Source organism: Papaver somniferum, chromosome 9 (assembly GCF_003573695.1).
Source record: "Papaver somniferum cultivar HN1 chromosome 9, ASM357369v1, whole genome shotgun sequence".
Lineage (NCBI taxonomy): Eukaryota > Viridiplantae > Streptophyta > Magnoliopsida > Ranunculales > Papaveraceae > Papaver > Papaver somniferum.
Window position 1 is genome coordinate 121,560,275 of NC_039366.1, and position 72,089 is coordinate 121,632,363.

The following is a 72,089-nucleotide window of genomic DNA, read 5'->3' on the forward strand; positions in this document are numbered from 1 at the left end:
ATATTCGTGGGTGAAGGATTTATCTATTATCGTAGACTTTTATGTGTGATACATATTTGTTTATTAAAGTCTTCGACTTTGGGTCGTAGCAACTCTTAGTTGTGGGTGAGATCAACTAAGGGAATAAAGTACGTAGCATCCTGCTGGGATCAGAGACATAGGAGCATAACTGTACCTTCGACAGTGTGAGATTGATTGGGGTTCAACTACAGTCCAGACCGAAGTTAATTTGGAGTAGGCTAGTGTCTATAACGTCTTAATACAATGTGTGTTCAAATTGGACTAGGCCCCGGGGTTTTTCTGCATTTGCGGTTTCCTCGTTAACAAAATTCTGGTGTCTGTGTTATTTATTTTCCGCATTATATTTTGTTATATAATTGAAATATCACAGGTTGTGCGTTGTTCAATCAATTAGAATATCCGACCTTTTGGTTGTTGATTTTAATTGTTTGACACTTGGATATTGGTCTTTGGTACCATCCAAGTTATCTCTCTAGTATTTGATAAAGAGAGATTGAGATGTAAACTCTTTGATATACTTTTTATCTAGATTGAGTCTGACTGTCTAGCTGATTCTCTAGAAAGTATATTGGAGTTTGTCCATACAGATTGCTAAGCGAAATATTGGGTGTGGTTGTTGTACCCCCACTTTTTCAAATTTGACTTCATAATTAGTATTATTCTTTTTCATTGCAGTTTATCTACAAAGTTTAACAATTTTCGAAATTACAAGAATAATAACTTTATGTTGATAGGAGAAAGAAACAAGGGCACTTTGACAAAACTGGATGACCAATGCAAATTGATAATCTCTTAAAAACTACTATTATAATTTCAAATAATATCAATGTTCTAAGAAAAGGTGGTGTGTGTGTATCATGGTCAAAGAGCGGCTGAGATCGTTCATGATATTGGACGATAGAGATTACGCTTTGGCCCAAACAAATTTAACCTTAACCTTACCGGTTACCACATATTCTAAGAAAAGGTGGAGTGTATGTATCATGGTCAAAGAGCGGCTGAGATCGTTCATGATATTGGACGGTAGAGATTACGCTTTGGCCCAACCAAATTTAACCTTAACCTTACCGGTTACCACAAAATTAAACGCAAGTTTGACTGTCCAATAACCCAGGTTTGACCGTACGATTATATCTGTTATGGCGACATGAGTTAAATTCATTATGGTTTAAATCCATTGTTTTTACAATTTAGGATTACTAACGACAACTCGCATCCATTTATTTTACAATTTAGGATTAGTGACGGCTAAGATCGTTCATGATATTGGACGGCAGAGATCATGGTCGACACACTAAACCCGGTTAACCTTTTTGTCATTGAGTTCCATTGAAGTCGAAACTATTTCCTAATAATCAAAATCCTACAACAATTAACCTTTTTCACTATTGATAAATACCATTGAAGTCGAGATAAAAAAACAAAACAGGTTTTTATGAAATATTCTGGAAACTTGAATTAGTTTTCTCCACTCCCGCTAATATGAGGTACAAACATTAGGTTTTACAAAATAATTCAGTTTGGTCTAGACATGTATGTTATTGGTATGTTTTTCTAATCTCTCTTGATTTCAGGCCACCACATAATCCATCTGGAACTACCGGTAGAAAGCTACCACGAACTCTTCTTCAACCTGTATGTCAAATATCAAAACCAAGTTATTATCATATAAGTGAATACAAGTGATACTTTAAATTTTATCTCAGCCTTTGTATTAGAATGGTTTTCATCAAAAGAATTTTTGGCAAATAATTGAGGATTCAATCAGCGAGGACTTGATCAGCGATGATCAACAAAACAAGGGTGAACAACAGAACCAATTTGTAGTTCAAAGAAGCAAAGTACTATTTTATCTTACACATAATTTTTCTTTATTTTTAATGTACAATCATAATTTATGAAATCCGTAACCATAAATTTACAGGAAAGGCTTCGATTAGCTATCAGTGTTCTAAGAAAATGTGGTGTGTATGTATCATGGTCAAAGAGCGGCTGAGATTGTTCATGATATTGGACGGTAGAGATTACGCTTTGGCCCAACCAAATTTAACCTTAACCTTACCGGTTACCACAAATTCTAAGAAAAGGTGGTGTGTATGTATCATGGTCAAAGAGCGGCTGAGATCGTTCATGATATTGGACGGTAGAGATTACGCTTTGGCCCAACCAAATTTAACCATAACCTTACCGGTTAGCACAAAGTTAAACGCAAGTTTGACCGTCCGATTACATCTGTTTTAGCGACATGGGTTAAATTCATTATGGGTTAAATCCATTGTTTTTACAATTTAGGATTACTGACGATAACTCGCATCCATTCATTGTTTTTACAATTTAGAATTAGTGACGGCTAAGATAGTTCATGATATTGGACGGCAGAGATCATGGCCGGCACACTAAACCCGGTTAACCTTTTTGTCATTGAGTTCCATTGAAGTCGAAATTGTTTCCTAATAATCAGAATCCTACAACAATTAACCTTTTCACAATTGATACATACCACTGAAGTCGAGATTAAAAAACAAAACAGGTTTTCATTGAAATATTCTGGAAACTTGAATTAGTTTTCTCCACTCTCGCTAATATGAGGTACAGACATTAGGTTTTACAAAATAATTCAGTTTGGTATATACATGTATGTTATTGGTATTTTTTTCTTATCTCTCTTGATTTCAGGCCACCATAAAATCCATCTGGAACTACTGGTAGAAAGCTACCATGAACTCTTCTTCAACCTGTATGTAAAATATCAAAACAAAGTTATTATCATGTAAGTGAATACATGTGATACTTTAAATTTTATATCATCCTTTGTATTAGAATGGTTTTCATCAAAAGAATTCTTGGCAGATAATTCAGGATTCAATCAGCGACGACTTGATCAACGATGATCAACAAAACAAGGGTGAACAACATAACCAATTTGTAGTTCAAAGAATCAAATTACTATTTTATCTTACACATAATTTTTATTTATTTTTAATGTACAATCATAATTTATGAAACCCGTAATTAACTCAACAATAGAGGCGCCGAAAAGAATCATGCGGAGAGCCAAACACAGAGCCATCTAGAGTAAAAATACTTTACTAATATAGAACATGAGTTTATGAAACCTTTTCAATGAACAATTACTAATGAAACTGTAGATGGGGAAAAACGATTTGCTGGTTTTTAAGGAATTGAGGAGATGACCATACGGAGGAGACTCCTCGAACCGAGCGAAATGGTAAACCTCACACAGATGCACCGGTGCAAAGGGGGTGCTTTAGATTCGAGAGATCAATCTGTAGTACTCCGGCCTAAATCAAGACAATGACCGTTCCAGATTAAATTCGGTCACAAGAGAGGATGGGTCGATCTGTAGGAGGGAAGCTGAGAAATGTGTGGAAACAATGGTAATCAAAGATTGTGGGTGTGTGAATTCCGAATACGATAAGCTCTGAGTGATTGAAATTTCTCAATTGAGAGTAGTTGATCAATTGATGAGTTGATTATCTCGTGTTGTCGATGAGACGTGAGATTGATGATACTGATGATGCCGATTCAATCATGATTCAGAGACTTATTTATATTGCTGGAATTGTAGACACCATGATCCCATGAAGTGTGACAGTTGATGGAATCAAGGAGTGGGGAAGTGGAGATCGTGTTTGAAACCAGTTGCTCAACGTGTGGAGACTTGGTCGATTTTCCACCCACTATCTCGTGAATTCCTTCAACTGATTGCACGACTTGCTCACATTCCATCGTGTGTTTGAACACACGTGCCGTAGACCTCCAGACCAAAACCCTAAGTGATATCCCCCCAAGTGACACGATTGACATCTCGTGGTTTGTTAGTCAATTGATGACTTTGTGGTTTGATGGAAGATGAGTCCATGTAGTCGTTGAGTTGAACATGATGTTCTGAAACTCATGAATTGAACATGTCATGATACAGAGGTATAGTTCTTACGATGGAGTGAGCAAGTATTGCTCATTCGATGGATCGTTTAATATTGATTGTTGAACCAATATTGAGCGAATATTCCTCATCTGAGCAAGTGTTGCTCATGTGATGAATTGTTGAATATTTGATCGTCTGAGCATGTGTTGCTCATCTGATGGATTATTGGCAGCGTACCAAAAATATTAATTAGAATACTGGTCGTTGAACCGAGCATAATTAATAAAATTAATGACCATGAGGTCGTCGTAAAATTATTAAGGTTAGAATCTGGAATGATGATCATTGGATTCAGAAACCCTAATTTGATCAATTGATGATCAATTCATGGTTCGTCAGAATTTCAACCATGGGACCAAGGAGGGAGCGACTACACGGGACTGGGTCAACCATGTAGTGTCCATATGCTCACGTGAGCAAATAAGATGAACTCTTGAAGAGTTGATGATTTGTTGGTGGAAGAATGATTAAATGCTGGCTTAATCATTTATTCAAAAATGCTCGTCTGAACCTTAGGTGAGAAAATCTAATTAATTATGACGAGGCGAGGGACCAACCATGGAGTCATGAAACCGGCCCTGGGTTGTCCCGTGACCGCCTGACGATCACTTCATGAAAATCCAAAGTGTTTGGGAGAGTTTTGGGGTTAATACGAGCAATTGTGCAAATTAGGTCAAAACTTGTGAAAATTGATGAGACCGGCTTCCGTGAGCCAAAGAGCCAATCTTGGTCGGTCAAGATAGCGTGCTCGTGTACCCAAGGCGTCCGCGTCTCAGTCCTGAGAATTTTGATATTTTCTGGCGTGCAATTGAGCATCCATTCGAGAAAATATGTCAAAATTAGGGTTTCGACGAAACTGAGGAAAACACCATGAGATGATGAAAAATAATTATAAAATAAGGAATGAGGAGGCGTGGGACCGCCGTGGTCAAAGCATGGTCGGCCGGTCGTGACCACGGTCCCGTGGTGCCTTTTCCTTAATTTTATAATATTTTGATGATTTTATGAAAAATTCATGAATTTTGAGAAGTTTAATGAATTTAGGGAGTTTCCATGAATTGAAGGAGTTTTCATGAGTTCAAGGAAGCAAAAAATATTAAAATAATAAAAACAAGGACGTGTGGGACCGTGGAAGGCATGGCCGTCCGGCTAGGGCCCAGTCCCACGAGTTTCCCTATTTTTAATATTTGCAAGTATTTTGATGATTTGAGGGAATTTTTCCTAATTTGAGAGAAATACCATGAAATCAAGGAATTTGATGAATTCAAGGAAAACTAATAATAATAAAATAATAAAACAAAGGGGCGTATGGGAACGGATAGGGCATGGCCGGCTGGCCAAGGCCTGGTCCCACAAGTTTTCATAATTTAATTTATTTTATTATTATTTGATGATTTGTGCAAAAATACCATGAAATCAAGGAGTTTTTTCATGAAATTAGATAAATAATAATAATAATAAAAAATAATAAGGAACCGTGGGGTGTGGGGCCGGTCGGGACCAAGGCATGGCCGGTTGGCCAATGTTCATGCCCCACACTCCTTTCCTTAATTTTATATTATTTTTTTATGGATTTATGGAAGTACCATGAAACCGAGGAGTTTCCTCGAGACGAAGGAAATTTGATAAAATGAGAGAATTTTCATCAAATCATGAAAAATAATAAAAATGCATTAAAAATATAAAACTGGCGTGGGATTGACCATGACACGGTCGGTTGGTCGTGTTTTCGTGCTCCCAACACCCTGGTCAATATTTTTAATTATTTATTATTTTCTTCTCTATTTTGCATAGGTTCATCGTTTCGTTGTATTTTTGAAAAACTCGTCCGTGCGGTGACTTTTAGTGTATCGTCGTTGGATACACCTTCACCATTTGAATCGGGGCTTACTTAGAGGTAGCTCAGACTCCCGGTTGTTGATTATTTATTAATAATTGTGGAATGCAGTGGAGAATAATTCACAAAATTGAGTAATAAAATGTTTATTATTAATTCATAGGATCAGCTGAGGATTCGACTATGAATTCAGAATAATAAAGTGAGCATTACCATTCCATGGAATCGTAGATTCGACCATAGAATCGGAGTAATTAAGATTTATCTATTACGATTTATGAGACCAGTTGTGGATTCGATCATGAAATCGGAGTAATGAGATAATATAGTTATTGCTATTCTATGAGATCAAGTCGTGGATTCGATCATAGAATCAGAAAAATTGTTATTGCCATTCCAGGGGACCAGTCGTGGATTCGACCATGGAATATGAGCAATTGTTATTGCCATTCCATGGGACCAGTCTGGATTTGACCATGGAATATGAGCAATAATAGATTATTCTGGGAATTCAGTAGTGAATGTCACGGCAGAATCAATCTTAATTAGGAATAATTAACTTTGTGGCTCTACACTAGCAGAGCAAGCTGTCTAGGAGCATTAATTATCCCGATATGAGCTTGTCGGTAAGTCATATCCTTTATATAGTCAGGGTAAACTCGTTGTTTGTTCCTGAAGATGTTATCGCTCTATACTAGCAGAGCAAGCTGTCTAGGAGCTGTCCATCTCGTGATGCTATATAGAAATAATCACTGAAAGTATTCAGTATTCATGAGATATGCCGTTGTCCAGTCATGAGACTACATATCTACATGTACTCTGAGAGAAAGTACTCTCCGTTGAGAATTCGATGAGAGACTCGTGTCTCGATACTCACGTCTGATTGTTGAATCAGAGTTTCGTATAATTATGAGTTTACGAATTTAGCCTTTGTCGAAAATCCACCATCTACAGCAACCGTATTTGAATAAACAAGAAAGACTACGATTAAGCCAACAACAGAGGCGCAAAAGAGAATCAAATGGACAGCCAAAAAGAGAGCCATCTAGATTCGTTAAAGAACTGAAACTAACAAATACAATTCAGAATGTTTCTCTCATATATGCTCAAACTAACTAATATATGACGGACGCGATCCATTGCACAAAAAGCACGTTATCAAAAGCAAAGAGAAAAAGAAATATTAAACATGAATCAAAGACAACATGATGTGACTCATAATGGACTGCCTGATGAAATTGAAACACAAAAAAGAACGCAAGATGAGGCATCGAAACAAAAAAGAAAACAAAAGGCAACAGAAACAGAGGCAAGTTAATATCTACAATGATAATTAATTAGTAATGCTTATATTTAACGCTGATTTTTTTTAAAGAAGTTTTATGGGTCACTGTAGAAAACTCGGTGTAAACAACAAAGAACATCAACACAATCGGAAACATTGAAGAGGGAAACAACAAATACAAATGTTAATACTATCTATTCTGAAGAGGTAATATTAAGAATATTTCAATAAAGTTTAAACCATAAACATATTTTAAATTTGGATTTAATATATATATATAATATATTTATATATATGTTGTGATTGCAGAACAATGCTTTATCAATGGAAAGAAATCATCATGTGAATGCTACAGTAGATATGCACATCGAACCAGCAAACTCCGAAAATTCCATTGCAACTGATATTGAAGTGTAATATTGTAAAACTTAACCTCTACGTTTAGTTATATTTGCATTAGTGGTTTACTAATATTTATTCTTATGTTTAAATAGGTCTATTCCCGCAGCATACTCATCAGATGAGTACACTGATTATTACGACTCAGAAGATGAAAAAAGTGACGATGATACGCAAATGGCAACTGCATCAATGACAAACAAACGTACAAATAAACGTAGAATTAATTCTGATGGAAGAAATTACCTGGGAAAAATGGATATTGAATGTCCAAATTGCAAAGCATTGCATTGGATCGATGAGAAGTCAAGTGATTCTTCCTTCAAGACACCTAGATTTGTCACATGTTGTCACAAAGGAAAAGTTCGTTTGCCGCCGTTGCGTGAACCCCCGACACCTATAAAGGAATTATATGAAGGTATTGATGCTGATTCGAAACACTTTCGGAAATATATTAGAAATTATAACGTTGCAAATGCCTATACCAGTCTAGGATGCAAATAATACAAGAGATCCGAAAGGTAAAGGTCCCTGGTGATTTTCTATACATGGTGAATTACGACATACAAGTGGATCTCTGATGCCAAGGGAAGGAGTTGATCCCGTGTACTCCCAGCTTTACATATATGATCCATCCCATGCATTATCTATAAGGGAAACCAGGAATCCAAAATTAAAAATAAATACATTCTTAAGAAAATTCAAGATACTTTGTTGCAGCATAATATCTTCTACCCAATGTATCGTCATGCATATGAGATATTAAAAAACAAAATGAATCACCTCAGAAAATTGTGCAAGTTTCTTTGCATTACAAAGAGACAACTGACGAAAGACGTTATAATCTACCGACTGCAGAAGAAGTGTTTGTAATCATACCGTAAAAGGAAAGTTCAACAACGTGCCCACGTGATATTCTATTACACCTAAGAGCAGAGGATGGCTACACAAGAATAGATGAGTGTCACCCTGCATATCTACCTCTGCATTATGTGCTATTATTTCCTTATGGTGAGCTAGGCTGGAGGATAGATCTCAATCAGTGGGATATTACTACAAAAACGTATACATATGTATCTTTGAGTCAAATGCAGTACTTCAGTTATCGCATTTTTCAGCGGAAATCAGAGATTCAACAATCCTAAGAGCATGAAAACTTTTCCAGGAATTTTTAGTGGATTCGTGGGCTTCTACTGAGCAAAGTCGTTTAGATTTTTGATATTTAACCAAGGGAAACTACGTGCAGACCAGTACGCTGAAATAAAAGAAATGAAAAATGCAGGATTAAAGCCTAACGAAGGAGGTAAACCATGCATTCTACCGTCTTCATTCGTTGGGGGTCCGAGACACATGTTTGAAATCTGTCAAGATTCAATGGCAATAACACGTTTTAACCATCATCCAGATATTTTTCTAACAATGACTGCAAATCCGAACTGGCCAGAAATCAAAGAAGAGCTTTCAGAACACGAATATGCATCTGATCGTCCTGATTTAGTTGCACGTGTTTTTGAATTAAAAAGGAAGGCACTGATGGATGAAATAATTAAAAAGAAAGTTTTGGAGAAGTTGTAGGCCACATACACACAATCGAATTCCAGAAACGAGGTCTGCCACACATGCATGCATTAATATTCTTACAAAAATCAGAAAAAATACGTAGAATGGAGCAAGTCGATAAATTTGTTTCAGCAGAATTTCCCGATGAGGAAACAGATCCAGTTCTCTTCGACACGGTAAGAAAATGTATGGTACATGGACCATGTGGAGATAGAAATCCAGAATCTCCCTGCATAAGAAAAGGAAAATGTATTAGAGGATATCCCAAACATTACAACGACGCTACATGTTTAGATGGTGGAGGGTATCCAGTTTATCGCAGAAGGGATGATGGAAGAGAAGTTATTGTGCGCAATAAATGCAAAGCATATAATATTGACGTTGTTCCCTATAATCCACACCTAACAAGAATGTTTAACTGTCATATAAATGTCGAAGTATGTGCAGGTGTAAGAGCTGTCAAATACATACACAAATATATCTATAAAGGACATGATAGAACAACCGTGATCGTAGGTGCAAAGGATGAGGTTCAAGAGTATATTGATGCCAGGTATGTTGGGACGCCAGAAGCAGCATGGCGTTTATTTCATTATTCCATGCACCAAGAAGTACCAAGTGTGCAAAGGTTGGAAATACATTTTCCCGGACAACAAAGAGTTGTTTATGAGTCGGGGCAGTCGATGGAAGTAGTGTCAGAAAAAGCGGATAACTTGAAAACAACTTTGATGGGTCATTTTGAGTATTATGCTGAAATCCAAATGCTCCTAAATATACATATCAAGATTTCCCACAACACTTTGTTTGGCTTAAAAAGGAAAAAAAATGGAAAATCAGGCAATAAGGCTTTGCGATTGCTAGAATCCATTTTGTTAGCCCTAACGCAGGAGAATTGTACTACCTTCGATTATTGTTGACCGTTGTAGCAGGTGCAGATTCATTTCGGAGTTCGAGAACAGTTGACAACGAAGAACATCCTACATTTTAAAAAGCATGCATAGCACTTGGGATACTAGAAAATGATGAAAAATATTTAAAGTGTCTCACAGAAGCCGCAGTGATCCAAACAGGTAGTCAAATGAGAAAGCTTTTCAAGATTATTTTATCGGAATGTAACCCAGCTGAACCAGAAGTTCTATGGGCGAAATTCGGAATGAACATATGTGATGATCTTCCTCATACAATGAAAAGATTGTTCAACATTCAAAATCCAACAGACGAACAAACTTTGGATTATGGATTGTACCTGGTGGATAAATTACTGCGTGAATCCTGGAAGAATCTGGAAGATTTTAAACCAATGCCTACACCAAAAGAAAACTGAGGTAAGATTGTCGGCAACAAATTAATATTCGAACATAAACAACTTCAATTTGCAATTCAAGAACCTACCGTTCAGCGCAATATCAAAATACTAAATGCCAAACAAAAGGCTGCGTACAGTGCAATAACAAAGTATGTGAATGATAGAGATGGTAAGATATTTTTCCTGAATGGCAGTGCCGGAACATGAAAGACGTTCCTATATAATACAATAGCAACAAGCTTTCGATTGCATGGAGATATAGTAGTAATTGTTGCCTCATCAGGCATTGCTTCACTACTATTGGCAGGTGGGCGAACTGCACATTCAACGTTTAAAATTCCACCATTAATGAAATCAGCGTGTGTTCAATTTCAAAACAAAAGGAAGAAGCTAAATTTTTTAAGCAAGCAAAGTTGATTATATCATATGGGACGAAGTGCCGATGCAACATAAATTTTGTATAGAAGCAGTTGATAGGACATTCAAAGATATATTTGAGAACAATTTAGCCTTTTGAGGCACTACAGTTGTTATGGGAGGAGACTTCCGGCAAACTTTACCAATTGTACCAAATGGAGGTCGTGCAGAAGTTGTTGGAGCATGTGTACAAAAATCATCACTATGGGACAATATGACAGTGTTGACGCTTGACCAGAACATGCGTCTTGCTTAATGTCAGCCGGAAAACATTGATTTCGCTAACTTCTTGCTCGAGGTAATAATTTTTAGATTCAATTCTATCAAGTAAATATTCATACAAACTGTACAGCAAAAAATATATTTATATTCTGCTAAACAAATTTGTCAGGTTGGGACAAAGCAAGAAGAAAAAGTGGTACTGCCATCATCGGTGCAAAGATGCGGAAACATAAAAGAGCTGATATCCAAATTGTATCCATGTTTAGGAACATCTCAATAGGTATCGGGCGAACAACTAACTGAGAGAATCATTCTCTCAGCGCGCAATGATGATGTTCACAAGATTAACATGGAGGTACTGAATATTTTGAAGGGAAAGACGTTCACATATTTAGCTGCTGATAATTTAAATTCGGATGAAAGCGGAAGAATTCCAGATTATTCTAATGAAAATCTTCAAAATCTAAACCCACCAGGGATGCCTCCATTAATTCAAGTTGGATCTAAAAGTTAGTTGTCCAATTATTTTGATGAGAAATCTTGCCCCTTCAGAGGGACTTTGCAACGGTACTAGGCTATTGGTTACCAAATGCCGTAAACATGTGATCCAAGGAACAATTTTAACCGGAGACAAAGCGGGTGAAAAGGTGTTGCTACCAAGAATTTCATTTAAACCATCGGTATCATAATTAAATGTAAACATGACAAGGCATCAGTTCCCAGTCCGAGTGGCTTATGCGATGACAACCAATAAATCTCAAGGCTAGTCCGTGAAGTATGTGGGAATTGATTTACAAACTCCTGTGTTCAGCCATGGCCAACTATATGTTACTTTGTCGAGGTGCACAGCTGCAAATAGAATAACAGTACTACTGGAAAATGGAACGGATAATCTCGAAACAACTAACATCGTCTATCCAGAAGTTCTATCATAAATTATTCATGTTTATTTGATTTAGTATAACATATTGATTTTCAGGTTTACTTTTTATTCAAGATATATATTATTTTCTATAAGTTAAGTTCGATATATATTACTTTAACATTATTGCTATGAGGGTCTCATCATTGTAGGAAATAGTAATTATTTAAGACTACTAACCTTGGAGGTCATCTACAAACATAGAAGCGGCCAAGCGGGACTACGCTGTTCAACTTCTTTACATGATGCGTGGTGGAACACAATCTCAACTTCTAGGCTTCTTTGGTTAGAAGTTCTGCAACATTGAAATAACTTAGATTAGTTAACAAACTCATCATTTGGGTATACCATTAGAATATTGAATTTTGAATATCGTATGAACTGAACAATTGTAGTTATACCCAATCTTAAAAAACCATAAGTGATCATCAATAAATCAAGGAAATAACTTTACTCTCAGGCACCTAGCTGTGATTAGGTAACCGCACCTCCATGAAAGAAAGAAAATGCTCTTTCCAGAACAAATTTAATATCTACAGAAGTATAAATACCAGATCACCTTATGCTGATGACTATCGTATACTTGGTGCAATCAATATTACGATGAGTTAACCGATTGTTTAGCATTGCACCAAGCTAAATATCTAACATGCTTATAGAAGTTAATTAGAATAATTAGTTACAGTGAGATATAGTTTATGTTTAAAGTGTCTATGATGGTTTCACATGTAAAGCAGAAATTATTGGGACAAAAAATAGATCGTGGTGGTACTACATGGCATGTCCAAGGTGCATGATTAAAAAAAAAAGGGTCTATGTGAATAATAAGAAATGGTTCACTGTTTGAAAGAAAAACAGGGTCTACAGAGAATAGAACAAAGGTAATTATCATATGACATATATAATGCTTTATAAGTTTAAGCTTGAACTGATGGTAAGGGACTCGAGTGGCACAAGCTTTTTTGTGGCTGTGGGTGAGACAACAGAAAAAAATAGTTGAAAATATGGCCTTAGCAGAAATGATGAAGCCTCCTGGCATAAACACGAGGGTATAATATACTATCCTTACGAAAATGAACCTTTTCATCAAGTTTATCTAACCTTTACAAAAATAAATTATGAATGCAGGAAAACTCAACTAAGAATGTGACACAGATAACTGACCCAATATGGAGAACATGCATACCAAATTCATACTGCCAAAGCTTGTGAATCAAATGGGTTATAATCCATCATTTATTGTTAAATGGCCAAATATTTTTACTTATAACTTGGAGAAAAGGATTATACCTAGGTGTTCTGCTTACAAAATTTAACCTCCAAAGGTCTGGTTAAGAATCAGATTTCCTTATCGTCGCTTATGCAAATGGGCGAAGAGTCTTTTTTGGAGAAGTTTGTGATCAAGTTTGAGGTAGAAGTTCGGGAACTATTGAAGCTGTATCCAAGTGTAGTAAAAGCTAGAGCTACCTAGGAGTACTTCTGGAGGATGTTCAGAGATAAGAATATTGTAGTTTGTCTCAATTAAGGTATTAAACTTGACATTTTTCTTGTTAATGATAATTTATACTTTCGTATTGTTAGTTATCTGACTAAAGGGGTAATGTGTTCAAGATCTCCGTGAATAATATTAAGAACCTCTCGTCTTTTGTGCCTAATATGCCTACAAATTTTAATGATAGCTAGGAGAAGAGGTTTATACCTTGGTGTTCGTTTTAAAGAATTTCAATCTGATTAAGCATGAATTTACTATGTACTCACTTTTAAAAATGACTGATGAGTGTTTATTTAAATGAAGTTTGTAAAAGGGTATGTTGTAGAATTTCTAGAAAGTTGAGTTGCTGGAAAATTGGGACATAGTAGACCAAAACAAAAAACTAGTCCCAGTGGCAGGAGTGTTTGACAGAATCACATGTGCACAAGTGTTTAAATGCCAGAGGAATATTGAATGTAGGACCTTCAATTCCGACCACTATTCTAAATATTGTTACTCTATTAGTCACGGAACCATTACTTGAAGTAGCGAGTGCAAAGATGATGACACCACCAGCACACTCTGTGGATCCTAGTTAGTAATTCGGTAAACTATTTACGAATCATACGCGAATAATCCCGAATCCGAACTCCCGACCACTAACTCCTATTAAATGACTTAACCATTGATTTGTGGATCATTTGATGATTGTTAAGTACATATTTCATAAATATTCATTTTAACCACTAACTCCTATTAAATGACTTAACCATTGATTTGTGAATCATTTGATGATTGTTAAGTACATATTTCATAAATATTCATTTTACACATGAAATGTTACTACCTATCATAGAATTTATGCTAAATATATATATTTTTATATATTAACACATACCGTATTATGGGTGCCGAATTAACATCTCTAAAACGAATTATACATGTACGTACGCCGTTCCGTACTATTCCCGTATCACGAATCGTTGACCGAATAGTGGAGCGAATTTCCGTTCCACCAAAACGAATAATACACGTACGTTTGCCGTCCCGAACGTTTCCCGAATTGCTAACTAGGCTGTGGAGTGTGGATATGCTACCTGATAGCTAATGTCAACCATTGATCCAGATACCAATAAAATAAATAAAAAATAAACAGGCTCTCATTCCAGGAATGATCTGAAAGCCAAGTCATCCATAATGCTTTTTTTTTAACTCAAGACTGTTTGATTCTAGAAACTCTTCATAATGAATTGTTAATTTTTGCCCCTTATTTGCAGCAAGGCACTTTTGGGCAGGCAAAAAACAGGTGCTTATTGCACAGGTTGATCTCTTCTTTGATATGTCTTCCCGTGTTAGGACATATACTCATCGCACAGGTTGGATTGTTATAGCAGAGAATAGTTGGCGTTGCTTCTACACTCTGGCAATAGTGCATGTATAAGAACTCTGATTTCATTGTAAGAAAGAAATATGCAAGACCAAAATATTTGTAAATGCAATCCAGAATTTTGTCAAATCATGGAAATCTCCTGACAATGTACACATCAAAACAACCAGTCATAATACATGACCAGAATCTGAATTTCACTGCTACTAGAACAAACATACATCATAAATATCAGACTTAGAACAACCAGAAAAAGTTTTGATTTACTCGTCCAAAACATAATTAATTCTAAGGAATTCTCTGATAACTGCCCAACCATAATATTAAGCTACTACTATCAGTACCGCAAAAATTTTAACCTCAAAAAGAAATAACAATCTTTAAAATGGATGTCAACTTATACTAGTTTAAGAAGTAACAAACTAAGTATGACGTATCGGAGGGAGGAAAACCTTCTGAAAACAAAACCAATAGCGTCGTACCACAAATTTATTCTTCGACCTCAACAGTCCCTTTCTCACTCACATAGATACCATCCAAAAACTTCCTGATATCCTTGTTCTTCACATGGCATTTCTGTCAACAATAACCAAATGACATTCAACATCAACACAATTCACAAATTAATTGCAAAGAGAAAAAGTACAAGAATATACCTGGTTGATCAAGGTACAAGACCTGGAGACGAGCTCAACATCATTACCATCCAACACAAGATCATCCCTGACCTTCTCTGATCTAACAATACTGACTCCATCGAGCATATCAACATTTCGCACCTGAAAGAAGAAAACCAAGAAAAACAGAAATGCTTGACTATTAAAATTCCAATGCTCCATAATAACAGTGCCAACAAACAGTGGAAACAATCAGAAGTTATACATGCATATCATAGAAACAAGCAAAACCAGATACAAACAAGTCTATTTATCAAGGACAATGATACTTAAATATCTCAGAAAACAATTTAATTCACCAAGGGGAAGACCCAAACAATAAACAGATGGTTTATGTCTTGGTGTAGACATATTATCGAAGTTCAGAAATAATTTAACATAATCAACAGTGCCAACAAACAGTCCAACATACTTCCAAAATGAATCTAGTTTTAAGACCCAGCAAGAACTCAGTGCAGTATAGTTTTAAGCCCCAGCAGGAACCCAGTGCATCATATATACATGCTCCATTCAGACATATCCGGTTACAAAATTTCAAGAAACAAAATCAGCTAAACAATTGCTTATAAACCTATGACTAACAAAGATAATAAGATTGGTAGATTATGATAAAAGGCACTAGTCAATAGTTTATCTAGTCTCCTAAAAACAAAATCTACATGTGAACTACAAATTTCATGAAACACCTATGAATTTCATCTGACTTCTACAATCAATATCAGGATACCAAAAACAATCCAACCATATGAATAACAAAATACAAAAACACTCCAACAAGATCACATACACCTACCAACCATGTTAGGATATTGCGAATCTAATATACCAACATAAGATTTTAGCATACCAAACAAAACCCTAAATCAGAAACCACAAAAATATAAACACGGCCAACAATAAAAACACGAAAAACAAAAATCACAGCACATATCATTTCATCCATAACGATCCAGTTCGAACTAAACATACTGATGGAAAATATAACAAAAAAAAAAAGAGAGAGATTATACCTTTTTCTCTCAAAGAAAGTTACAGATCTCAATACCCTTGTTACAATTGGTGATTGAAGCGTTGACGGGAAGATGAGCATACACGAATCTCATTTTGTAACGGTACCCTTTAGTAACACCAGTAATAAGATTGTTAACATGAGAAAGTGCAGTTCTAATTGAAGCAGAAGTCTTTCTGGATCCAAACCAGGCATCAACCTTAAGTTGTTTCTTCCCAGTTTCAGCATTCTTAATGAGCTGAAAATCTAAGTTAAGATGCTTAAAGTTTCTGATCAACTTTCCTCTTGGTCCTTCAACCTCAGTCATTTTTGCTTTCACTTTGATTTTCACTCCATCTGGTATGTCTATCGTTTCGCTAGACAAGATGGTCTTCATTTTCGCTGATGATTCTGATGATTTTCGGCTCTGCTGTGATGGCCGTAAGATAATATGTTATACCTTCGTGACGGAGGAAAAGAATCAAAACCCTATTTCTACTTATATACGATCTAGGGTTTCATTAATGGACTTTTTTTAGTTATACTCGACCCATAAGAGTGTAAATGTGTATAAGCCCATAAAACGTATCTATAGGACCAGGTTAGCTGTGATTCGTTGGGTAGTTTGTTTGCCCACACATGTAGGGGTAAGCATGGTTCAGATTGATATAGTGTTCGCACTATCTGCATCCGATCCATTATATAGCGGATTCCAATTTTGATATTTGCATCCGATCCAACATCATATGTGTTGGATACCAATGATCCAATGAATTTCTTTCATAACTATCTCTGTTTGAACCCACTGTGAGATACGTGTCTACTAGATCAAGTGCTTCAATTAAATCAATTGTGGGTCATCATTAAGATCAAGAGAGCTTATAATCAATTTGACCCGTGCTAGTTCCTCTTCTCTATCATACCCAACTATGACTTGAAACAGCATGATCATTGGAGGAACAATACATAAACTTGAGGATGCTCCATAATCCTTTCGATTGCTCATTCGAAAACTACGATCTTTGGCTCTGGAACTAAATCGTTTCTTTGTATCTGAGAAAACTTCCAGAAGCTAAAATGAAAAAAGTCATTGTAACACTCTTGCAGAAATAAATGAAGTATATAAAATATCTAAGAAAACAAAACTTGGGATCTCATTACCATTACCTGGATTTCCAACATTAACTCTAATTCGTATAATTTAGAATTTACAAAAGGTGGAATGTTTTTATCTAATAGCAAAGTGATTCTGATAAACTTACAACTAATAGTGGATAATAAAAGAGCCCATACAAATTCGTAATCTATCGAATCATTTTTGTGTGTTGCTGACACTGAACATAAAAGAATGGTTTAGTGATTTTTCATTTTCTCCCTAAAGATAATTCCTTTGGTGAGAAGAAAAAGCAAGGAGATCATGATTTTGACGGGTTTTTGTTGCACAAGCATTATGGGGGTTTAGATTGCTTTAAACACATTAGCGAAAATGAAGACCATCTTGTCACACTTCCTCACTCCTTGATTCCATCAATTGTCACACTTCATGGGGTCATGGTGTCTAAAATTTCAGCAATATAAATAAGTCTGTGAATCATGATTGAATCATCGGTATCAACAGTATCATCAATCTCACGTCTCATCGACAACACGAGATCATCAACTCATCAATTGAGCAATTACTCTCAAATGAGCAATTTCAATCATTCAGAACTTATCATATTCAGAATTCACAACACACCGACAATCTTTGATTACCATTGATTCCACACATTTCTCAGCTTTCCTCCTACAGATCAACCCATTCTCTCTTGTGACCGAATTTACTCTGGAACGGTCATTGTCTTGATTTAGGCCGGAGTACTACAGATTGATCTCTCGAATCTAAATCACCCCCTTTGCAGCGGTGCATCTGTGTGAGGTTTAACATTTCGCTCGGTTCGAGGAGTCTCCTCCGTACGGTCGTCTCCTCAATTCCTTAAAAACCAGCAAATCGTTTTTCCCCATCTACAATAATTGACACATACAGCTGGGGAAAAACCTAGAAGTGTACAATTGACAGTGACACGTACAGCTGGGGATACATTGACAAGTACAAGCTGTCAAATTCAATTTTTTCCCGCCGAGGTATATATTGAGATGATGATGTTACTTTATAGTCTGCATTAGTGATCCAATCCTACACCCAATGTTTTACCGAAATTCCTATCCCTAGGGTTACCAGTTGAGATGAAATTTGTTCTCATAAACATGAAGATCAATGCCTAGTCCAAGAAGCACATGGAAATCTCCTAACAGTGTACACATCAAAACAACTAGTTATAATACATGACCAGAATCTGGATTTCACTGCTACCAGAACAGTTATACATCAGAAATATCAGACTTAGAACAACCAGAAAAAGTTTTGATTTACTCGTCCAAAACATAATTAAGTCGAAGGAATTCTCTGATAACTGCCCAACCATTACATTAAGCTACTACTATCAGTACCGCAAAAAATTTAACCTCAAAAAAAAATAACAATCTTTAACTATCAGTACAACAAAAAATTTAACCTCAAAAAAAAAATAACAGTCTTTAAAATGGATGTCAATTTATACTAGTTTAAGAAGTAACAAGCTAAGTATGACTAGGGCTGCACAACGGGTAGGTTGGATAGGATACGGTCTATGCCCACCACCCTACCCGTTTACTGGCGGTTAAGAAAAATTTTACCCGCCATCCTATCCGCCATTAAATGGGTAAGATCCTACCCAACCCATTTTATGGCGGGTCGGGTAACGTAGGGTGGCGGGTATAACCGTTTTTTTTTTATTGTCCATAGAAACATGAAAACTCGCCATTTTTCTCAAAATACCGAAAAACATCTGTGTAAAACAATAATACATATATGTAAGTACATAATCTGCTAGTAAATCAATCGAATAGTTCGCAGATTCTTATCATCTTGTGTTATATAGTTTTACCTGAAGAGACATTGCGTCCACGTAGCCTAAAAAGCCTAAATGCCATGGCAGTATCATCCAGATCAGGAACTTCCGAGTTGCGTGCCCAACCAATGCCATTTTCAGTCCAATAACTGTCATGATGATCCAATGAAACTTTTGTTTACTATTACGTGCTACCGAAACCGGCTTAATTAACCTCATACAGTCTATTATTCAAACTAACTAGGATAAATAGGCGGGTAGGCGGGTAGGGTAGGATAATTTCGAGCTTTACCCGTCACCCTATCCATCTAACGGCGGTTAAGAAAATCTTTATCCGTTATCCTACCCGCCAAATAGTGGGTAGGATAGGATACGGTTAAAACACTGGCGGATAGGGTAGGATTGGCGGATATGGGTAGGATATGTGCACCCCTAAGTATGACGTATCAGAGGGAGGAAAACCTTCCGATAACAAAACCAATAGCGTCGTACGACAAATTTATTCTTCGACCTCAACAGTCCCTTTCTCACTCACACAGATACCATGCAAAAACTTGCTGATATCCTTGTTCTTCACATGGCATTTACTGACATTCAAGTCTACAAGTCTATAACTCATAGGTTGGCCACATTAACTGATCAGAACTTACACACATGAACCTATCGAAAAAAAAGTCCGCAAAAGGAAAAATAATTGTTTAAAATCAGTTGACAATAGAACCTTAAGTTGTCGCGGCAATGTTAGACCATTGAATCAAATTTTCAAACGAGTTGTGCATCTTTGAAAAGAAACTGCGTTTGCATTTTTGTATGTTTTGAGTGTGTTTAGCACCTACCATATATGAGCATTTGAATTCATAATCTGGACTGCTTTTTAAACATTTATCGAGAGATGTTTAATTGAAACATTTCTGACTTTTCACGACTTGACTGTTGGAATCAAGAAGGGGGGAAATTGTACAGAAGACCAAGACCAAACCACGTTTTTTTGTGGTCCAACGACGAGGACAGGAGTAAAATCTTAGACCTAATGGTCAACAAATGAATCTAAATGACATCAATGCTGTATAACCAGTAAGTGTGCTGCATTAAGTTTGAACTTACACACCGTGAACTTTATCATACATCTGTTGCCAACTGATCTTAAAATAAGAAAAATCATCACTGTTTGGGCTTCTCAAAAATGAATTATTGGGTCTTCACGACAAAGCCATCATCACCAATTTCTCAATGATTCTCTATGTTTTTTAATCAAATTCTAATCCATATATGATTCTCTCTTTACTAAATTCTAAGTTGTACAATTAAGAAACTTAGGAAGGATTAAGCTTTAATACCTACTAGAGAATAATGGAGACAATTTGAGTTGTTTGTGTGCCAATCTGTATACTCCTCCTTTTTATCAATTCTAGGTTCTATACGAGATTCTTCTTTTCCTACTTTTATCATGATTTTTATCAATTTGGATTTCGAATAAAAATCAAATTTTGATCCCACTTAGTTGGACAACCAAAACCACACCTTTATCTTTGGGGGTACTAAAATGACATGCATCACACCAAATTTTCGGGTGCACTTCTGACCCTATTTTGTAAACGGGTAAGTATCATGCCAAAAATGTGGTTTCGGGCAAGTGATGACACTAGGACGACGTACTCGAACGCGAGATGCCTACATTAACAAACAATGACGTAGCCAAATTATTTTAAGGAAGGATTGGCAAATTACCTAGAGACTCCAAAATTCAAACACAATACCAATATTAAAACCAAATTTCAACTGAGGTTTGCCGAGTTGGGCAGGAACATGACTCTCTCGTTGAGAAAGCTAATATTAGAACCAAGGCCAACTGAGACTGGCTGAGATGGACATGAGCATTACTCTCTCCTTGAGGCCAGCTGATCGAGTCTCCGCCCAAAAATCCAGGGATTGTGGATTGTATAAAAACCGTTCTTACGTCTCATGAATGCCAACTTTAATGAAGAACAAGGGATTGTATCAAGCAGCACCAAAAATCTTACTAGTCATCCACTACTAATTCTATTTTAACCCCTAAAAATTACTTAATTGAACCAGCTAATACTCAATTGAACCAGCTAAACAAGGAGTTATGATCATCTAATACTCTACAGTATATTAGATGAATACTATTAAAGTTAGAATTCTTTTTGCCCAATTGCCATCAACTTCAACTTTATTAGGTCTTTTCTTGTTGCCATTAATTTTGATATAAAAAAGGAATTATATTATTATAATTTAGTCAAAACCTACTTAAACCTCAAATTGAAAACTTCTCTATATTCTTTTCTATCTCGGGCTTTTATTTGTCTCCTAATCAAAATCAAATTAGTACTCTTCTTTCTCTCCTTCTATTCTAAAACCCTCTGCTCTTCGTCTCTGAATTCTCAGAGAGAAACTACAAGAGAAAGATGGGTTTGATTATAGATGAGAAATCAAAGTTTTTGAGAGGAGTAAAAACAGTATTTTTCTTAATAACTATGTTAGCTTCTTTACTTATAATTTCTGCCCCTGTTTTATTAATTATCACAGATTCTCTTCTTCCTTCTGCACTTCTTTCTGCTGCTTCTTCTTTTTCATCATCACCATCGTCATCTTATAATTATTCATCTCTTTCGTTTTTACAATCACTTTCTTCTCATCTTAATAACTACGATTTTCGATCTTCTCTTGTTGACATCCCTCTCATCTCCATCATCAGATCAGCTGTAATTTTCTGTAAGTAATTCAAATATCCCCATCTCCATCGATGTTAAATTTTATAAAAATTATGATGATCCACCAGTTTCGAACTTTGATATCGACATCGATGAAACCCCGTAAGATTTGATTTTTGATTTTGTTCTTAAATTCAATGTTACAGGTGTGTATAGTATCTGTGATGGAAGAACGTTATCGCGTGGGCGTTATCTGATCGTAACAACGTTATGTTCATTACTATCTCTAGTATTTGTATCATTAAAAGCTTCGTATGTATTCTCTGGTGGTGCTTTAATAAGGAGAAGTAAATTAGGGTTCGTTAGTGGAGCTATGGAAATTGCTCTGTTTACATGTTCATTGGTATTAGCTATAGCTCATGTCATCGTTGCTTATCGTACTAGTTGCCGAGAAAGAAGAAAATTCCTCATCTACAACATCGACATCGAAGCTGTAAGTTCTGTAACCTTAACTGAATTCATTCATCGTACAACTTAATTCTCTTTTCAAATTTTGAAGAGTCCATGGGTAAATCACTAAAGAAGTTGGAGGGAAGTTTAATTAGTTGATCAAGAAAATTAGAGGAGCTAAGAAATCCTTAATCAAGGATTCGAAAAGTCTACAAGAAAACTGAATATTTTTTCCTGGTTTAGCTGTGACTTGGGACCCACTTACAGAGATTCTTCTCTAACCAAACTGGGTCCCGTTTCGGGCTTTACTGACCATAACTGACGTCCCTCGACGGCACAAAAGTATGGGCCCAAGTCTGATGTTGGTGCTTGCGCATTTGTCAACACATAGGAAGGATAAGGATAGATGATAATTGATGTCGATGATGATAATATAGACAGACAAGATGAGATTAGTCTGTACTCTAATTTAGTCATGTTTGGGGTTAAGTGTAGAAGGGTTTAAGGGTTTTTGTAGCTTTTGATAACTTTACTCGACCATAATGTGTGCCGTATGAAACAGGTCTCAACTTGCAAGCAAAGATTTCCAGCAGTAGTTGCACAGAAAAAGCTTCTAGAAGAATAGTAGATAGTGTACAGATATGGGGTAGCCCTGGATAATGGCACAGAAAATCCATCTCTTTCGCAAGCCAACTGTGTTCCAGGTAACTTACTGCTATAACCCATTATTCTGCATGAGCTGTTCCACTACTACTGCCCTTTAAAAACTAGGATTTTCTTTTTAGCTGGCGTAATAATGGTGGAACCTAAGTATCTAGAATCCCTTTGATTCTTAAACATATTTAATATCGAAAATGTTCTTGATTATATAAATGTGATAATTAGTTGTAATATTCATTAGTGATAATGTAGTATATTGTGCTTTAATAATGTTTCTGATTACAAATCTGTTGATGTTGTAGGGTTTTAAATCCGAAGGAGATAACAGCCTGGAGACAATTGGAAGACAAAAACAAAGAAAAAGAGAAAAAGAAAAACTGTAACGAAGAATGTAAATGTACAGGTTTTGTAGCATATTACAAGTAGATAGATATAGAGTGTTTTTTGCGTGTCAACTGTAAAGGGGTTGGTTGTGTTTGTTTCAAGTTTATAGAAGGGTGGCTGTGTTTATTATAAATTTATGTTATGGCACTTTTTACTTGGTACACAAACAAAAAACTGATCACCTACACCAGAAAGTAGGTCTCCAGGTCAGAAAGATGACGACTGTTCTAATAATAGATAATGATAATAATGCGAAAGTGTGACCTAATTGAGCAAATCAAACCACAAAGAGAAGATTGTCCAATCTACTAAGAAATACCACCTACCTACTGTTATCTAAACTGAGGTCATTAGCATTAACACCAAATATAAGACAACAAATATGAGTCCTCAATAACTAGTGACTCATGAGAATGAGTCATTCTTTATCCACATCAGTCGGCAACAGAAAAAGGGGGAAACGATCCTATCAAATTCCGCATTTGTAGTCACTAAACTCAGCTTTATCAAGTGTGTCACGATGTTTCTGCCATGAGCTGTTTCTGAAATTTCCCACCCTTAAAATTTTGAACAAAACATACAGACTCGCGGTGATTTCCAGCCTAACGTGGGGTTAATACTTGTGTGACTAAGTGACAGGGGGAATCTATTCAATCATGCTTAATGCTAGTTGTCTTACCATCTCAGCCGTGAATGCTGTGTTTTGATTAAGCAGACAAGATAATGAATAGGTTTGCAATAATTGAAAGAGCAATGTCAGGAGAGAAACAATATGTAAGAAACATACAAATTCATAAAATTCCATCCAAAAACAGTTTCAATACAAAGTGGCAAGGATTATGACAGTATCAACATTTTACAGAAATTATGATGACAGAGCTGGATAAGGACCAAAAGGACCTACTTGGTGGATAATGAAAAAGGACCTACTTACATCATTTATTTACCAGAAGCACAAGCAAGTTAGTGATGATGTTTGCATATCAAATCAAATGTCAATCTGAACGGATCCCTCCCATGAAGGTCCGGGGATCAGGGCAATTTCCACTAAACTGAGCCTGCGAGAAGTCAAACCCAGGATTCTGCAGAAATTTAAAAGACAAAAGAACAACAAAATAACTGTTCAGTGGAAGAGGAAAGATGATCAATAAATAAAAGCACAAACTTATTGCATGACACTTCCTAATGAATTGGTAGAAGAAAATAGATTCACACTTAAAACATTGAGTATAAAATGCAGGTGCAAGATATGTGCAAGTTCTGCTTGCAGAGATCTAGCTTGGTAGTTTTTCAGAAACACTGTTCTACAGCAATAAAGTGCTACTGCTCACCCTGTCACTCATAATCCAATGTCCAGTCGTATTACTACTGTCAGATGGTTATAGATCATAGATGAGTCATTTGCATACATACTATGTTATACTCTTGTTTGAAAATTATGTTTCTACTGACAAATGGTACTTGGCATATATCTAATCAAGGCCACATAAGGATCGTGGTGTTCAAGAGGATAATTTAATCACATGTATCCAAACAAAACAGAAGGGCTTGACCCACCTCCTCCTGGAATCTCTGAAGCATGAGGCGCTTCTGTTCTTGATCTGCCACCAAAGGATCCAGCTGACCCTGCCCCTGTATAGGAGAAGACCATGTCTGTCCTTTCTCTCTCTTTTGCAATGTTACATGCAAGATATCATCCTCTGTCGATCAACAAATAACAATGTAAATACACCCCATCAATATATATTTTAAACTCATTCAACACAACATGGGAATAAGCTAAATTACCTATAGTCCAAAATGAATCATCAGTCTTCACCGGTGAGGTAAGATCATGCTGATAACCAAATTCAACATAGACAAAATGACCAATTCAGTACACAACGACTCAAATAGTAAAAGTATTAAACAGATAAATGGAATTAAAAGCAATTGAGTTGTCGATATATGTACATTAAGGTATGGGGGGTTTCCTTTAATCCCAACTTCTAAATGTTTAGACTGTATCTTGCAGTGAAATAACTTGGTGGGAACATTTGGTGGAAGTGTTATGTAAATGTTCACCTCCTCTAATGTTTGATCCCACTCAAAGACCTTCTGACCTGAATAACATATAGAAATTTTAGCTCATGGAGATTGGAACACTGCAAAAAATTACTCAATCCAATAAGCTCATCTAGATTACAAAACCTTAGGATTAGCTAAACCCAACTGAGAAGACATCAGAAAACCCAAAACCCAGATAATATGAGTTCCATTTGAAAGCCCTAAAATGAGAACAATTGGGAAGAGATGTTGAATTACCCCTAAACCCTAGGAGAATTAACAAACTGCGTTTGCTGGATTCAAACCTCAAGTAGAAAATCGAACTTACCACCGTGTAAGAAGCTGTGACGCTTTTCTGGTCCCAATTTCTCTGCCATATCTAGGGGTTTGCTCTCTTTCGTGTTCCGACCGGAGGCGAAGAGGATTCTTCTTTGGAAGAAAATATGATTCGAGTAGGGGTGCACAACTATCGGGCCGGATAGGTTTTTGGCCCTACCGACCAAGGCACCGAATTGATCAGTTTTTTAACATGCAACCCCGAATAAGACCAGGGTCGGTTTTAATACCAACCAATTTTCTGTCGGGTGGTGTCGGGTCGGTAGTCAGATTACCAACGTGATTAAATATGACAAGGGAAAATTAGGCTAAGTCCCGATCCATGGGTAACCCATAATATGAGGCCCTTAATTAAAAGAAGTTTAAATCTAGGTCCCGAATTATTAAAAGACATCCACGCCCTTTTATATATTGTCAAGCCCCAAATTGAATAAAATTTAGATTTAAGCCCAAAATTTAAATTTAAGTCCAAAATTATTAAATCTAGGCCTAAAATTATGAAAGTATAATGTGAATGTGTAAACATAAGTTACACATGCATATGGCATGTGTATCCAGAAGTTACACATCCTTATGACATATGTAATGCAAAGTTACACATCAAAAAATAGACATAAAAAAAAACGCATACAAAAAATACATGTATTACTTAAATATTCATTTACAATAATTTCTTAGCATGTGTAATTAGAAGCTACACACGCTTCTGTCTAGTGTAATTGAGAGTTACATATGCATCTATCTAGTGTAATTGAGAGTTACACATGCATCTGATTTGTGTATTCAGCGTCAACTCCAATTCCAATGAGACCATTACCACATTTAAGCAATTAGCTTTTAGGAAGTTATCTGAAACCTGAAATATAACAATAAGCAAATCTGCATATTCCAGGAAAAAAATATAGTCAAATACCACACAAAAGGTGGCAAAAGTTCGTAAACAGGTAAAATCTATGTAACCAGAAGTTAGACATACAATCAGCATGTGTAACTAGAAGTTACACATCTAATTAGCATGTGTAACTTCTAGTTACACATATATTTAGCATATGGGCTATGTACTAAACAGTTACACGTGCATCACATGTGAATTTTTTTGGCTGTAAAATCTTCTCATTTTAGCATGTGTAGAAAGAGTTATACGTGCATTTGGCTAGTGTAACTAGAAGTTAAAAATGCATCTTACTAGCAATTTTTTTTTTATCAAAGCAAGGTCCAAAAACAAGTTATCTGATATTACAAGAACAATAATTTATCCTAGATTCTCAGCACAATAAATCATACATGTCAGAGCTAAAATAAAGTTTTAAATGACACAGGGTAACTCACCATTAATTATATTATACCGAATGAGGGCCTGAAAAAAGACGCATGCAAGTCTCACAAGTTTGTTCAGCATATAGTCGTCCTGCAAAGTAACAAGACAAAAAGGTACCATAATATCAGATTAAAATGAAGTATCTGCTCTTCTTGTTAGATGAAATCTCCTGAATTGCAATCACACTACGAAAAAGTTGTTTTTATGGTCAGATCCCAATAACAAGGCAACTTAAAAAGGAAAAAAATGCACAACTGGCAAATATAACTAAGTGAATAAATTACAATTAAGAGATCAGTTGCAATAAGAACTTAAATAGATGTGTAATACGACTTGTGTAACCGGAAGTTACACATGCATATGGCATGTGTAATCGAAATTTACACATCCAATTAGATTGTGTAACTAGAAGTTACACATTCAGTTAGTATATCCTCGGACATATACCAAGGATCACCACCACCACCAACAACAATATATGACATGATTCTAACAAATAAAAAGAGTAGTATCTTTCTTCACTAATACTAAATAAACTAGGGATACTCGAAAACCAAACCATGTAATTGGGAATTACACATGCATATGGCATGTGTAATCGAAAGTTACACATGCATCTGCCTTGTGTATCTAGTAGTTACACATGCATCTTACTTGTGTAACTTGAAGTTTCACATACATATTACTTCTGTACTCACCAAAATATAGGTGATGCTGCCTTTGCTCAAGCTGCAAATTAGAAATTTGCTATTTCATATTCTCCATTCTCAAGGCACCTCTCTGATCAGATCTGAGCCTTGAGTCTGTCGGTGGCAACTTTTCCTACACAAATGGAGTAAGTTGTACATCAAAAACCACCAGTACAAATAACTAAATCGAAGATAACACAACAAACATATCGCCAGTTTTGTGGATATCAAACCTTTAATCCAGGAACGAGTTTATTGAGTGTAACAGGAAAGCCGTCAAGTTATATGGAATTAGGAATTTTGGTGGCTTACTCCGCTTCCAAAGCATCCGTGAATCCGGAAACGACTCTGAACCTTTTCCCTTCCCTGAACAGTCTCCAAGTACATAATGCATGTTGTCATCCCATTTACCAAAAACTGTTGCTACTGTTTGATAGCCTAATCTTGAACCACGCCTTGTACCTGAAACATATCAGTACAAATGCATCATTTAGAAATTCTCATCGAATAACTCATGCACACTTTATTTGCTATTACTCCAGTAATGAAAAATGACTGCAACCAACCCGATGAGGATTTCGTTCTGTTGAATTGCTTTAAATTTCAACTTTCATGAATACTCATGATTTCCTTCTCTACGTAGTCATAGAAAGTCATGGACGACATAGCTATTCATCAGCTCCACTTATTGTTCCACCACTCGCACTACCTCCAGCTCAATTGCAACCACGAACACCACCAACTGCTCAAAATCCATTAAACAATCTATAAGTAAAACATAAAACTTATATCATATCCAATTAGCATGTGTATCTATAAGTTACACATCTAATTAGCATGTGTAACCAGTAGCTACACATATATTTAGCTTGTGTACCTAGAAGTTACACATCTAATTAGCATGTGTAACTAGTAGCTACACATCCATTAAACTATCAACGTTACTAGCACTAACACTATTCCAGAAGGGGCTATAAATAACAGATGAAGTCTGTTATAAAATAGGATTTATCACGATTTTCGTCTGTTATTCGAACCGTTATTTATTTGGTGTGACTTTTTGTAAATAACAAATAAAAAACGTTATTAAGTATGACGAGTAAAATTTGTGACTTAAAGTCATGCCCAAAATCTGTTATTAAGAATCACGGTTATTGTATGTAAAATACAATAACGGTTGATGGACGTCATAAAGAAATAATGATATTATATGCAAAATATAATAATTTTTATTTTATTGGACCTAATACATAAATTCCGTTTGGATTTACATTTGTTGCATCTCATTCAAATTCATATATTAAGTATCTGAAACTGATTTTGGAATGTGATAGTGACAAAAATTACAATTTCAAAATGAATCCAAAATAAACTTTATTAATTATTTTATTCAAGAAACTAGAGTATTTGATTACAAACTGAAAGATAAAATAATAGAAACTCCAACTTAAATACTGAAAATCAAAATCGTAATTAATCCGGTGTCACCTTTCCACATTTCCCACTCCCAGAATTCTTTAACATATGGATCTCCATTAGAACAATTAACATTGTATGTGCTACTTTCATAAGAAATTATGTCCAGAACTATGATGCCGCTTCAAATTACCAAACCTTGTATGAACATGCCCACATAGGTAGGCTGATAAAGAATGTTTCAGAAATACCTCTTTCAATGTCTTCCCAGAATCTGTGGCAGCTGAGAATGAGAGTGCCAAGTGACCAAAGGAAAATTTAGCAACTGGTGTAGCAGGCTCCTACAACGATTACATGCCACTTAATCATATCACCTCTTGAAACATATCTCCAAGCACTCCATCTATATCACCTAACATGGCACTTGTATCCATAATTTCATCAATATCGGAGTCATGTTGGAAATGATTACATTTTTAACAAGTCATACTCGTCACCGTTTGGCGGCTTTATAATCTATCAACATATGCACATTGTAGCATCCTCGCTGTAAAATGAATATGGAAATAGAGTGACTGAATCAGAACGAAAATTGGTGAACAAGAGAACAACATCCTACTAGGCAATCTAAGACCAAGTGTAGAAGCAATTGAACAACTGGAGAATGAGAGATTGGAATGGTTACTGAAATGTGAAGGGTATACGAGGAATTAAATTTGGAACAATAAACAAAAGTAACTAGACTTTTTTTCAAACTGAAATAAACTGAGGATGAAAGCATTAACGCCGCAGAAAATGAAAATTAAGGCCATAATTACGACATAAGTAAAAAAAATGACCTATACGAGCCAACACACTAACGAGGAATGCATTTCAGCTGAACTCATTTCCAGGCCCATAAACATGAGTGCCTGTAAGCATTCTAATTCGTGACAACATGCGTCCTTAACAAACCAAGGTTATTTGTAGTCAAGTACTATTGTAAGAAAACAAATCCTAAAGGTTATGTCTGATAAGAGACACCTACACACAGTAATTCACAATTCACAAACCATTAAAATCAGGGAAGAATCAAGGATATATGCTAGAGCAACATGTACCTTTTGGATGTTGTTGTTGAGCGACACCAGCTGTTTTCCTGTTACTATCAGGCTCAATACTCATGGGTCTCGTTGAACAAAATTGACCATTCATTTCAGTAAATAAGAGGATGAACTCCTTTCATCATGGTCATTCACTTGGAAGAAGCATTACTGAAAAGTGAAATCCACACTCAGATTTCCGTAGGATCCAAACTACATCCAATATTCCAATTACTGTCATTCACAAAGCTAAACATCAAAGGGAAAACAATTGTGGAAGCTTATAAAGGAACTCAAAAGGTTTAAAAGACAATGAAATGCAATTAATATACTCACAGACCTCAAAATTTGAACCTCTATCTAAATCACAACAACCGCATTCATATTAAGATTTGAAGAAAGCTCACTTCTAATGTTGTTCACGCATAATCTAAGATGCATAATAAGCAACCACGTCTTGCTTTGGCTTAAATATAATTGCAGTATCTTGAACTTTAGGATTTGTTGCAATCTGACATTCCAGCACAGGAGAAACAACTTCACATTTTAAAACAGTCCAACACCTGAAAAACTCAAATTAATTACTACCTCAGTAACTAGTCCCCCAAAAAACATGTAATGAGGGAGCAGTCTTACCTTTCTTGTATCTTTGGAATGATCAGTATCCATGATCCTGAAAAAGGATGAGGCAAGGTTTTGGAATTCTCTTGAATTGGCATCAGACGACATATATGATGAAAACATTGCCTTGAGTTTCATCTTTCCACCCCTAGCTGTGAATATGAAAATTATCAATTTAAAACTTATAGATTTCTAGATAAAACCACGATTAAAACTCCGAATTCTAAATCTTCTCAGATTGAAGACTAAAACAGAAGAGTCACTACAGACCCAGGAACACTAAAATCCTAACAAGGATGGAAAAAGCTAGATGTATCAAATGTATTAAAATCAAAGAACATCTCAAGAATCCCATACCATAGAAACCCCTAAAAGGAACATCTTTAACAATAATAATTCTATGTCAACTGTTTAAAAGGGGAAAAATTTAAAAATCAATTTTACCTTGGTAAGACCTTCCACATTACTGAAATCACGAAGAACAACTTGAGTCGATTCCGAGGGTTTCTTCATATAAAAGCTGCAACAAAAAACATGAAGACATCAAAATCCCTAACAAATTTTCAAAAATAATTCTCAATTTCACTTAAAACCCTATAATCTTTACAACAATCTACAAAATCGGATTTTTTAATGAAAACCCTATAAACTTACAAGAACATTAAATCTAATTAAATCCAAATTCAACAAGAGAAAACGAAGAAGAAGAATCATACGTGAAATAAAGGTTGAAAAAGATGGAGATCTCAAATTTTCAGTTTCTGGTTTTGTGGAGATGCAGAAGTTGGAGGAGAAGAGAGAGCCGCACAAAGGTTAGGGTTAGAAGGAAAACAAATGGAACGAATAAAAATGTGAATAGAGAGCTAAAACTGGGCCTATTGAAAGAAACTACTCCAGTAGTGACCGATATAGGTCCAATATCGAAGAAACCTGTTTTGAGGCATACTGAATTTTTTTGAGGCATACTATATAATGCCAAAACAGGGTCACTAAATAAAAAATAACATCACCCCTTATTCACCCTTTTTGATAATGTGGCATAACTACCCTTACATAATTAGTGTTAATGATTATGATTAGATTTGATTAGCTAGGAATTTTAAGGATTGATTAAAAATAAAATTATTAGTTGTGAATTAGTTGATAAATCAAATTTATGTGAGAGAGTTGGGATTTTTGAGAGGAAGAAGAAGAAGTGAAAAAAAAACTTGGGTTTTGAATTTTGAGATTTTAGTGATTAGAAGTGACCAAAATGGGTGATTCAAATCAGAGGTAGACTTATATACGAGGTTTAATTTCTTTTTATAAGTTGAATCTTTCAAAAAAATGAATTTTTAAAACCCAGATCTACTGACCATATGAACAGTTCGGCTGATAACTTTTCAGCCGAACCTCCGTTTTTTGAAAATATACCTAGGTTCGGCTGACAAGTTATCAACCGAACCTAGGTATATTTTTAAAAAATTGAGGTTCGGCTGAAAAGTTGTCGGCCAAACTTCACTCTGAAACTGACAAATTTAGGTTCGGCTGATTCGAACAAAATTTAGCAAAGTCGTGTGAGTCGAACATAGTGTTTCTCTAAATCATACACTAGGTTCATCTCAAAATTGATACTCCAAGATCAGCCGAAATGATCTTCTGAAAACCCTAATTTCATCTTTGAAATCATATTCTATCGATCAAACAAAATAAAATCAATCAAAAACAAGATGGGTTTGTTACACATACATTCTAAAATACATCTAAGAGCAATTGAGGTTTGGATTTCGCACTTCAATATCGCTCACTTTGATTCGTGTTTGCCTTACTTGATCAATTTCTTGATTGAATTGGAGTCCAAGATGTTTAAGTTTAAAGTTTATTTTGATTTTTGATTTTAGGTTTTTGAGGATAAGGGCGTTCTAGTAATTTAAATTGTTTAAGGATATATAGGTAATTGAACTACCTTTAGACACCCCTTAGAAACCCACCATAAATGGTGCAATGAATGAGTATGCCTCAAAACAGGTTTCATATCGAACCAGCTGGAAGGCTCACGACAAATTAGGGGTGGGTGGCTACTGGCTAACCATTTTCAAACTTATAGTAATGTGGAATTACATATGGCCAGCCACTCCTGGGTGTGGAACGGAAGATTAATGGTGGGCTTATAAATATTAAGAATATATATCAGATTTATTTCGTGATATAATGGCTTCTCGTTAAATCACGCACCTAGTAAATTATCACGTTTGAGAATGACATCTTTTTTGCGTTAAATGGTGGGCCCTATTATTTTCATGTTATATGACTAGAGCCGGCAATCCGAGCCAAAACCCGCGGGTTGGCCCGTCCCGTCCCGTGAAAACCCGCACCCGTCCCGGATCGTAACTAAACAAGAAGGGCGCGGGTTGTATAATTAGTGGCTTGTGAAGAAACGGGTTGGCCCGTCCCGTCCCGTGAAACCCGCGGGTAACCCGACTCAGTTCACTAGGCCGCGTGTCACACAAACACAATGACACTAAAACCACTAAAAGCGAAAACCCTCTTCACCAAAAAAAGAAAAGAAAAACTCTCTAACCCTGCAACTCAGAAGCAATCTCTCGATCTCTAAATCTCTCAAAAGATAACCCATAATTAGAAAACCCTAACTCAGAAGCAATATCTCGATCTCTAAATCTCTCAAAAGATAACCCATAATCAGAAAACCCTAACTCAGAAGCAATCTCTCAATCTATTCAGCAGAAACTCAAAGGATTAATCTCTCGAAATCAATCAGATCTCACCAAGGGGTAAGAATCTCTCATACTCTCAAATCTTAAGAATAATTTCTGTTCCAGTTTTCTGTTTTAGGGATTGTATAATTTTGGGTTTTTTTTTCCTCTCAGAAATGTTTAGAACTTTAGATCTTAACATGCAACTTAAGTTTTGTTGTTTATATGATGAAATTTAAATTGGGTCCTGTTTAATTTTGGGGATTTTTGATTTTAGATCTTTAATTTTGGTCTTTGATTTTCATGATGATTTTCATCATAATTTTTGTCTTTTTGATGATTTTGTCTCTGTAGCTCATTTATGCAAATCAACTCATTTGTTAACATGCTTTGATTGATGATAAGTACGCAAAAATCAACTGAATTTTATTTCTGTGGTTGATGATAAGTATTTGAAATGATTTCTATTCATCTCATTTGTCTATATCCGGAATCCATGTTTAAATTGCATATGCATACACACAGAGAGATGTCAGTATTTCTTATGTGGATTTGAATTTTTAAAAATCCTGCATATAATTTGAAATGCACATGAACTGTTTGATACTATTTCTGGTGGAAATAATGTTCCTGGACTAGTTTAGAGGAGTCCCGTCTCATTTCTAATTCCGTCCAGTTTTCTGTTTTGTGGCATAAATTAAGCCTTGTATGGTTTTACCCTATCATAGTGTATGCATGACATATCTTCTATTTACATGATTGTTGTTATGTGGATTTATGATTGATTTTGACTTTCATAGTCAGAATTAGATAAACTACTTCTGCATATTGTGTATAAGTTGGATACTGTAAACCAGTAAGAGTGTCAATCGACGTACAGAGAACTGAAACCATGAAATATGTCTTGTCATTAATTAAAATGTCTTCAAAAGAGAGCCAGACCCAAAGAGTAGTGACTGAGATGCTATATGGGTTTGAAGATTTCCTTTTTATTATTCACATGCTTTATTTAGTATTTGAAATAATAATAATATGCACAAGAGTTCATGTTCTGGATATGAAATGATGGTTTTGTGTTAGCTTTTGAGCCACATTGATAATTGAATTCTGTTTTTGCAAGGCATAACTGCATTAATGAAGACTAGCAAGGAAGCAGTAAAAAAGAAGTTGGTCAAGCAGTTGGAAATAAAGGTTAAGACTTGTCATCTCAATTGCAGTGTAAAAAAATTTCCGTATAGCTTCTCATTTTAGCTATGGTTGTTGCATATGAAAAACAAAGAGAAGACTGATGAAGCATCCCTGATAAATAACAAGTCCAAAACTGATAATGCTGAACCATCTTCTAATATAATTGCAAAGTAGTTTAGTTTTGCAATTTTGAGTTTTTGAATCGAAATCAAATGAATTAGATGAAATGATGAATGTTAAATTAAGTACTTAGGTTGGGAATGAGCTTTAGATGGCCTGAATGTGGCCGGAAATAGCCCAGAAATCGATTTCTGGCGAGTTGACTCAACAAAAACCAGCTAACCCGTGAGCTCCCGTGAACCCGCAAGCTTTATCCGGGACGGGCACAAGTTGGAGAAATGACCACCCGTGAAGAATTTCAACCCGCAAGCTTAGGCTTGTATTAACCCGTAACCCGCGGGTTGGTCACAAGCCAGCCCCGGCCCGCCCGTTTTCCAGCTCTATATATGACGGGATTTGTTTGTGAAACTCTATTCACATAATTAATCTGTCATTTAAAAACGTGATTAATAGGCCTTTCTGGACTAGTGTAATGTATATGCTTAGTAAAAGTTCTGCACCAAAATTGAGTTAGTCGGTGAAGATGAGGAGAAGACAACGATAAATCCTTAGTGGTTAACCAGGCGGCTCAGGGTTCACGGGGACTGAGTGACTATGAAGTTCAATTATGTTGTAGCAATTGACAATCTAATTCTAATCCAATTGTGTTATTTACAGGAGAGAGAAACACTGAATTATAGTTCAAATTTTATACCACGCTAAGTTGTAAATTTTTTCAAACAAATCTGATATAGTACTAACATGCAAAGCCTCAAAAAAAAAAATCTAGGATAAATTAGTATTGTTGTGTCCATCCATTTCTTCCATTAATGTAGGAACTATATATATAAGATGAGATCACAAATCTAGTTTGTTATCAGTTCTGCGTAAGTAAATGTATTTAGCTTGTTCTCTATCCCTAGAAGCACTGCAAACCAATTTAACATTCATAAGTACTAGTTTTAAATCTCAAAAAAGTGGGATTCATGTACTTACTGAGTTAATTTTATGCTCTTATCTTGGATCTATCTTAGTAATTCTTAAGCATTTGTTACAGAACTGAGTGAGATGATGCGAGAAAATGATTATAATATTCTGAATAAAAGTTTAGTCACATATATACATAATTGAACTTCAAACTTTACTCCAGATAAGTATTATTTACCTTCTTTTTCATCGATATCCGACCCTTTCCTTCTGAATAAAACACTACAAACATGACAATAAAGTTGAAAACCGCAACAGAAACTACGATGCCAACAGTTAAACCAGTCTTGCTCTTTTTTGGCGGAAGGTTACTGACAGTTGGTTCACAATCTGACCAGGAAATAAGAATTAGTAGTTGACGGGAAAGTCTCTGAGATACTATACCTAATATATAATTTAATAATGTTAGTTTACCTGGTGTAACACTAATGGCAGAAATGGATGGTCCGTAAGAACCTTGCTCAGGTATGCAGCAAGTTCCTTTCCCCGCCCAAAAAAAAATGAATCTCAAGGTAATTCTGAGACACCTGAACCTTGTAATCACTCTGAACAGCTCTATTAGAGGCCCCACCTGCCTCATTTCTTATATCAAAATCCTTTACTCGCCTATGCCCCTGAAATAACAATATATATATATATACAATAAATGAGCATTAGTGCTGCATTAAGTACAGAAACAATAGGTAGCTGAAGGACATAACTTCCAATAGCCTAAATTCAATTACATTTACATTTACAATAGACACTTCAGAACTGATGCAGCTATCAATACCATTAGTTTGAGATACTCGTACGTATAAGTGGAAATACTGCCCAAACTGCCATCAGTATCTGTTATCATTGATTAGTCAAATAAACCCACTGTATAACACAATTCTACCTGAAGATCACAAATCTAGTTTGTTAGCTACCAAATCAGACATCCTTGTTCTTCAGAAAACTATTACTAATCATCTCCTCTGTGAAATCATCGCCACCATTTTAACATCATGTTTTTCTCACATTTGATTTGATTCTGAATGTTTTTCTTTATGCATGATTTGATTTCCAAATGGACCATCCTTATCAAACAAGGGGCGCCTACTAATAATATTATTATTATGAGTTTAGAGGATAAAACAAAATCAGAACAACAACTTGTTAAGGATGGATAGATGAAAACCAGAAATGTTAGTTGGAGAACAGGATAAAACAATGACGAATCCAGAACCATCAACTCCATTTCTGAATCTTCTGCACATAGCCACACCAACAAAACCTGCAGAAACCCATTTCTTCCTCTCTTCTACAGTTTTGAGACAAAAATAACGAAATCAAGATCAAAATTCAAAAATGCAGAGAGTAGAATCCAGATTTTTTATCGCTACAAACACATCTTCTTCTACTAATAACAAATTTATTATCGTTTTTCTAGATCTAAAATAACAAATGAAAAATAAATCAAATCGATTGAAAACAATTCAATCAAATACATGAGATATATTTGAATCAACTGAGAAATCCAGATTAAATGACTTAGATCAAATCGATCGGTTGATTAAGCTATAAATCAATTGAAACAAAAAAAATGTTGGAGATCTGAGATGTAATCTATGGACAAGAAAGAAAACCCTAGAAAATATCGAATTAAAATGATTGCAACAGAATAAATTTACATATTCATCATATCCGATGATGAAGTCTTCTCGATCTTTCACTACTGTTTTCTCGATCTTCTTTAACACGAACAAAAAACTCATCTAAAACAGATCTCCTCGGTCATGAAACAAGTATGATGATTTCCGGTGAAAAAGTCATCTCGATCTTTCATTGTTGATGAATGAATCTGAACAGAGAAATTTCGCCGGAGCCGAGAGAGAATGAATGGAGAAGAGAGAGAGAAAATAGAGAAATGAAAATATCTTTTGGTATTTCTCTTGTATAAATAGTAAAGGGTAATGTTGTCACTATTAAAATTCGTAATAATTAATTATGGGCCAGATCTGAAGAAAATTGGTATTTTGGGCCTAGTAGTAGCATTTTCTGAAAATATGGAGTTGATAGTGGAGGATCCATTTTGTGGAGCTTCTAAATATTGAACCCATATAGTAGGATGGTTCTAGTATTTTTCACATATGAAAAAGAACTGACAACGTTAAATGGTAGAAGGTGATGTTGGCAATACTGAGTTGTCTTGCATCCATGAAACAATCGTCAGGGAAGATCTTAAAAAGAGAATAATGTTTAGCGACATTTAAATAAATTACAAAGAACATTAAACATATATGGATACCATATTATATTATCATAAGAAGAAGAAAAATCAAAAAGGATTCAAATTATTAGTATTCAGAAATAAGCTAAAGAGGCTATGAAGAAATGAAATAAAATCCAATTTCTACTCGTCTCATACTTCTTAATCCTGGCTTGATTGGGGTATACCCAATAAGACAAAATTTGGTCATTATGAAGTAAAATCAAGCCACCCCTTAACCTTGTATTTTCTAAATGGCTAATATGCCCTTATTTAATTAACACTAAAAATTCTGATTAGGTTAATTAATTGAGTTTAGATTGACTGAATAAATTAAAACTTAGGAATTGAAGTTATGAAATTTATTTTTGATTGAACTTTTGTGGGATGATTTTTAATGAGAATTTTTCTTTTTTTGAGAATATCTCTTGCAATGAAAATGAAGTACACAACCGAAACATTTCTAAAAGGTGATTGCAAATCTGTTGTATGAAATCATACTTAAAATCAAAGAAAAAAATCCACACTTTCAGTTCTGAAAGTGTGAAAGGTCGGCAAGGTCGACTAATGAAGATCGTGCCGACCATATTAGGCCGGCAAGGTCGACTAATGAAGAAAGTGCCGACCTAGTATGGACGTCAAGGCATACGAATGAAGAAGATGTCGGTTGTAATATTTTTTGACACACAAGAGACTGTTATAAATGCGTAGGTAGTCGGCATGGTATTGATTTATTACCTTGCCGGCTTTTTTTAGTTGGCATTTATTAACTTTCTTACCTTGCCGGCTAGAATTTAGTCGGCACTGTAGTAATCTTATAACCTTGCCGACTTTGATTATCCCCCCCCAAAAAAACTGAATTCTAATAGATGCAATTCACTTTATTCATGCAATTTTGGTTACTACATTGATTGAAACATAAAATACAACTCCTTGTCGACGGAAAAACGAATGCACTTAACATGTGCATCAAGCCTTTGAACCCCTAGGCGACCCTAGTGGATGAGTTATAGTCTCGTGAGGGTTTACATAGAGGTCTACCCACAAAACCTATACAAAAACTTCTAAAGCCATCAATCTTCCTCCTCCGAAGACGATACAGCATCCAAGTAGTCCGGGTTATCCTCCGGGATTCTTTCTGCCAAGAAGTGATAGCTTGCATTGAGTGCGAATGCTTCCCCCTTTTCCTCCAAGTAGCGCGCTTTCACGACTTCGTGCTACAAAAACACAAAAAAAAACTTACATTTATTAGTGGTGTTTCATTGGAAGATAAAACAACATGGATCACGTAAAATAAACCACAAAATTATTTACAAATTGTGCAATGGACAAGGTGAAGGGGCGAGTGTTAAAAATCCGAGGTTGGAGAGATAAAAAAGCAAGTATCGCGTTCTCGATGACTAGGTGCCTCTCATGGACTTGTTGAACACTTCTTGCATTAAGATTCCCAAACTCTTGGCTAAATTTGTTGTGTACCCTAGCCCAAGGTTGTGGAATCCACCCTTTCGGAGGATTGACATCTAAGTTATTTTTCCGTATACCAAGCTTTGGTGATTGCCAAATCTTCATTAGAATCAAATGAAGCCATTGTTATATGTATGTAGAGAGCTATTGGGTGAGTTAGATGGAGAGTATGATGATATGATCTTTGGAGAGTATATGCAAATAGTTGTGTGTTGTTTTATGGAGATAAGTAGTGTATTTATAGGATGGTGCCCAAATTTGGCCGTTATAGTGTATAAGTACAAGTCAATCAATGCAATTGTACTTGCAAAAATTTGAAATTTAAATCCACCGACACTGTTTTATTTCCCCAGTATGCCGACTAAGTCAGGCCGGCATGGTAGGAATTTTGTTACCATGGCGACCTTATGATGATTTTAGGCATCAGGAGATCAGTTTCTTCTGTGTATCCGCCGGAACTGTATTTGGTCATTAGCATGCCGGCTTTGATATGGCTGGCAAGGTAGGAAATTTATTACCATGCCGACTTTATGCCTATTAGGCATCAGGAGAACATGCAATTTTCTGTTAAACAGTCGGAGCGATATTTGGTCACTAGGGTGCCGACCATGATGTGGTCGGAAAGCAACATATTTTTAAGCATGCCGACTTTATGATGATTTTAAACATCAGGAGAAGGTGTTTTCTGCAACAGATAGCCGGCATGGTAGATAATGTTGCTGGGTCTTTCGAAGCCATCTTCCTCTTACGAGCCAATTCTTCAGCAGTCATTTCCCTAATCACAGTAGGACGAGCCCAACCCAAGTACCACGCCATGTATCTCTCACTAGCTTCATTACCGGTGGTCACCTCGTCCAAAAGACTCACATCGATGTTACGACCACGTCTATCATCCCAATGTTCTAGAGCTGGCGGTGGAGCGTAAGCGACGCAGATACGGTAACTGTATCATGCTTCATGAAGAAATACGAGTTAAAAGATGGGCGTGTTCTTGTATATAAGAAGAATGAACCTAGCAGGTTCTATGCAAAATGCTCAAAATAAAATTGCCCTTGGGAGTATAAGGTTTGTGCTGTTGATGTTGAAAACAGGATGCTTAAGGTTAAGAAATATGAGAGCAGTCATACCTGTGGTGTTGGAACTGAAAGGCTTTTCCACAGGCTCAGCAGTAAATTTGTTTCTAGTCTGATCAAGGATGAAATCCGAAGTGATCCGAGTTTCAAAGCATCTGATTTGGCAAAGTTTTTCAAAACTAGCTACGGGATCAATGTGAAATACTACCAAGCTTACAACGGAAGAGAGAAAGTGTATGAGGATATATTTGGTGATGAATCCATGTCGTATTCGCATCTTTCATGGTATGTAGATTCCATTCGCAGCACAAATCCTGGGAGTTGGATTGATTTTCAAGTTCAAACGGATGAACCTGAAGCGAACGAGGATAGTTCAGCTGAATTAGAAGATGAGGCACCTTCAAATAAGTTTGTGCGTCTTTTTATTGCTTTCGAGGCATGCATCCATGGTTACCGTTACCTTCGCCCCATGGTTTATATCGATGCTACCTTTCTTACAGGGACATATAGAGGATGCCTCATGGCTGCAACCGCTATCAATGCTGAAATGGTAATTTTTCTGTTAACGCATCCTTTTAATATATGTGCATAATGTCTCATGCATTATTTATTTTTGCTTCATAATGTCTTATGCATTATTGTTTTCACTTTTCTGGTTATGCATCATTTCTGTTTTAGATGCATAAGACATTATACATTTTTTGTTTTAGGTGCATTATGGTTTTCACTTATTGATTTTATGCATCCTTTTTTATGCACATGCATAATGTCTTATGCATCATTTAGTTTAGATGCACAAGGCATTATGCATTATTTGTTTTCACTTTTCTGGTTATGCATCATTTCTGTTTTAGATGCATAAGACATTATACATTTTTTGTTTTAGGTGCATAATGTCTTATGCATTATGGTTTTCACTTATTGATTTTATGCATCCTTTTTATGCACATGCATAATGTCTTATGCATCATTTAGTTTAGATGCATAAGACATTATGCATTATTTGTTTTCACTTTTCTGGTTATGCATCATTTTCTGTTTTAGATGCATAATGTCTTATGCATTATTTAGTTTAGATGCATGAGCCATTATGCATTTTTTTAGCTGCACATACTTCATGTAGACGCTGGCTTGATTTTATATTTTTTTTCTGTGCAGGCTTCTTCCCACTAGCCATGGCCCTGGTACCTGGTGAAGATAATGATAACTGGGAATGGTTCATGAGGAATTTGAGTAATGTTCTTGATCATGATCAAAGGCCAATCACATTTTTATCTGATCGTGCAGAAGGATTAAAGAGAGTGATTTCATTTTACTTTCCTGGAGCCTTCCATAGTTTCTGCTATTATCATCTTAAGATGAACTTACCTATTAATGCATCTGACGAAAGGTATGGTGCAGTTATTGATTCATTTCAAGCTGCTGCTTATGCTCTTAGTTGCGAAGGTTTCCAAACTGCCATCGCTACTATTAGGGGTCTTGCTTGTGGTTGGGTTGCCGACTATATTGAAGATATCCCTCCAGAGAAGTGGTCAAATGCCTTTTTCCAGGGTTGTAGGTATGGTAGGACATCTTCTACTCTTGCTGAATCCTTCAATAGTTGGATGAAGGTACACAAGAAGCTCCCTGCAAATGATCTTCTGGATCAAATAAGGAAGGATGTGATGAGTATGATGTCAGAAAGGCGGAATACGGGTAATAGTTTCATAACAATTCTCACACCGAAGAATGAAAATAAGATGAAGGCTCTTATTGATGGGGGTTTAACCTGGCTGGTTATACATGCCGGTACTCATGTTTATGAAGTGGAAGGAGGGGACAGTTCTCATAGTGTTAACCTTGAGGCAAGGACATGTACCTGTCAGAGGTGGCGCGTCTATGGTTTTCCATGTGTGCATGCTTTCGCATCGATAACAATGTCTGGTTCTAATCCATATGATTTTGTTGAACCTTATTTCACTACTTCATACTTCAATAATGCATACAGTCATGCAATTCATCCTATTTCGAACTATAACAGGCCTGAAGTTTATGAAGGTAATGATATTATCGATGTACCTGATGTTAGGAGGCCGCTAGGGAGACCACAAGCTAATAGGCATTTGAGAAGATATGAGAAGCCGCCCAGTAGAGCTATTCGCTGTGGTAATTGTTTTGAGCTTGGTCATCATAACAAGCAAACATGCACGAATCCTACCTGTTACAAGAAGCCTCCGAAGCCGCCGAAGCAGCCTAAGGGAAGTTAAAGAAGAGCAATTATCTTGTTTGTTTCTTCAGACTATTACTTTTATGTTTGAACCTTATTCATTTTTCTTTCATTAGTTTCTGTATTAGTTTTTATGAACAAGTACTTTTTCTTTACTTAGTTTCTTTTTTGTATTGGTTTTATGAAAAATACTTTTTTTTTCACTGTGTGTTTTTCTGCTTCTATCAGATAATGTTTTCATTTTTATTCTTAAATGCATAATGGATTATGCTTTAGTTTTTGATGATGCATAACTTGTTATGCATTAGTTTTTATGATGCATAACGTATTATGCGATATTGTTTTGAAGATGCATAATCTCTTATGCATTGTTTTTCGACGATGCACGATCTGTTATGCATTTATTCTTTTAAAGATGGCGTCATAATGACTCATGCAAATGTGGTTCCTTCATGCATCTGCATCTGCATAACAAGTCATGCGTCTGCATAACAAGTCATGCACATTTATTTTATTAGGAATAACATGTTATTCAGGTTTATTTTGTTGCATAACTTGTTATTTAGATGTTTATATGTAACCTGTTGTTCCTTCATTTTCCTTGTAAGATTTATATCATAGTACAGTTAAATGAAATAAGATTGCAGCAAATAGAAGCACTGAAACCAGCATTGATATATAATAAATATATATAAACATCGACAAGATAACATAAGTTGTTCTGACAAGAACTACTGACTAAAGTTAAGTTTTCATACCAACACATTACACATAACTACTGACTGAAGTTAAGCTTCACACTAACTACTTTCCCATTAGTTTTCACTCCCAAGTTAAATTTCTCAACCTACCAACAACACACAGGTTGTTAAAACAAAGTTATGTTTGAGCCTTTCTATTATGCACAGCTTCACATTTGACGCGCAGCTTCATCACATTGACGCGCAACATCATCCCAGATGTCTTCATTGGCATCTATCGCCCAACTGTTTCCAAGATCCGTCAGCATTTTCAATACCAGACTTACTCTTTTCTTGTTGGCTTTTTCTACTGCATCTTCCTTTCCCAACTTCAGCCATTTGTCCCTGACTTGAGACTTCATGCTCATCTTCATATAATAGCATACAAATATGAGGCAGTCGGGGTGATGACCTTGTTCAGGAACAATCTTGGTAAAAATATCCTTGTATACAAGCGGTTCCCGCTTTATATCCACGATTTGTGGTGATAGATTCAGTTCATCATATCTTTGGATCAAATACGGCATACAAGCCTTTGCCATTATGAGAGCTTGTTTCTTGCAGTTAGATTTATAGCCTTCAACACTGTTATAGTAGTTCCACTCACCCTCTGAAAAGTCATACTCTAACAATGTCCAATGTGTACCAGCAGGGTTTTCCTTTGTCATATAGTTCATTGGAATGAACATTCTCTCAACTTCAATAGGGAGATTCAAGATGAATTCTCCAACAAATTTGGCAATCCCATCTTTCTCCTTTGTTTTAACAAAGAACTGCAAAAGAAATATTTTTTAGGAAAAAAAAGTTAGTGGATGCAATTGAAAGGGTGCACAACAGGTGTAGAAAACAATGCTGAATAACTTGTTATGCAGTTCAATCTAGTTGCATAACATTTTATGCTGAAGTAATTATATGGGCATAAGATAATATGCAGGAATGACTTGTTATGTAGCAAAATGATTTTATTTTCTTGACTTACCCAAGCATCTGGCGTCATGAATGCAGACTCCGCATACCTATGTTCAACACTATCAGCCATCTTTTCATTTTCCCGCTTCCTGAACAACCTATAACTGTAGTAGCGTACTACTTGGTCTTCTAAGTATTCGTTGTTCATTAGCTGCCTTATTATATCTCCGTGAATCCGAATATCCCACAAGTACGGGTCTTCTCCTTCTCTGATACTCCAAGCCGAATTTCTGCAGATGACATAAGACATAATTGGTGAGATGTTTTATTCAAGTGACATGCGGCAGAACCATAAACTAGAGGGTTGTGTTATGCATGGGTTTTTTTTAAGCATAACTTGTTATGCATTTATTTCATAAGAAGCATAACCTGTAATGCATTGATTTCTTAAACAAGCATAATAAATATAACAACATTTTTTGCATAACTGAACATGCATTAAACATTGGAGCTGCATAACATGTGATGTAGATATTTTAAACAATGCATAACTAACCATGCATTAAACATTGGGAGCTGCATGACATATTATGCAAACAAGCATAAAGGTAATTTTGATGTACTTACAGGCTGTTGGCATTCTCAAAGTATGTCTCCAGTACTTCCATCATGGCTGGTTCTATTGTATCCTTGTAATCTTGAAAGCATTCCATTGTTTCCAGCGGAGGTAATTTTCTGAACGGCAAGCCAGCAGACGTACGGGGATTTTCTTCTTCAACTTTATTCTCATCAGGCTTGTCTTTTTGCTTCTTCTGCTTCCCTAGCTCACAATCTTTGAGTAGTACACTGGTTGTCCTTTGATTCCATGTTGTCCTTTCCTTGATTCTTCTTACCTTGCTTCCTGGTTGCTTCCCATCCTCTTCTGCCTTGTTTGCTTTTCGCTTCAATACTGACTTTTTCTTCAATGGTGACCTCTTCAAAAATTCTGTTCTTGGTACAAACTCCCTCCTACGTCTTCTTCCTAGAGATTCATGTAACCAAAATGTGTTAGATATAAACAGTTTATTATGAAATTAAGTAAATAGTTGATTAAACAACAAAACAACAATATAGTAAACAGTTTATAGTTGATTAAAAATAATAAGTAGTACATAGTTGATTTGACATTAATAAAAATACCATAATAAAAGATGTTATATTTTAGGTACCAGGTTTTTTGAAATGGTCTCCATCTCAGCATCTTCATTATAGCCTTTTTCTTTTTCAGCATCTTGTGTGGCACCAGGAGTTAAAGGATTCTCAACCACCATCTCCTTCTCTGCATCAACAACCATCTCAACAGCTACTTGTTGTGGCTTTTCAGCCACTGGCTCTTCTGGTTGTTGTGGTTCTTCAGTTTGATGTTGTGGTATCTCAACAGCGGGTTGTTGCAGATTTTCAGCTTGCTCTTGTGGTCCACCAGCATCATCTTTAATTGCAGCAGCAGGTTGTGATAAATGCAGATTAAATGTGGGCACCACATATTCTTCTGCTTTCTTCTGAGTTTCTGGAAGAATGTCATCATCACCACCGGCCAAAAAGTCTCTTTCCTGTGCTTCAAGTCTTTCTTGTGTTGTTGCTATATTTGGTGTTGTCTCCAATTCCACTTGAGTTTCTGTTTCCTTGTCGTCGCTGGAGAGATTAACAGCTTTTTCCATGTCCATGAACTTGAAAGGTGAAGACTGGATACCTTGACTAGCCGTTTGGTCTTGGCTATCGAGTCTGATAACTTCTGGAACTGATTCTTGTGTAGGTGGTTCAGTTGAAGATACCAGTTCAACAAGAGTCTCATTCCTTGGCAAGTTTTGGCTCAGTGGGTCGCTTGGCTCAGCTGATGATACATTGACACTAGGTCCACCTGACGACTCCTCCTGCACTTCTATGTTGCCACAATCAACGAGCAATTCCTTCACGTAATTATACAACTTTTCATTGAAGTCTACTCCACTCTGTCTATTCCTCTCCTGAGTCTGCTTCATGTCTTTCAGCTTTGCTTCAATGATCTGAAACCTTGCTTCATCACAATCGGGGGGACACGTTTCTTGTTCAATGATCTTAATCACATCCAGAAATGCTTCTTCATACTTGTCCCTGTTCTCTTCAAGATTCATTGCGACGAGATCATATATCTCTTTCCTTTTTCTTGGTTTTCTTGGTTCACAGAATTCCATCTCCATTGCACTGTACTCATCTCTAAATTTCTCATTATACTGCAACATGATTAATGACACTCATCAAAGGAATGCATAACAAATATAACAACATTTTTTATATGCATAACCTGTGATGCAACTAATCTAAACAATGCATAACTAGTCATGCATTTAATATTGGAACTGAATAATATGTCATGCATTGATTTTGTTAAGGTGCATAACTTATTATGCATTTAAAAACACAACCCTGCTTAACTCCTTTTCAATATTGAAAAATGCATAACCGGTCATGCATTCATATATTGGGCTGCATAACATGTTATGCATTGATTTATTAAGGTGCATAACTTATTATGCAGTTATCATTTTTTGCTAACGTAACTTATTATGCATTCATTTTTAAGGAATTTAGAGATACAGTCATAGATGCATGAAGGTCAATTATAAATCATGAAATGTTCACAAACAGGTACCTTTAAGAACGTAATATTCTTCTTGAGCATTGCTTTCTTCATTGCTGCCAAGTCCCACTTCGCAGCTCTCGGTGTAGCATTGGAAATGACCTTGACGATGTCTGATGATATCTCATCTATGTTAGAATTTTCAGCCAACCAAAGCTGCAAAAAATAATAACTAATAAGATATTCTGTATCCAAGAAAGTAATATTTATTGACAGATGTTATGAAAGTAAAAAAAAAAAGTAACTCACAAGAGAATATATAGTGCAACCACTGCAATTCCTGATAAGAAGATTGTTTATTTTGACAGTCTTGATGCTCTTCATCAGGTATTCATGAATAAGATCAGGAAAAGAGACAGAGTCCATGGTTTCCAAATCCTTAACCAAACCAACATACGAGACATCTAAATTGTCTCCACTTGAACGACAAAAGAACAAGACGACTAGCATGTAAAGGAAGATAAGGCAGACAACTTCCTCTTCATGACATTTCTTATCAAGTTTTTCCAACACCAGCCTTTCAATATCATCTATCCACACCTTTGTTACCCGTGCTTTGGGATCTTTGCTAATAAATCCTGGCTTTGTTTTGAATGGGAATTGCTTGACGAGGGGATGTGACTGAGTCAGCTCTATCTCTGCCTTCGAAGTCAGAATATCATTTCCTCTGTCTCCTTCAATTCTTGGAATCAAAAATGTAACAACAAGCTCACTAGACGTTGATGCTATGGACTTGTTTTCAGACAACTTGAATGAATGTTGATTCAAATCTTCATGGTCATATGATAGAAAGACTTCATCCATCAGCTTGTTGCTCTTACCATCCAAGTATGCCATGTTTGCATCATATAACCAGTTATAGAACTTTCCAAACACACACACATTCATCATGTTAGCCTGCAATGGATTCAAACCACCTCTGTCTTTTATCTTACTAAACAAGTGACCTACCCTAAGGAAATCTGCTCTATAAGTACCTCCTTGAACTGCAGATTTGGTTTTAGGTTTAACTACATTAAAAAAAGAACAAAAAAATGCATTTTAGAACTGCTATTTTAGAACAACAAAGGAATGCATAAAAAATATAACAACATTTTTTTATATGCATAACCTGTGATGCAGCAAGTCTAAACAATGCATAACTAGTCATGCATTTAATATTTTAGAACAACAAAGGAATGCATAACAAATATAACAACATTTTTTTATATGCATAACCTGTGATGCAGCAAGTCTAAACAATGCATAACTAGTCATGCATTTAATATTGGAACTGAATAATATGTCATGCATTGATTTGTTAAGGTGCATAACTTATTATGCATTTAAAAACACAACCCTGCTTAACTTATTATGCATTTAAATGATAAGAGAAGTTTATTAACTGATGCATAACAGGAACAAGAAGGAATTCAACGAACCTTGTTTATAGACAACACATTGCTTATTAGATTCAAAGCAAATTTTACCATCTTCGGCATCATTTGTATTATCATCCTCATTATTTGTATCATCACCCAATACTTCCTTTGGTGCAGCTTTCTTTGCTTTCTTTGCCTTGATTTGCATCTCCTTCAGTGTTTCGACACTATCAATTTCTTCTTGTTCATCTTCAACATCAGTAGGTAAAATCACATTGAGGAGAAAATTATGTTAAAATCGAAGAAGAATAAAGTGATAACTCAAAAAAAATTATGGGTATTCAGGATGAAACAGTTTTCTTTTTAGGTTTACTCTTTTTTTCTGGTTCATCATCGGCAATTACTGTAACAAAATTTAAGATTAAAAAAAAATAAATTAAAAAAAAAAACAAAATCAAACACTAACAGATGAAGCTAATGATAAATCTCACCGGGTTTTTTCTGTTTCTTCGACTTCATTTTTCCTTTTTCATCTGAAGCATCAAGAACAAAAATTAAAATCGAAAATCAAATAAAATCAAATGTACCGGGTGCATGGAGGAATAAGATCGATTAAACTAGTTTTAGTACCTAATTTCTTCTCTTTTGATTTCTGAAGACGTGTTTTTGTCGGTGTTTCATCCATTTTGGTTTTACTGAATTCTAGGGTTAAGGTTTTTTAGAGTTTGAAATTGATTTTTAGGGTTTGATCAATTTCAATAATCAATCATCCGTTACAGTGTTTATGGAGGAATAGGAATAGAAAAACGGATGAAGAAAAAATGAGAAGAACGGATGAAGAAAAAATGAGAAGAAGAGAAAAGAAATGGTTCTGACCGTTTTTGGGAGTTAATAAAACTTCCCAGAACCACTGAAGGGTAATTGAGGAACTCTGCACGTTTTTAATAATTTTAAATAATGTTGGGTGCGACTGTAGGAAAAAGTAATTCTGGACCCGGCGGTAAGAAAAAAAAAAATTCTGGGCCTGCGCCTAAGTTCCCCTTTTACATTTGCTCGTGGGTATCCAATTTTGGGCCTCATTTAATTGGGCTCCTTACAAATATCAATTGCCAGAGATCGTGTCTCTATCAATCTGAACTTTACCGGAAAGTTCCTTTTCATGCTAGTACTATTTTGGGAGTGTAGCGTGTAGGTTGTAATAAGTACAAAATAGTACTGTGAGTTCTCTCAGGCCATAGCTGATTGCGGTACTTGCTGATAGACGAAACTTCTTGCAACCTTCTCGCTTAGAGCCACATATTTGATCAGGTTGTACTTTTTTTGTCTGTTACTATAACAGTGTAAAAATGCGGCTAAAGCTATAGTGGTTTCAGGTTGCGGTTAGAGAGAGATCGAAAAAGAGAGCTCTGTATTCACGTGTCTAGCTATGTACAAACCTTATGTATGCATATGTACGTTTGTACTTATGAGCGGACAAAGAAAAACCAAAGACAATGTCACTTTATGACGTTGCGCACAGATTACATCACCATAGATTCTGAAATTACATTAAGTAGCCATGTCATTAAGAGAATTTAGGCAGTGCTACGCTACCTAGTGAACGCAAGACAAAGAATATCACCAGATATGTGTAACAACTTTCTACGTAGCGAACGCAAGGCCGGGAGACTGGAATAAGTGATTTCATATTGGAAGTTAATGTACAAGAAATTAGTGTGATTAAAGTTTTAGTCAAGACTCAAGAGAGTTACACGGGGAATGCATTAACATACCAAAAACTTAAGAACTACTACTTATTGTGCGTAGGTCAAATGAAACGTTTGACTTGAATTAATACAGATAGATGTATGGACTTAATTTAAAATGTCAGTTAGGTCTTTAGTGTTTCATGTTTGACCTTAACATAGTTTCCTTGTGGTGTTCAAAGAAGTGGGAGATAATTGGTTGACTGGTGTATGCGTATACCTCTAGCTATGTGCAACTGAAGCACCTTTGATCACTGTCGCGGCTAACCTACCGATTAATGCCTTGCGTCCACTCCCTAACATGCCCAGGCATAGATAAGTAAATAGGATTTTGAAACATGCACATAAAGTAGAAATGGATTCTACTCCAATATGCCACTGCACAAAAATGTACAAAATGCAGTTTCAGTATTAATGTCTTCATTACCATTAATCAAATAAGCCGATCAGGAATTAAAACTACTCTGCACTGTAGCTAGTAGTTTCTCTTTTTCTGAAAAGACATAGAAATATTAAACCAAATGGCAAACAAACAGAGTCTATGAAGTGCATGCGATACACAATCTAAGCACAACACAAACTTACAAAATTGTATGAAGCTTCCTGGAAATATCAGTTACAGTAGTATTCTTATCCCTTTTATTACATAACTCAACAATATTTATAGCTTCGTCAGTTTCTCATTTTTATCACACTTACTCTCATTTCCATACAAGAATCCTAAAACAGAAACAAACCCTTAACCAGAGAAAGGAAAAGAAATAACTTGATATTTCTTTCATCACTACCAAATTTTTAGTCCTTTAGCATTTTGAGCAACACCCAGAATTTTAGTACAAGTAAGAGCACTATTAGTTTTCGTATACGCAATGGCAGAAAATCTTAATAATCTCCATTATCAGAATAATGGATATCTAGAACACCACTTAGATTTGGAGAATAATGGAAACTTAATAAAAAATAAAGATTCGGCGGATGATCATCATCATCATCGACAAGTTTTACGAACAGCACATAATATGTCATCGTCTTCGTTGAGAAAGAAATCTGATCTTTCACTTCTCGAAAATGTTAGAGTTGGATTTGTTCGAAGAACTTTGCGTAATATCAATGAAGTTATCTTTGGAACCAAATTATCGGTTCTTTTTCCAGCTATTCCTTTAGCTATCATCGCTAATTGCTATCATTTTGGAAGAGTAAGCAGTGAATTTTTTTTGGTTTAATTGTATCAGTCCTTGCGATTCTACTATTCTTGCAATGTTTTTTTTTTTTAACCCATAGTGTTAGTGAGCCAACACTGGCGGTTTCAACTTCAGGCCGTGAGAATATCAACTTGGCCGTTGGCCTTGCAGAGTTATTATTGTGAACACTGAAAAGTGTAATAGTGACTCATGAAAAATGCTTTTTCCGTTAGATTATTAATACATTCCATCTGTTTTGCTTTTTTCTGCTTAAAAATTTATTCAGTTATCTTTGTATCCCAACAGCCTTGGATTTTTGCTCTGAGTTTGCTAGGACTAACTCCACTTGCTGAACGTGTCAGTTTCCTCACTGAGTAAGTTTTCAAATCTTGAAAATTCTGAACTAAATGAAAATTTATTCTAAGTAACATATCGATGTTAATATATATTTTCCCTTTGGCATTTTGTTATACAGGCAAATTTCTTTCTATACGGGCCCAACAGGTAATGAATACTATACATAATCTCTATCTTTTTATTCCAACATACAGAATTCTTAATGAAATGAAATTAATAAATGGATTTTGCACCAATTTTGACGCATGCAGTTGGAGGGCTTCTAAATGCAACATGTGGAAATGCAACTGAACTCATAATAGCAATATTTGCTCTAAGCAAAAGAAAAATTGAAGTAGTGAAGTACTCTCTTTTGGGTTCTATTATTTCGAACCTTCTTCTTGTTCTTGGTACTTCCCTTCTGTGTGGTGGTCTTGCTAACCTAAAGAAGAACCAGAAGTATGATAGAGTAAGACCCTCCCTCAGTCCCTCTGATCCTTCCCTTAATTGTATATTGTCGATCTCTAATTATTCTACCATTATTTTTTCATTAACAGAAGCAAGCAGATGTGAACTCGCAACTCCTATTGCTTGCATTTTTATGCCATCTGTTGCCCTTGATGTTCAGATTTAGTTCTGCAGCTTCTGCTAGTCCTGATGCAGCAGCATTTTCTATCCTTCAATTATCTAGAGCAAGTAGTATCATCATGTTGATTGGATATATTGCATATCTTTTCTTCCAACTGAAGACACACAGAAAGTTATTCCAAGCCGAAGAAGTGAGTAAAAAATGACAATAGTTTCATTCGATAACAATGGATTTTTTACCATATTATTAGCCAATTATTTCTTCGAATGCCTAAATATATAATCCTGTTGTGTGTAATTCAACAGGAAGAAGTAGTAGACGGCAGTGATGACACGGTTTTAGAAGAGGCAGTAATTGGATTTTGGAGTGGATTTATCTGGCTGGCTGGAATGACAGTCTTGATAGCTTTGTTATCTGAGTATGTTGTGGGCACGATTGAGGTATATATGAATCAGTAGCATAAACATTTCTCTTGAAACAAAATTTAAGCGTATTCCTAAACTCTTGAAGTTTTTTTATTTCGTTTCACTCGAAATGTGCAACTCTTTCACCAATTACAGGCTACCTCAAGTTCATGGGGTTTGTCTGTAAGCTTCATCAGTATCATCTTACTGCCAATAGTTGGAAACGCTGCTGAACATGCCGGTGCTGTCATATTCGCTTTTAAAAACAAATTGGTACACAAATTATTTATTTCTTGTTGACAGTATAAAGTGCTATTTTCGTGTTGTTTATATCAATTTTCTTCATGTTTAGTGTACTGATAATTTGTGTTTTGAACTTAATGCAGGATATATCTTTAGGTGTTGCTCTCGGTTCTGCTACTCAAATTTCTATGTTTGTGGTTCCATTAACTGTCATTCTTGCGTGGACAATGGGTATCGAAATGGATCTTGATTTTAATCTTCTTGAGACCGGCTGTCTTGGTTTTTCCATCCTGATCACGGCCTTCACTTTACAGGTTTTCAGTTTTGTTACCTTATTGGTTTGCTTTCTGTGGTTGTGAGAAAAAATATAAAAATCTAAATAAAAATGTTTTGTAATTTGTGTAGGACGGAACATCACATTACATGAAAGGTTTAGTTCTCATGCTTTGCTACATAGTCATTGGTGCATGTTTTTTCGTCCTCAGAGCCCCATTCCGTAAGTTGATCTTCTTATACAGTTTATACGAAAACTCAATTACATTATATGGATCATATGTTTATTTCTTTCTCTTTTTTTGGTTGCAGAACCAACAAATGCTATTAACTTGGGTTTAATGAAATTCCCAAGTGGAGAAGTTATAGAATCTTGAAAGGGGCAGGAAGGGACAGGCTCAGACATTTCATACACGAGCTCAAGTTCAGTACCGCATGTTATCATATAGTACACGCTGAAGCAGTTCATAATTCAAAGTTTATCCACGGATGCGGCTCTGTAATAACCAGGAGTTATTTCCTTTGGAAGTTATAGAGGAAGAAATCCCATTAGAGGTTATTGTGTTCATGACTCGTGTACAGAGTTCTATGTCGTTTTGATTTCGTAGTGTAATGCATTTTGTGGTTTTTTCTTTTTTATTTACTATTGGTATTGAGAGATGCATATTGGTATGCTCAAGACTCATGTACAATGTTCCCTCTGGTTTTAATTCTCGTAATGCCATTTACGGCTTGATCCTCGGATATCGAACGCATGGATTTTAGAAGTTTCGACAATTTTTTCACTACGGTACTTCTTGTTAGTCTCGACAAATTCTAAAATTGTACTACTAATTTATTCGGTCTCAACGAACTTTAAAGGAAATCGAGTGGAATTTAATTGGAGTCCAAATTTATGCACCTGGGTGCACGTTCCGGCATATGTGATTGGTCCAAATCACTTTGTAAGCTCTCTACCACAATGACTCAAACTCAAGGTTTGCATTTTCAGTATGTTTTATTCATCTCCAAACAGGACGAATCTGTAGTCAGCAAAGTAAAGGGAGAAACTCTCTATATAATAACACACTTTTTTAAAGCATATTCACCGGAGCTCCACGTCTATTCTGAATTTTAGCTTCTCGTTGATTCTGACCCCACCATTTATTTTTTTTAGTAATAAAATATTGAATTTTAACTAAAAAAATATTATTTTTTAAAAAAAAGATAACTAAATCTTGAAAAATCTTCTTCTTGCCTCACATAACAAAATCTTGAAAATCTCCTAACATGCCAATAATATATCAAATCACGATTCCTTCGTGATGATCAAAAAAATAAATCGTATGATCATCACGTGATGAGAAAATAAATCGAATGATCATCACGTGATGAAAAAATAAATCAAATGATCATCAAGTGTCCAGTGTCTGTTTACATATACAAAAAATGTTATTTTCCTAATAACATCCCCAAACTATTAATTAAATCGAGAAAAAATAAAATTTCAAAAGAAACAAAAAAATAAAATTTCAAAAGAAACTTGATTTGCCCGGTCACAACTCTCTATTCTGCAAAACTTGATTAGCCCGGTCATGAATCTCTTTTCCGCAAATCTTTGTTGGTGGTCCTGCACATCAGTTGGATTTTTGTTAGTAAGATTCGGAACAAAAATTATGATTTGAATAAAGCTAATACAAAACAAAAAATTGAGCTAATACAAAACAAACAAACACTCAAGAAACTATGATTTCCAGAAATTATTTTTCTTAATTTGTTTTTTCTATAATTAAAAAAACAGATAAAATGTAAACAAAATCCTTACATATTATTTTCCTTATTAAAAAATATTATTTCAGGGTTAATAATTAATAATTAATTAAAAAAACAAAGAAAATGTAAACAAATCTTTACATGTTATTTTTCTTATTAAAAAAATATTATTTCATGGTTAATAATTAATAATTAATTAAAACAACAAAGAAAATGTAAACAAAATCTTTACATGCTATTTTTCTTATTAAAAAAATATTATTTCATGGTTAATAATTAATTCATGATTTCTATAATCTTTATTTCCTGGTTACTAATTAATTGCGCCTATTTTTTATGAGATTTTGTTAATTTAATCGGGAATTTTTTTCTATTTCGTCGTTATATATAATTGTAAAATTTGGCATGATGCTCTCTATATAAAGTGTTGCACGATGATATTTTTTGGGTGATTTTTTTTTTTTGCATGATGTTTGTTTTCGTTTTTAGATTCCTTTTTTTCATTGGTATTTTGATCATTTGATTGATCAAACCCTGGGTTTTTGTTCTTAATGGAACTATGAGATCTTATCGGTTTCCAACCAATTATAGCAGGCATGGCTGAAAATCAGCAGATTAGGAAGCTAACAGAGTATGTTGATGAGGAGATTCAGAGGAGGGATGCCGCTCAAAGTGGAATGGTTGATGAAACGAGTCAAACAAGGAATGGTGCTTACACTTAAAAGGATTTGAATATATCAACTGAGTATGTATATCTGGGTACGGTAATCGCTATCTCATATGTGAATCTTTTGGAAAAAAGATTCGAAAAAACATATTTAGCTCAGACAAGTGTCTTGGCCCTTGAAGCTGATAAAGTCATGGATATAAACACAAAAATGGTATTGTTGTTCCAGGGACAGGAGTATGTATATCTGAGTACAGATTACATATCACTTGCTTCTGAAAATTATAATGCCAGTACGGAGTTGTATCCTCAGGGATTTTTGAATAGTCTGGAGTATACACATATGCTAAGTTATAGGCTACGATTAAAGGTTGGAATACCAATTATTCTTCTCAAAGAGATCAACAGAAGAGAGGGCGTCGTTGAAGGCACACGGTTGGTTATAACACAGTTAGGGGCTGAGGAAATTGTTGCAGAGGTATTGACCGGTGCTGGTGCTGGTAAATTAGCGATAATACGACACATGTCATTTATGTTGGACAGTACGATGCTGGTTATCAGGTATCAATTTCCCGTGAAGTATGTTTGGCAATGACATTTGACGGTGGCAGGGATCAAAGCCTGCGCAACGCTGGGTTCTACTTAAGTTCTGGAGCTTACAGTAAACATCCGAAATACATTGGCGTTTCGACGAAGGAGGCAATGTATGGGAGTTCAAAGTTGGAGATTACAATTATAGAAAAGGAGCATCTGGAAAATCACTATAAAAAATCCACGGACTACAAGCAAAACTTCGAGAATTCACAGTTCATAGATGATACTATCAACCAGACTATGTCTAATGCAAATGCAGTGCATGGTTTGGGTACTTGATGTCGAATTAGAGTTCAGTTTCAGATTTTATATACATGAGCACACGAAAGTATTTATTTTACATGTAACAGTACTATATTTCATTAGTCATCTGTTCGGCTTGTTTGCATGCCTGGTATTTTGCATACAATGGTATCTTTTATGCGATATTTTATTTCCTTATAAAAGGTCTTGATTTTTATGAAATGTATCTTCAGTATCTAACCAAAAAAAAAATATATGGGAAGAAAAATATGGAATAATTGGTACGATTTTTGACATGGACATTCAAACATATATATCCTGTGTATGTATACGAGACATGTTAAAAAACTATGTGGCAGATACACATACGTAGGTAGCAGGATGTTTTATTGATAATAAGATGATATGGCAAAGTATAATAAGATGTTTTATTGTTCATTTTTTTGCTTACACACTTATTTGAGATTAATCTGGTTTTGTAGTATATCTCTATATAAAAAGAGCATTCATTATTCCATAAGCAATAAACAGACCCTGAATCGCAATTGCCAAACAATAATGCATCTCAGTCGAACATGCATTTCCCTGTTTTTTCAAGGACACACTTGCCTGCTTCTTTGACGAACCTGCATTTCCCTCAGGTGCCTTCGCAAAGACATTCCTCTAAAGATTTGCTTCTCTATCTATATCTGCATCGTATACATACTATCTATATCTGCACTACACAATTCAAATATCTACAGGCAACAACGACCCTATAATATGGTAATTGCTTCCTAGATTAGTGATAGTAGGAAAAAGAAATGAAGACTATCATATGAATTTAGATATTTGCTACCGTAAATTTCAACAAGTATATTGTCCAAAATCTTTTTTCGTCCAAAAAGATAGCTTACTTACCCTAAATAAGAATTAGGGTTTCTCAATTTAGATAAAATATGAAAACAAAATAAGATATCTTCAGAATCAGCCCAAAATTTAGATAGAAAATAAAAACAAAATATGGAGAAAAAAAAATTACACCATATTATCCTCTATGTATATAAACCAAATGTAAGGGATCTTTAGCCCAAAAAAATTTACATGATGAAACTAGAAAATCTTCGTAGTATATACAGGTACGAGTATCACTACCTACACGCGGTAATCAAAAAGAACAACAAAAAATGGCAGAAAACAACAGATTCACGAAAAGAAGAACAGAGAATACTTGCGGAACAATATGAAAAGGCAAAGTATACTTATCTCTACCTTGAAGAACTTCACAACAAGAAAAAATAAAAGAAAAAGAGAGAGACATACAAAGACGACAAAGAAACCATAGGCGAGAAGGGTGTGAATCTTCGATTTGATAAGAATGGTATGGTTTTGTTCAACCAACCAAAACAAGTTTAATAATCGGGAATACAACCAAGGAGACATCAAAACCATAGACGACAAAAAATGTTTGCTATTTTTGATCAATTTTTTGTTGGTTACAGAATCAACAATAATAAGATATTATTACTATCAATAATTTTGGCCCTTTTTTAATGAACAATAATAAGAAAATTGACAGAAGAGCAAAGCCCTCCCAACATTTGGATCATCAATGGGACGATGTGGGCCTTTTCTCTATCTCACTCGGTAATATATTTGGGAGAAATATCTCGGTAAATCTACTTTATCAATACAAGTTAGGTTGTGTAGGAAGTCAGAGAAAATTAATAACAAGACTTTATCTAAAGATTATGCTACTAGGTGGCTAGGTAGTGACAAATGCAGAATAATAATTTAGTGGGACAATCCTTGTACTAAGAAATCATAACTAAGAGTATTATAGGAGAAAATTTCATACACCGGCTCAAAAGTAAGTTTTTTTCTTTTTGAAGAATTTTTAAAGCGGCAGTGCTATTCTATGCCTGGTCGCTATGGCCCAACTAATGTGTCAAAAATGTCAACAGACTCAAAACACGTCAATTTTTCTCTCTTCAATTTCTTTTACGCTTCTCCATTTTTTCCTCCTCCTCTGTTTTCTTTTCTCCGGTCCGGATTCCATTAGTTTCATTTTTCTCGGAAGATCTTCAGATTTTCGCAAAAAAAAAATCATGTAAAAGAATATATTGATCAAAAACTTATTCTAAGAATTTCTACTGGTCTTACATTAAATATCACCCATGTTTTATTTCAATTTTTACACCAAACCCATATTTGAAAACTTTGTTTAAAAGCTTAAACGATTAAACCCCCATAATCAGTAAGTATCAACCAATTTATGATCCTGAGTAATATTATTCTCTGGTTTTCTTATCGATGCTAGTTTTTCTTATTAATTACTACTTCCGTTTCTGGAAAAGAGGTACTTTCACTTTTTCATTTTAGCCTAAAAATAGGTCAAATTGAAAAAGTAAAAGTAACACTTTTCAGAAACTGAGGGAGTAGAAATTATAGTTGTTCATTAACCAAGCCTAACTAGTTGAATTTTTTTGGAAACATGGATCTGATTTTTCTTTTCCATATAATTTCAAAAAATTAAATATAATTAAGATTGATTTATGGTTTTCATGAGTATGTGGATAAAATTCGAATCCGTTTATGGGTAAGTAACAAGAATGAAATATCAAGATAGAGAAAGTATAATCCAAGTAAAAAGTGAGGAAGAGATGAAAATCCTAGAACAGATGAAGAGAAGAAGATAATAAAAGGGCAGATTGGTTTTTTTCCTCTGAAGGGGAAAGACAGAGAAAACATAGAGAGACAGACTATCCCGTGAATGTTTATCTCTTTGTTCACGTTGGAAAAGCTAAAATGATAGTTTGTACACGCTGGAGAAGCCACATCAGTTTGGGCGCAGACTAAGGTGGAGAAAAGCATTTCCGTTTTTAAAGTAAGTTAATATATTTTGAGAATTATCCAAATAAAAAATACAGTGGAAACTCCATTAACGAATACTTGATTATTTAATAAGCTTTGTTAAATAATATTTTTAGCCGTTCCCTAACCGGGGACAATATGCTAAATTAATAATTCGCTAAAATTATAAGATAATACATTTTTAATTACTCATATAGACCCCATAGACCCCATGTGAAATATAAATTAATAATTTATTATATATTTTATTCAATATATTTATTATTTATGAAGATCTTTTGAAAAATGATTCAGTTGTCATTTTTTTTTGTTGAAATCAATTTCATCTTTAATTTTCTTATCGGCGTAAGAACTATTAATGTTGTTTACGCATAACTCAACAAGGAATTACTCAATGTGAGTACCGCTCTAATAGCCTCGTTTTGTGAAAGGCTCTATTGTAGAAGTTTCATCATCTTCTTCATCATCTTTATCAGTTCCCAAAATGTTCTCAATTACTTCTTCATCAGTCAACAACCGTGTAACTGTATTTCTTTGAAATATTTTAGTTAGAAAATAGTTTGTTGATAATAATTTTATCTATGAGTTAATAATATGTTAATTAATGTTTTAAATTAATAATTATTAATTTACCGGTTAATTAATATCTCGCTTAATTTTAATAAATTTTGATGGTCCCGACAACGTTAATTTACGGAGTTTCTACTTTTCACTCACCATGGAATATTTAACGAAATTATTTCGGTAAAATGGAGATTGAAATCCACCAGAACTTCTTAATTTTAAATATTTTAGCAAGAAAACGAAATATAAAGTAAAAGTAGTTTTAAAATTACACAATGAGTATATAGAAAATATATTGATATCTTGTTATTTTTAAGAATTTGTGGGGTTCAAGGACAATTTTAACACTAAAAATATTAGAAAATGTATGGGGTTTTACACAATTAGAAAATAATTATGGGGGGATGTGGATATTCGTCACTGTAGCTAGGTGCACGATCCAACACTCTCCCTCAAGGTGGTGCATACATATCACACATGCCCAACTTGATAAGCGAATCGTTAAATACAATATTTGGTAGGGCTTTTGAAAGGGAAAAGGTGGCAAGTACACCACCAACTTTATTTTTCCGGAAATATGTATGGAAAAAACCGAATACAATCACAAGTAGGTCAAATCAAAGAACCCTGAATAAAATTGTGTATAGAGTTTCTCTCTTTCTCTTTCAAAATCAATATGTATAGACCAAAGGTCCGTGTACCTGATTATGTAGAAGCGTTTTTGGACTATCTCAAAAATGAATATCTAAGATCAATCTAGTTGTCTTTGAATTAAAAGAATATGAATTCTACCAAGTATGAAACGTGCAATCTATCTTTCAAGATATGAATTCAAAAAGAACAAGTCATGTTTTTAATCTCAAATAATAAGGACTTAAACTATCTACATTGATGAATGTACTACTTGTGTTATTCCTATTATAAAGATAAACAATATGATGTGGAAAAGGGAAGGCATAGACACCAAAAAATTTGTTAATGAGGAAAGCTGCACCTGCATATATCCCCGGGACTTTGTCCATTTTTGAAGATCACATTGTATTAAACCGCTACAGACAATAGGCTACTATCAGACTTTCGAATAGAATGTAGTTGAGATCAAATTAATCCTCCAAGTAATTCAGCTGCAAACGTGTTCCTTACGTCCCTGAACCTCGCAAGGTTCTACACAGTTGAATCCCTTAGTCGACGTCCTTTACAGCCTAAGAGTTGCTTCAACCTCAGTGAAGACTTTTGATACTGATCCTCCTCTAACAGACAAGCCTATTTGGTTTCTATTTTGATGTAGGTTTGGGAATCTGTTAACAATAGATAAAATCCAAAAACCACACGAATCATGACACTTACACTCGGTTAGATAAGAAGTTTGGATTACTAACCACCTTTCAAAAACAATCCAAACAAATCAAAGAAGAGTTTAGATATCTATCTACTAACAAAGTCTGAGACGAAGAGAACTTTATGATTTCTATCTATCTTATTTCCGATTCAAGATTATAAAAACCTCAAAGATAAATAAGAACAAGATCCAAATACAAGAATTATCAGGTAAAAGATAGTCCAGACGGGCTTCATGAATTCTTAAGTAAATTCTTCAAATTCGTAAACTAATTATGTTTCTCAGGGGAAACCTATATTTTAGAGGATGACTCCAGCTTAGCAACTAGGACACAAGAGTGCGAGGTATTTATAAATCATGTTGCAAGAATCTCTCTATTTACATATTTTCAAGGCTCTAGCTAGATATCTTTGATTCAAGCTAAGATAACTTGAGATCAAAGCAAATTCTTTCTCAGTTTATATGAAATTATATTAGGAATTCACGCAAGCATGTGAGAAGTCTGAGTTGAAATTACACAGAATAATATGCTTATGGTCCAGGGTTGTGGAACCGTGCATAATGATGGTTCATAGCGGCTAAGTAGCCTATGAAATTACAAGCACTAGCGGTGTTTAATAACACTCAAGACTAATAAATAATCCACAAGCACAAAGTGATTTTGTAAATAAATTTGTCTCAGAAGTGTCTATGAAAGTTGTAGCAAAAGAGAACATAATCATATATAATAGTTCATGTACTTCTGTTAATACTGGAACTGAACAGGTTTGCAAACCTATGACCATTCGGGAAATCAGGGCGTAAGAGTACTTACAAACCTTGGTAGTTCATGAAAATCAGGCCCCAAGGGTTTGCAAACCTTGACAGTTCGCGAAAGTCAGATGGTATGGTTTAGCGAACCTACCTCATTCCAGAACTTAGATGTAAAGGGTTCTCAAACCGGATTCTCAAACCTATACAGTTTATGGAATTCAGACTGACTTTGATAAAACATACAAGTATTATATCTATCACCAAGCAGTTCTTTTCTCACATCCCATTGTCATAGCATTGCTCGGATGAACCCTCCAAGCGTTGATATGTCAAGGTTGGTTGTCATATTTTAGTATCAAAACACAAGAGTCGCTTAATTAGAATAATTAGAGTGAACTTTGTTAGGTTAGACTAGGATAGAAATGTTGAGACATATAAGTATTACTCTGAAGACCTGAAGATTTCAAAGACGTATTGACATCAGCGAAGATATCGTTCTTCTATTTTAGGTTAGTAATACAAGACTTGACATGTTTCCATTTATATATCGTTGCTTTCAAGTCATTTAGATTAAAAATATGAGATGAGAAGTTACATAAAACTATAGTATTAGAGACTTGATCATGTTATTATGATCAAAGTGTCAAGAAAGAATATACAAGTTGTTTTACAACTTAGGTATATTGATTTGTGAAGTATAATGCTTATCTTTTGAACTTCGTATTTGCGGCATAAACATAATTATGTAATGAACTTGGGAGTAATTACATTCCTAGAAAACTACGTTTGATTACACGAGTTTAAGGAAGTAGACTTACGAACTTGTTTCGTAATTGAAAGAAATATATAGGATTGGTGGTCTGGTTTTCATTGAAGATCACCGAACCCTACTTATGTTTCGGAATCAAGGTTGAATCGATTCTTACCTATATTGGGAGTCAAGGTGGTACATATCCTTACCTATTTTGGGAGTCAAGGTGGTATTGATCCTTACCTATGTTAGGAGTCAAGGTAGTACCAATTCTAACCTATATGGGAATCAAGGTAGAACCGATCCCTACCTATATTGGGAGTCATGGTAGAACATATACTCATATGCAAAACCAATTTCTCTAGTCACTTACACTTTAGGGTTTGTGTAATTTTGGAAATTGGGTTTGCTAAATCGGAAAATTCAAGATGTTGACATAATGAGTAATTTGAACATATGCATAAATCTCATATTTTATTGCTCAAAGATATTCCTTGATACTCAAGGTGAGATCCCAAACTGAAATGTTTGAAAATCCTTTTGTTAATATTTTCGAATGTATATGTTTTGTTTTTCCAGCAAGAAAAACATATCTCTGGAAGATATATTACTTATGTATCTTTTATGCTAGATAATACTGAGTTGTATCCACGAGGAATTTCGGTTATACAGTTGGATATTGGTTGGAATTAGTCAAAATCGCATTTAGGTGCTTTATTACATATCTTGAGAATATTTTCGGTTATGGAAATTTCTTGGTGTCCGAATTACCTTGGTTTACAAAATAGTGAAGTTTGTTCTTCTTACAAACTTATCCCGAGGCAGTCACTTCATCTTTGTAGGCATTGTTGTAGCCGACTAATAATATTATTCGTAATACTATATTGGATAGGAGAGTAAGCTAATTAGAAAAAATCTCCTACGTCTGCTAGTTTAAAGACTGTTTTGGGATCGAGAAACTAGTACCGTTGGTGGGAAACTAAAATTGCGTTGTTATTTTAGTTTTCAGATATTAATTTGATTGACTAACGGTTGTTAATTCTTGATTGCACCTGGTTTGATTATCCTTAGGAGCCTTCTCTCCTGACATAAGGTCACTCAAACTAGATCAAGAGATTAATGGTGGTTCAGATATGTCTTTAGACCTGATGTTAAATTGTGATCATCCATTATTAACAGACTTTGTTTTATGTGTGATCGATTATAAGTTAGAATCAAGTTTTGTGGTGCAGGCACAAAACAAGATTGAAGATTTGAAGATAAGAAGATTTCTTATTGGTTTCGTATCTTTGTGATTTGCTTCATGCACAAACTTGATCGGTTGGGATCCGGCTAGATCTGGTTTATCTTTGATAGACTTGTTATTGCTAGTCGCATTAGATCAGCATATCATTTGGTGGTATTCTTCAGTATCCGAATTTGATAGTTTGTATACCTAGATCTGATTAACTTGTTAATCAAAATCTTACCTGACAAAGGAGTTTATTAGATTAAATAAAAGAGCCTTTGTGATCTCAAATAAAATATCTCTGATTAACTCTTTAGATAAGAAGAGTGGTTACCAAACAGATTAGTCTTTTAATGTTTGGAAGATGATCAAAGGAGTTGAGTGCTTGAAGTCTTCACAACGGATGAAGCAATTTAAGATAGTGAACTCTATCTTAGGGTTCATGCGTGTCAGCCAAACTGGTCTTAGGCGCGGGGATACTGGGGGAACTAGGTAACTAGGGGTAGTTTACTTGGTTTCAACCATACGGAATTGGTAGTATTCTTTGTATATCGTCTTAATTTTGAGAGTATTGATTGCTATCGTATGCGTCAAAAATAAATTACTTTCTCACAACTAAAAATAAATAATATAGCAAGGGTAAGAAAGGATCGTTCCCACAGAGAGGATCTAGGTTGTCAAATTGTTTTGGTTTCCTATATAACAAGGGGGGATTTCTGATTTTTATGTAAAGGAAAATAAACTAAAAGAAAATAATGAAATAAACAAGCAAATCAATAAGATGAAGATATTGGTCAAGGATTAGTTTTCATTCACAAACATGAATTTGTAACAATAACTAGAATTGATATTTAATCTCAACTTTTATCAAAAGTCCTAGTATACATTGATCGCAAGAATATCCCGAAATTTCCTCTTGTCATCAACAAACACATTAAAAGATGCGAAAGTGAATTCTTCCTAGAAAGCAACCTAAAGTGTAAAAGCACAATTAAGTTTAACTCCCTAAGAGCACTAAGTTCTATGAAATAAGACTAATCAATGCAAACGAACGTGTAAAGCACTAATCCGTTTTAACAAAGGTTATGATCCACATGTGACTACTAGGATGTATCACTACAAGCAATAATCACAATTATGCTACGTGTATTCAAGGTGTATCACGTTTACGTATAATAAACCCTAAACTAGCAATAGATATGATTACGAGTTCTGCCAATTTTCAACTTGACAAAACTAACAATCAATCATACATGGGGATATTTCTAGCGAATCATAATCGATAATTGTGAGACAAAACTAATTTATTGAATGAAAACCCATATTTGGAAATCCAACTTATTCCTTAACCAATAATAAAATCTAGGTAGTCATGGCATAGGAATTCATCATAAGAAGGAAGACGTCATCACCGGAATTGCTGACGTAATTGCCAGAATCTGGCCAGAAAAGACACAGTCGGCTACCTGAATATCACTGTCCCCGGCCATCTGAAAGTTCTTCTCCGTCGACGGAATATTCCGTCACTAAGCCGTCAAAGTTAACGGTCAAGATAACGGTCTTTGTTAGTCTACTGGGTCAAAGGAAGGGAAGTCATCTACTGAGTCAGCTTGTCTTGGTCAGGCTGCGTTGGCTTACTCGGCTGAGTTAGGCTGGATCGGTCATCGCTGAGTTGACTCGCCGGTGCAGAAAACTGGACAGAATTTCCTCTGTTTCAGGTGTATTCCCAGGCCAAATTTCAGGCCTATTTCTTCACCTGCTAAGAAGCCTAACATTCATCTAGTTTCAAACATCATTCACTTATTTCAGGCTTCAGCTGCAGTACTAACCTAGTCTTCATACCTCCCACCAGATTCAATTACACAGACCCAACTTCCAATCGAACCCATTTCTCTGTAACACCAGTTCGTAGCAGCAGAACCTTCTTCTATCTTGCAGTTTCTCAAATTTTATCTTCTCTCTAAGTTACAGCTACACCCATTTGATTTTAAGTATTTCAGCAGAACCCATGTTTGGGATCGCCAGTAACAATTCCTCTTCCCTGTATCTCAATCCTCTATGAGATCGACAACAACTTCAATCAATGCAGTAGCAGACTCATCTTCTCCTAGGCCTTCTCGGCTTCATACCCATTCCACCGAAACTTCAACAGAGACTACCATCTTCGATTTAATAGCAAGTTCATCACCATCTTCAATAATTCTCAGAATCAAACAAATCCTTTTCTTCTTCGATTCAGAAACAACCTCGAACCCTAATTTTTGGATCTAATTCATCTTCATCAATTGTCTTCGTGTTGACAGAAACACAGCTCAGATTTATCATCTCCTTATCTCTGTCAAATTCCTCAAACCCTTGTTAGAAACAACATTACTTCTTCTTCCAATTCCTTGACAATCACCATGAACCCATCTTCTATTCGTTCTCAATTCAACACAGATCCCCTTTTCATCTTTCGAGTATCAACGACAACAGTCACCCACAACTCTCGATCTCTCCATGGCTGCGCCTTTCAGGTGTACTGATGATTGAGAAAATGAAGAACGAGAGAATAAACTCTCGGTTTTAGGGTTAGGTGGTTTGGGTTTGGATGGTACACCCCACTGCTGGATACGACCCACTTATTGACAACCCCCTTATTCTCAGCTGGTCTGTGTTTAGTACTCCTCCAAATAGAGCTGCCCCTTAACCTTGACTGGGCTTCAGATAGTGTTCACTCATGAAATGACAATTTTGCCCTTTTCTCTCAAATTGAGTGATTTCTTCTTCTTTTGCTCCATATGTCTCAAAAACGCCTAAAAGCTCAAAATAAACGTAAAATACACAATTCACACGAAAAATAGCAAAGAAAGCATAATCAATAGATAATAAATCTAGGTGTTTATGACCCCTATAAAGTATTCAAAACTAGACTAGGTCCCGAAGTTTTTCTGCATTTGCTGTTTCGTCGTTAAAAAAATATTCTTGTGTGATTTTACTTTACTTTCCGCATTATAATTGCTTAAGTTACAATTACAGTAATTGCACTTGTACATTAATCCAAACACTTGGTTTGATCCCTATAGTTTAAGGTTCGGTTTCGAACTTGTATTATATACCAAAGTGTATACATTGTGGTTTGTTATTTTCTTGACAGTCTTTATCAATTGTAGATCACGCAGGGTATCAGACTTGTAGGTTGATATCGAAAATATTGTGGTGTACTTGGTACCCTCGTCATTTCGCCAATAGCCAACAATATGTGTTGTTGCTTGGGAAATTTCCAAATGATCGGCTTGAAACAAAAATAATTTACGGATAATAAATCATTTTATCTGAGATTAGTAAGGATATATGAACATCCATTGCTTGAATTATATTTTGAGAGTTTAACCAAGAAAAGGTTGAACTCGAATTTTTTTCTTATCAATATTAAATCTACTAAAATCATACGACATGGTATCATAAGATAAAATGGTAAATGTCGTGAGTAAATAGGATGGATCAGTTTTCACGTACCTCTTTGTTGATGAATTTATCGCAAATGCCTTCGTTTTTTTTATCCAATCTTCAATTTTCGAGGGTTATTCAGTGATGTCTGATACTCAACTACCACACTCTAATCCTAGTCCGAGACTTGACTTTAGTAAACTAGAAATCAAGATATGTTTTGTACATATAACATTGACAACAAACTTGAGATAGCAAAACTTGTGAATTCGATGCATTAACAGTCTCCCCATTTGTCAATTTTAGTGATATAACTAAAAATATGTATGAATTTAATAAATAAACCTTTAATCTCAATATCCATCATGCTTAATTTCTTGAATCTTCGACATCTGCTTGAATTCTTCGTACTTCAAGTTCTTCTATGGTTGTGCATATGATCGTGTCAGCACTTTTATTATTGAAGATCTGTAGTGAAAAACAACTTACGGGAATATTAGTTTAGAGCTTTTCTATAATGACAAAGTTTGTATATGTTACATCAGTGAATAGTATTTTTACCTACCTCAAAGTCCGATTGTACCAAAACTTTGAAGTAATATTATGGTGACATGTTCCCCTCTAGTCCTTACTCGACTCTTTTGCATAATAGTTAAAACCTACAACTTGAAATTCACTTCCCCTTACATAGTGCTCCGAAAAGTCATATGTTATTGTAGCGTCCCCTAAGCTAGCAGCTGACTAATCCAAGAGATTAGCTAAATAAAGAGGCACTAAGAATCTAAAACATATACTTAAGCATTCAATTAAGAAATCTGGTACAAAAACTTAACCCAAAACTAGCCCCGCTCAGAAATATATTTATACAAGGATTCTTCTCAAATGATACATATACAATAGTCATTTGGTTTACAAATAAAATATACAACACAATAAACATAGCAGAAGTTAACCGATAGGTCCGAAATTGCGGACTAATCATAGTCGATGAAAATAAAAACCATATCATCATTATATAGCAAGTCAAAAAGACTATTGATGAGGTTCTTGACACTTGGATAGCAGTATGTGTGAAACGTTGCCCCTGTCTCCGTCGCCTAAGCAAGCGTGGAATGCAGGATCCAAGGCAACTATCATATACTTGCTGAAAAGGAAACATGCATTTAGAGTATCTAATCATGTGGTCGAGTTAAATGGGTGCTTCTCTCAACTATTGTGCTATAAATAAGAATCCTTTGACGACATTCATACAAGTATTGTGGGTAACATCTTTCACTTTAGTCAACATTTGCACACTTCACTTTTCTATTTCCATTATCTTATCTATCCATGTGATTTCAGTATGCGAGTGTCGTGACCAACGTTGCAACAAGTACGATGACTATCTTAGTAAAGTTTTGCAATCAGGTTGAATGTCACACGCAAGTAATTGCTTATGAGTGATGATTGGAATGTATGTGGGATGTTTGCAGCTAAAGAACTTATGCAAGCTAATTATTTGGCTTTCTACTTTGTGTCTATCCTTAGCAGTTCTTCCAAGGCAAGAGATTGGATTAGGTTTTGTGGTTATACCTCTTGTAAACCCTCACGAGACTATAACTCGTCCACTAGGGACACATAGGGATTTAAAGGCCTGTTATTCATGCTAAGAGTAACCGTATCCTCACGACATGGAGTTGTTGTATTTAGGATTAGTTTTATTTAGTTTTCTCATGGACTAGCAAAATATAAGTGTGGGGGGAATTTGATAAGTGCATAATTCATATGATTTTAGTGTCCATTCCATACTTGTTTTAGCTATTATTCTTGCATCTATTCGTATTATTACTCTTGTTTTCTCTTATTTGCCTCCAATAGGTGAATCATCCAAAAAGGAGCTACAAATTTCTGAAAAAACTAGGAAGAGAAGTATTCGAAGCATCCAAGTGCCCAAGTCCAAGAGAAGTGAAAGAAATGCGACGAAAAGGAGCAAAACGCTCAAAATCAAGAGAAGGGCCAAAGAACGAGATTAACTCATTCAAATAAAGGATTTATCATCACCATATTTAAGAGAATTTAAAGATAAAAATAATGCAAAAAAATGAGGTCATTCCGAGTTCGGACGAAGAAGTTGCGGCCAAAACGAGTTTTTGTTGAATACCGAAGACATTAGGGTACGCGTACGGGTACGCATACCCTAGTTCCGAAAATTTATGATGGAATTTGAGGTACGCGTACCTAGAAAGTAGTAAAACGTGTATAAACTCCTTGGAAGGCCTAAGGGCACGTTTGGGAACGTTATTTCGTTATTTTTGGGTCGGGTTCTTGAACCGAACTAAATACGTGAAGGCCTAGCAATGTAAACCTATAAAAATAGGTATTAGGCCTTTCACATATCATCGAATCTCATATCACAAGGTCTACACCAAAAAACCTAGGGTTTACCCCTTTAGGGGGAAACCACCATTATTCATCTTCTTTGTAATATGAGTAGCTTAATCCTTTATTGCTTAAGGATGAATTCAATGTTCTAAGCGTGAAGCTTTATTAATAATACAAATCTATTGAGGGTTTTTATCATCATCATTTGTCTTTACTATATTTAGGGTTTATGACTGATTCTTAGATTGATTTGGAGTGCACGCTATATTGATCTGTTGATCGTTCTATTGCTAGTGGAATTCAAGAGATAAGTAATCGTCGATTAACTCTCTATACAAGTAGAAATCACGAGACCTTACAGAGGGATTATGTGGAGGAACCGTGTGTGAAGAAAACACCAGCAAGTAAACCTTAAGATAAGAGTTAACTACTAGGATTAACCTAATTCACAAAGCCTGAAGCATTCGATTGGATTACACCTTGACTGAGCTACTACTTGGTGGTTCAGTTGAATAGAATCTGATATTGGAGAGCTTCCGTATCCGTGGTATAAGGAGTTTTGGGGATAGCACTGAGCTAGCTGCTATTCTACGGTTGGTGATGAATGGTTCTTACGAACGATAGATAAGTATATTAATCCAGCTATCGCTTGGTAACGGCTAAGGATTCCTTAATCATCTCTTTTCTTTATTATCGTCTTTCTATTTGTCTTACAACCAAACCCCCTTTGTTATTTACTTTATCTTGCTGATCAAACAACCTATCAATTACACAGCTCTTTGTGGGAACAATCTCTTACTACCGCTATATTACCAGTTAATTAGTGGGAAATATATTTATTAATTTGTTGAGCCTATGACAGCCCATCAAGCGTATCTCTCACCCTTGGAAGGTGAACGTCATCGAGTGTGATACCGTCTGTAGTAATTCGACCCTCTGTTGATATTATCCGCACTTAGCCACTATCGTTATAGGGTTTTCAACGGGCACTGCTGCGGTCATCCAACAACAACTTCCCATGAGATCACCCATCGATGGATTACTCCTTCCTGATCACGCTTAACTGCAGATTATTTTGCCAACTCTGGAGCCAATTATTCTAAAAAGGACTCGGTATAATGTAGATGTTTCCTGCCTCTCGTGAGTCCAGTACCTGGCATAACCGCCAGCATACTCTCTCACCCGAGCACAAGCGACCCATCCTTAATTGTACCCCAACTTTCACTGATATTGTACATATTTTTTCACTGGGTTATCCAATAGTGTGGGATTTTTCAACGGACAGCGCTGCGGTTATCCAACAATAGCTTCTCGAGATGTCACCCATCCAGTGACTACTCTCGACCGAGCACGCTTAACTGAGAAGATTTATTCACAACTTAATCAAGTGTAACGCATCATACCTCGATGTTAGGAAAGGACAAACCATTATCTATGTTCCATTCAGCAAACACTACCTACCAAATCGGGGTATTGCGTCATTTTTACCTTTTTCGCAGTAATCAGTCTTTATCCCAAAACACATGTACTTACTGATCAAAATTTTTAAAAGAAATACAAGAGATAATGAATATATCGCATATTAGGAATGTGTATTTTTCAATGATGTTGTAGAAAAAAGTTCATTCAAGACTTGTGAAGAAATAGATTTTTAAATTAGATTTCTAGGCTAAACAAAGATAAACTCAAATAGAATGATATATTATAGAGGAGACTGGGGCTATGGATTCCACTATTTACCAACATCAAAGTGATTTAAATTCTCTAATTATAACCATGCAAATCATGCATTCAAATTGATTCTAGATATTGAAAAAGTTGATTTTTAGAAATAACAATTGTAGATCGAAAGTATGGGACATCAAAACCTTAGGCTAGCATGCTCCATCATTTGAAATGACAATTGTTTAACAAAAACTATTTTATCAATTTATTTATCAAGGCAAATAATCATATAATAATTGCATAAATTAAATAAAATAGAGAATACCACTTTTCATTGGCGAAATAGCTTCCTCCGTCTCCCCAGAGGATGGGTTTAGCTCATCATGTTGGAAACACGCTCAAAATTCATTTTTATTGCTCAAAGGATGTTCACAATAATGAAAATGGGAGAAAATAATTAAA

The 72,089-nt window shown here is 35.3% G+C and overlaps 4 protein-coding genes and 1 pseudogene across 4 annotated transcripts; 3 read left to right on the forward strand and 2 right to left on the reverse strand.

Annotated features, from left to right (window-relative positions):
- Positions 1-14,925: 14,925 nt before the first annotated feature.
- Positions 14,926-16,995, reverse strand: LOC113307656 (annotated as a pseudogene).
- Positions 16,996-21,658: 4,663 nt separating this feature from the next.
- On the forward strand, positions 21,659-23,701 carry LOC113308925. Its single transcript, XM_026557377.1, has 4 exons — positions 21,659-22,107; positions 22,253-22,539; positions 23,059-23,200; positions 23,459-23,701. Exons 1-3 carry the CDS (start codon positions 21,801-21,803, stop codon positions 23,119-23,121), a joined length of 657 nt encoding a protein of 218 aa, XP_026413162.1. The 5' UTR covers positions 21,659-21,800; the 3' UTR covers positions 23,122-23,200; positions 23,459-23,701.
- A 612-nt stretch (positions 23,702-24,313) lies between these two features.
- Positions 24,314-26,072, reverse strand: LOC113313574 (nudC domain-containing protein 2-like). The gene is made up of 5 exons (XM_026562366.1): positions 25,915-26,072; positions 25,494-25,642; positions 25,329-25,377; positions 25,098-25,240; positions 24,314-24,622 (listed from the first exon to the last, which is right to left on the reverse strand). The coding sequence occupies exons 1-5, from the start codon at positions 25,961-25,963 to the stop codon at positions 24,536-24,538; spliced, it is 477 nt and encodes a 158-aa protein (XP_026418151.1). The 5' UTR covers positions 25,964-26,072; the 3' UTR covers positions 24,314-24,535.
- A 25,129-nt stretch (positions 26,073-51,201) lies between these two features.
- LOC113313320 (vacuolar cation/proton exchanger 3-like) lies at positions 51,202-54,172 on the forward strand. Its single transcript, XM_026562080.1, has 10 exons — positions 51,202-51,598; positions 51,890-51,957; positions 52,059-52,087; positions 52,192-52,388; positions 52,477-52,698; positions 52,814-52,948; positions 53,069-53,185; positions 53,299-53,469; positions 53,561-53,651; positions 53,741-54,172. The coding sequence occupies exons 1-10, from the start codon at positions 51,272-51,274 to the stop codon at positions 53,803-53,805; spliced, it is 1,422 nt and encodes a 473-aa protein (XP_026417865.1). The 5' UTR covers positions 51,202-51,271; the 3' UTR covers positions 53,806-54,172.
- Positions 54,173-55,776: 1,604 nt separating this feature from the next.
- LOC113312513 lies at positions 55,777-56,720 on the forward strand. Its single transcript, XM_026561264.1, has 3 exons — positions 55,777-55,860; positions 56,077-56,325; positions 56,409-56,720. The coding sequence occupies exons 1-3, from the start codon at positions 55,777-55,779 to the stop codon at positions 56,718-56,720; spliced, it is 645 nt and encodes a 214-aa protein (XP_026417049.1).
- Positions 56,721-72,089: the final 15,369 nt, after the last annotated feature.

Coding starts and splice junctions, on each gene's coding strand:
- LOC113308925 (XM_026557377.1), top strand. CDS start 21,801: ATGGGTTTGATTATAGATGAGAAATCAAAGTTTTTGAGAGGAGTAAAA. Junction 22,108..22,252: donor CAGATCAGCTGTAATTTTCT/GTAAGTAATTCA, acceptor TCAATGTTACAG/GTGTGTATAGTATCTGTGAT. Junction 22,540..23,058: donor ACAACATCGACATCGAAGCT/GTAAGTTCTGTA, acceptor CGTATGAAACAG/GTCTCAACTTGCAAGCAAAG.
- LOC113313574 (XM_026562366.1), bottom strand. CDS start 25,963: ATGGCAGAGAAATTGGGACCAGAAAAGCGTCACAGCTTCTTACACGGT. Junction 25,378..25,493: donor GAAACCCCCCATACCTTAAT/GTACATATATCG, acceptor TTTGGTTATCAG/CATGATCTTACCTCACCGGT. Junction 25,241..25,328: donor TGATTCATTTTGGACTATAG/GTAATTTAGCTT, acceptor GTTGATCGACAG/AGGATGATATCTTGCATGTA.
- LOC113313320 (XM_026562080.1), top strand. CDS start 51,272: ATGGCAGAAAATCTTAATAATCTCCATTATCAGAATAATGGATATCTA. Junction 51,599..51,889: donor ATTGCTATCATTTTGGAAGA/GTAAGCAGTGAA, acceptor GTATCCCAACAG/CCTTGGATTTTTGCTCTGAG. Junction 53,652..53,740: donor CGTCCTCAGAGCCCCATTCC/GTAAGTTGATCT, acceptor TTTTGGTTGCAG/AACCAACAAATGCTATTAAC.
- LOC113312513 (XM_026561264.1), top strand. CDS start 55,777: ATGGCTGAAAATCAGCAGATTAGGAAGCTAACAGAGTATGTTGATGAG. Junction 55,861..56,076: donor ATGCCGCTCAAAGTGGAATG/GTTGATGAAACG, acceptor TTGTTGTTCCAG/GGACAGGAGTATGTATATCT. Junction 56,326..56,408: donor CTGAGGAAATTGTTGCAGAG/GTATTGACCGGT, acceptor GCTGGTTATCAG/GTATCAATTTCCCGTGAAGT.